At 31.4% G+C, this 72089-nt stretch overlaps 6 protein-coding genes and 1 non-coding gene across 7 annotated transcripts; 5 read left to right on the forward strand and 2 right to left on the reverse strand.

The window, feature by feature from the left end:
* Positions 1–3391: 3391 nt before the first annotated feature.
* On the forward strand, positions 3392–3465 carry TRNAW-CCA. The gene has a single exon. It is a non-coding gene; the product is annotated as a tRNA-Trp (tRNA).
* A 9747-nt stretch (positions 3466–13212) lies between these two features.
* Positions 13213–16982, reverse strand: LOC124909907 (homeobox-leucine zipper protein HDG12-like). The gene is made up of 10 exons (XM_047450535.1): positions 16861–16982; positions 15960–16077; positions 15610–15798; positions 15040–15486; positions 14833–14937; positions 14539–14751; positions 14244–14439; positions 13880–14148; positions 13703–13792; positions 13213–13611 (listed from the first exon to the last, which is right to left on the reverse strand). Exons 1-10 carry the CDS (start codon positions 16980–16982, stop codon positions 13213–13215), a joined length of 2148 nt encoding a protein of 715 aa, XP_047306491.1.
* Positions 16983–20249: 3267 nt separating this feature from the next.
* Positions 20250–26546, reverse strand: LOC124945814 (threonylcarbamoyladenosine tRNA methylthiotransferase). The gene is made up of 11 exons (XM_047486316.1): positions 26297–26546; positions 26157–26195; positions 25513–25604; positions 23893–24142; positions 23656–23775; positions 23495–23570; positions 22884–23092; positions 22606–22714; positions 21750–21842; positions 21022–21182; positions 20250–20907 (listed from the first exon to the last, which is right to left on the reverse strand). Exons 1-11 carry the CDS (start codon positions 26483–26485, stop codon positions 20398–20400), a joined length of 1848 nt encoding a protein of 615 aa, XP_047342272.1. The 5' UTR covers positions 26486–26546; the 3' UTR covers positions 20250–20397.
* Positions 26547–28557: 2011 nt separating this feature from the next.
* Positions 28558–30870, forward strand: LOC124944412 (protein NRT1/ PTR FAMILY 5.10-like). The gene is made up of 4 exons (XM_047484661.1): positions 28558–28780; positions 28845–29062; positions 29154–29644; positions 29991–30870. Exons 1-4 carry the CDS (start codon positions 28639–28641, stop codon positions 30820–30822), a joined length of 1683 nt encoding a protein of 560 aa, XP_047340617.1. The 5' UTR covers positions 28558–28638; the 3' UTR covers positions 30823–30870.
* A 6385-nt stretch (positions 30871–37255) lies between these two features.
* LOC124909908 (protein NRT1/ PTR FAMILY 5.10-like) lies at positions 37256–40587 on the forward strand. The gene is made up of 4 exons (XM_047450536.1): positions 37256–37412; positions 37487–37704; positions 37796–38304; positions 39740–40587. Exons 1-4 carry the CDS (start codon positions 37256–37258, stop codon positions 40566–40568), a joined length of 1713 nt encoding a protein of 570 aa, XP_047306492.1. The 3' UTR covers positions 40569–40587.
* A 6233-nt stretch (positions 40588–46820) lies between these two features.
* Positions 46821–55962, forward strand: LOC124910693 (protein NRT1/ PTR FAMILY 5.10-like). Its single transcript, XM_047451370.1, has 4 exons — positions 46821–47062; positions 47126–47343; positions 47436–47968; positions 55131–55962. Exons 1-4 carry the CDS (start codon positions 46915–46917, stop codon positions 55957–55959), a joined length of 1728 nt encoding a protein of 575 aa, XP_047307326.1. The 5' UTR covers positions 46821–46914; the 3' UTR covers positions 55960–55962.
* A 10653-nt stretch (positions 55963–66615) lies between these two features.
* On the forward strand, positions 66616–70897 carry LOC124910692 (protein NRT1/ PTR FAMILY 5.10-like). The gene is made up of 4 exons (XM_047451369.1): positions 66616–66863; positions 66939–67156; positions 67248–67780; positions 69931–70897. The coding sequence occupies exons 1-4, from the start codon at positions 66695–66697 to the stop codon at positions 70757–70759; spliced, it is 1749 nt and encodes a 582-aa protein (XP_047307325.1). The 5' UTR covers positions 66616–66694; the 3' UTR covers positions 70760–70897.
* Positions 70898–72089: the final 1192 nt, after the last annotated feature.

Genomic DNA, 72089 nt, shown 5'->3' on the forward strand with positions numbered 1-72089 from the left:
AGATTTAACCTTTTTTAAAACTAAATATGATTATTTGTTAATAAATTAATTTATATTTTTTATATAAAAAAGATAAATAAAAAATAATATTTAATAATTAATATAATAATATCGGAAGAGAGAAAAAGAAAAAAAAAAAGAAAAAATAAAAAAGGGAAAGAAAAAAAATAAAAAAAGGAAAGAAAATAAAGAAGAAGATACGACAGAAAAAAACATCAATCGATAAATTTTATATATTATTTGAACTATGAAATTTCAATATATTTAATAATTATTCTTTAAGTATAAAATAATAAAATTGATCAAAATTTTAAAATTGAGACAGTAAGCAGTTAATTAATCAATTATTTTATATCATAATTGACCTACTTTTTTACTGTATCGTATTTATTTGGACTTTTATTTTATTTTAAAATAGTTCATAATTATTTTTTTTATTTTTAAATTGGAAACCTAAAATTTAGGTGTCTATAAAATGTTTCTTTTGAACAGAGTTTGAAAAACGTTTTTATTTTAGAAAATGAATGTCCAAGTTTTAACTAATTAGACACCTCATTATTATTCGAACTTATTTAAAAATGGTTTGAAGGATAGAGTTCAAACTTGACAAGTCTCATATAAGGATTATGTATCATGATTTTTTTTAAAGATTTTTATCTTTCTCGTTTGACTTAAGGGGTAACATTTTGCTCCTACAGGTGTTTTGGTATTTTTTTCACTTTTTAGAGTTTATGGTATCTTTTTACTCAATTTCGAGTTTTTAGGATGTCTATTTACTCCATTAGAACTTAGGGTAACATTTTATGCCATCTGGGTTTTGGGCTAACTTTAATCTTGCAAAGATTTTGATCTTATATTTTATCATGAGATATATGTTCTTTTCTATTTAACTAACGTTGTTTACGTTAATTGATTTTGACAGTTTTTGAAAACTTAAGATTTTTCCTAATTGACGTTTTCTACGTCAATAACTTTTTCACGATTTTTCACTTTTTTTAATAAGTCAATTTTTTTTCCTAATTAATTATTTTTATGTCAATCAATTCTCGACGATCATTTATTTATCAAGATATTTCATAATTGACGATTGTTTTGTTAATTAAATTTTAACGATTTTAGTTTTGTCAAGATATTTCCTAATCGAAGATCGTTTTGTCAATCAAATTTTGATGATTTTAGTTTTGTCAAGATATTTCATAAGTGACATTTGTTGTGTCAATCAAATCTTAATGAGTTTAGTTCGTCAAGATATTTTTTTTAATTTACGATTATTGTGTCAATCAAATTTTGATAATTTTAGTTTGTCAAGATATTTCCTAATTGACGATTGTTGTGTCAATCAAATTTTGATAATTTTAGTTTGTCAAGATATTTCCTAATTGACGATTGTTTTGTCAATAAAATTTTGATGATTTTAGTTTTGTTAAGATATTTCAGAATTGATGATTGTTGTGTCAATCAAACAATGATAATTTTAGTTTTGTCAGATATTTCATAATTGAAGATTGTTGTTTCAATTAAACCTTGATAATTTTAGTTTTCTCAAGATATTTCATAATTGACGATTGTTGTGTCAATCAAACCTTGATAGTTTTTATTTGTCAAGATATTTCTTAATTAACGATTGTTGTGTTAATCAAACTTTGATAGTTTTTGTTTGTTAAAATATTTCTTAATTGACAATTGTTGCGTCAATCAAATATTGACTATCTTTTAATGAGTTAATATTCATTTCTTAAGGCTTTTTACGTTTATTTATTCTTTGTCCCTTTTATAGATTAAATGTTTAAATTGACTTTATTTATGTCAATCAAATCTTAACCTTTCTTCGACAACTTTGTACTCTCCGTGAGAGTTGACAAAATGTTGCCCCAGTTGATTTTTTATTAACACATTTATTTATTATTATTATTTTAAAATTTTAGGGTTAATCCCCTTTCTTTCTCTTTTATCGAAATGGTTTAAAATAGTGATGCATTTTTTTTTAACAAAATGCCCCTTTTATATGGTTTCATCGTTGCTTCTTATTTCAATTTTGTTTTGGAAGTTGGAATAAAACATTGACCCCTCTAACAAGTTTTGATTTAGTTATCAGAATTTTTAAGATTCAAAACATTTTTAGAGTTTAGTTTTGAACATTAACTATTTGAATCGTCTTAAAAAGAAGTCATTTTTTTCGACTTCAAAGTCATCACTCTTCAATTCAATTTCGTGTATAAATGATTATTTTTAATTTTTAATTTCTCAAAAAAGTTTGATCAAAGTATTAAAATTTTGCAGATTGTTTTTCATTATATGCCTTACTTCGAGCCATATTTTTTGAATGTTTACTTCATCTTTATAATTTTTTAGAGAATGTTTTGTAACTTTTGGGTTTGAATAGAGCTTCATTGACTCAATGTATATTTGATAGAATCGGTACACTTGTGTTCTTGTCGTAGCAATAAGAACTAAGGTCCGAGTGAGCAACATGTAGTGATTTTAATATCTCAATTAACAAAAGTACTATGCTCTTTTCTATTTTTTTTTTTCATTTTCTCCTACATTAAAGCCTTGAGCTTTAAAATATCTTTATTTTGGACAAGATGAAATAATCTTTCTCAATTTGTGGTTTTCAATTCAGCCTTAAAAATTTTTTTTTCCACAAAATTTTTTCACGAATTAACTTTTCTTAAATATTCGTTAAACACGAGAATAAATTTAATCTGATGTCTTTTAATGGAATTTTTGGTGAAACGATCGAGTTTCTTTTGTGATGATCACTTTGAAATAATGATCTTGACTCTATTCTTGTTTCCTAAAATCTTTATTTTATTTTGTTTCTAGTAAGAGGGTTAAAGTCTCGTTTTTCTTAGAAAAACATAAAATTTTTATAAACAATCAACTGAACTTGAGAACAGACGGCCTACATATCTTCTATTATAAAAGAATAAAGTCGGTATGTAGTTCCGTTTTGACATAACTTTTTATAAAACATTTTAAAAAAAAGACGATAGAGATTTTTTTTTTACAAAAGACTATAATTTTTGGACTGGGAAGCATTTTATCATTTGTGGTGTCCGACACTCATGTTTTAGTAGAGGGTTTTGTTTGACCTAGACATGACCTTGTGGTTGTCGTATTTGTGAAAACATAGGTGTCATATTTGAAATGCCTCTTGACTTTTATTATTTTACCGTGTTTGTTCGGTTTTGAGAAAACGTGTTACTTTTTGTCATGCGCTCAAATTTAGTTATTAGTGCTACCATTAAAGTAGTAATTTGGGTTATCATGGCTTTATTTTAACCATTTCAGACAAGATAATCTTGTCTTGTTGATCACCTTAGTTTTGGATCACGTTCTCGAGTAAAAAATGCATCCTTTTTTCTGTTGTATCTACTGTGATAAGAAAACGCTCTTAGTTCAGTTCGGTAGAACGTGGGTCTCCAAAACCTGATGTCGTAGGTTCAAATCCTACAGAGCGTGATTCCGAATCAACAGACCCCACCCATTACCGAGATATGACAACTCTTTTTTTAAGAAATAGTCTCATTGTAGAGAATCCATTTTTTATTTTGGAACGACCAACTAACACTTTAACTTTTTTAACTTATTAAATTAATTTACATAGCCGTGTTTAGAAGTTTCTAGATAACGGAGGATTAATGCATCACGTGACACGCATGTAATGGATGTACAAACACATGTTCTTAAATGAGTGAACACCCTTTTCCCATTCTTCTTTTGATATGGGAAATTGCCCCTAATTTTAATAATAAGGGTTTTCTTTGTTATTGTTTTTTTGAAAGTCGAGATGTTTAGAGGTGTTCACTTTGACTATAATGGATACACGTATTTATAAATGTAGTAGTCACGTAAGAATTGTAGTGACGAGGTTTAGTTGTTTGGGCACGACATGCAACCGACTTGGATATTGTAACCAATTTTGTTTGTGTTAAGTGGAATCATAAGAGAGTATCATTCACCGATAGTGGAGGGGGTAAACCACCGCCATAAACTAGAGAATATCAACTCAATCGGGAATTTCCCACACCTCCACAATGCATACGTCTTATCGGACGACTCATCGCCAAAAGGAGGGGTCAATCCCATGTATTTTAGTTTTTCCTCTCGCAACATCGCTCATATAGAACAAATCGTCATTCCATTTGACGAATATTTGCACGTATTTTAATAGATGTGTAAACTGTATCGTTTAATATATTTGTTACACATCTTTAAAAAATATGATATTTATTCCTTTTTTTTCAAATAAGGCTCACGTAAATCAATTAGATAAACTTAAGTTTATTTATTTATTTAAAGATTTACGTAAATCAATTAGATAAACTTAAATTTTTTTATTATTTGAAAATTCACATAAATCAATGAGATAGACTTCAAAATTTATTATTATTTAAACATTCACATAAATTAATTAGATAAGTTTCGAAATTTATTATTATTTAAATATTCATATTAGATAAATTTCAGAATTTATTATTATTTAAAAATTTATGTAAAATATTAGATAAATTTTAAAAGTTATTATTATTTAAAGATTCACGTAAATCAATGAGATATAATTCAATTTTTTTATTATTATTTAAAAGTTCGCGTAAATCAAATAGATAGGTTTCGGAATCTTTTTATTCTTTTATATTTTTATATTTTTTTTATTTAACATAAGAGTTTTATAAACATTTGATTGAACCTGAGAACAGGCGGTTTACGTATCTTTTATTACAAAAGAATCAAGTCGGCATGTAGTTCCGTTTTAATTTTTATATATATATTTTATCAATTATTATTTTCTAGTATAAAACATTTTAAAAATATTTTCGAATGGCCAAAAATTTGTTTCAAGCTTAGCCTCAAATGTCCCTTGTAGAGCCGCCAAAGAAGCTTAAATGCCTCGAAATCGCTCGGTGCTCTTTTTTTAAAATTTTAATTTTAGACTTTTTATTCCCAGATTTGTTTTAGAAAATATCTTTGGATATTTTAAATAAATTGGGAATTACTTTTTAGATTTATAGAGTCGTCACATAATTTTTCTAAAATTAAGAAAATAGTTTTGCTTAATTAAACGCATTTTAGAAATTCTGTTTTGGTTAGGGATTTGGTTACACTCGGGAAAAAATTTTCACGCTTACTCGTATGCCCGACAGAACGACTATATCTATTTTAAAATTTTGAACAATAATTATTAAATATATTGAAATTTCATAGTTGAAATAATACATAAATTTGATTGGTACCTTTTTGTTATTTTTTTCTTTCATTTTATTCTTCTTCCATTCTTTTCCTTTCATTTATTTTCTTTTCCCTTTTTTTTCTTTTTTCTTTTCCTTCCTCCCTCTTCCAGCCGGTTTTCCTTCCGTCTTCTTTTTTCTTTCTTATTCTCTTATCCTTTTATTATTTTCTTCTTTATTCTTCTTCCTCATTTCTTTTACTTTTTTTTCCTTTATTATTATTATTATATATTATTATATTAATTATTAATTATTATTTTATATATTTTTCATATAAAAAAATATAAATTAAATTAGTGACAAATATATATCATATTTGACATACTTTTAAACTTTATATTCGTTTCGACTTTTATTTTATTTTAAAATATTCCGGAATTATTTTATTTTTATTTAAATTGAGAATGTACAAGATGCCTACAACTACTAACTTTATGGTGTTACTAGTTACATGACTAAAAAACTAAATTAACATAAAGTATTTCTAAAAGGATGTACTTACTAAAAACTAAATTAAACATAAAGTATTTTTAAAAGGACATATTTGCTAAAAAAATCGACTAACACTAACTTATTGGACTAACCACTTCAATATTTCCTCCCTTAAACTGAAGAATGGAATTTAGTTTAAAAATTGATGCATAATACATGCCAAGTAAACCTCTTAACCTCACAAACACATTTAGTTTAAGTGGTTTTGTCATTATATCAGCAACTTAATTTTGATTGGAACAATGAGCAAAATTAACAACTTCTTTAGTATGATCACGAAAAAATTGAAACATGATATCAATGTGCTTGCTACGACCACAGAAAACTGGATTTTAAAAAGAGCATAGCTTGAACTGTTATCGTAGAATATAATTGTGCACTCACCATTATCTAATTCAACTGTTGAAGATACTCTAGAATTCTTCGTAACTAAATTGCATGAGTTGTTGCTGAAGCTGCTGTAACAAAATCTGCTTTAGTGGTGGACAATGTAACCCAATTGAAAAATATATCCTTATGTATTTTTACGATCATCCAAATCACCAGAATAATCACTATATGTGTAGCTTAAGCTTTACATCTCCTCCCTTTTGTAGAGAATATCATAATCATATGTCCCTTTCAAGTATCGTAATACATTTTTTGTTTCATTGTGATGAAGTTCTATAGGACAATTCATTTTTTTTTTAAATGGGACAACTGATTAAGTATGTAGCCCGCATACATCGAGTAAATTGGCTTACAACAAACATAATATTAGGTTGTGTTGTTATAAGATACATAAAATTGTCAATTATGTGTTTTTACTAACTGTTATCAACCTTATTTCCATTCTCATCTTTAGTAAGTTGAGAACTAGGGACAACTGGATTATGTATTGCATTGCAATTATCCATTCTAAATTTCTCCATTATCTCTTCTATGTACTTTTCTGACATATACAAGTGTCTTATTTCTTCTACATCACTTATATCCCCACAAAAATACTTTATCTGCTCAAGAGTTATCATGCCAATTTTTGCCTCATCGAACTCTTGAATTTGTTAAGCATCACTTCATCATTACTAGTGAATATGAGATCATCAACATAAATACAAACGATGAGAATTTTACCTTCACCTCTCATCTTGACAAAAAGTGTATGTTCATAAGGACATCGAAGAAAACTTTTTTTGTTAAAATAAGCTTTTATGAGAGTGTATTGAGTCCATATAGAGCTTTCTTCAGCTTGTAGACTTTATCTTCTTCTCTTTTTACCACATAACCAGGTGGTTGTGCTACAAAAACTTATTTATTGTACTCTTTATTAGAAAACTAACTTAACATCAAGCTGAAATATGCTCCACTCTTTTTGTGTTGCAAAAGAGATCACCATACAAATTGTCTCTAAGTGTGCCGCATGAGCAAATACTTCTTCATAATCCACTTCGTGCTTTTGAGTGTACCCTTTTACTACCAAACGGTCTTTGAGTTTCCACTTCTCCATGTTCATTCAACTTTGTTTTGTAGATCCATTTCACTCCCACCTTCTTTGCATGATTTGGTAAAGCAGCCAAATCCCAAGTATTATTTTTTTTCAATAACACCAATCTCTACATCCCTTGCAGCTTTGTGCACTTTTTACAGCATCTTCAAAGTACACAAGATCAGTTGAGGTTGTCATCATAGCAAAGAACACAACATTATCATCTTGTTCTTGATATGAGATACCTTCTCCACTAATGTAATCTCCCATCCACAATGATTGTATTCTTTCTCTTACTTGAGCAATTGGTGAAAAAGAACTCTCACTGGACCTTGAAGCCTGACTTGATGGTGCAGCAGCTTTAGTTTGAATGGTGACATAAGTAGTTTCTTCCACAACTTCAACTTGCACAAATGCTTCACATGTAGCAGGAATTGAGTCTTTGTTTCCTATTTTAATTCAATAAGTGCATCTTTCTCATGTTCCTTATCCCACTGTTAGCTTCCATCCTCTTCAAATACCACATTACGACTTACTACAATCTTCTAAGAGAGAGGTTTATATAATCAATATGCTTTAGATTCTTCACTGACCCAAATAAGATACATTCGATATTCTTATCATCCATATTCATGTGTTTGCTGTTAGGAACACGAGCATGAGAAATGCAACCAAACACTGGAAAATGAGCAACTGATGGCTTAACACCACAACAAGTTTTTTTTGGTGTCTTATTCTTTACGGAATGCGTTGGACTTCTATTCTAGACATGAATTTCCTAATTCACAGCTTCTTCCCAAAACGTTTGTTGAATGTATTTCTCAATAAGCAGACTACGAACCATGTTCATGAGAGTTCGATTCTTCTTCTCTATAAATCCATTTTATTATGGAGTATATGAAGTTTTCAGCTATCTATATATGCCATTGTCGCTGCAAAAGTAGTTAAACTAATTTAGGGTGAACTCCTCACCATGGTCAGTAGAAGAACTTTGATAAACGCACTCTTCTCCTTCTCAACATGACTCTTAAACAATTTAAACGTATTAAAAAAAATTGATTTTTGCACAAGTAAATATATCAATGTCTTACGACTATAATCATCAATGAAAGTGATTATGTACCTCTTTCCACTATTGGACATAGACTTGATAGGTCCACATATGTCAACATGCAACCATTTGAAGAACTTGAGTAGCTCTAGACTTTAGTGAATCAGTGGTAAAGGAAGTTTGTGCTTTCCTTGTAAACACACTTCAGATACTATAGACATGACTCCAAGTGAAGTGAAGGTAAGTCATTTACCATTTCCTTTTGCTGAAGAAGACTTAGTCATTTTTTATTCAAGTGACCATATCGACGATGCCACAATTGAACCACATCTTCAGCAACAGAGAAACACATCTCCTCCTTCTTTATATTTGCAAAGAGATTGAACATTCAATTTGAAGACACTATAACTTCAACAACCAGTCCCATATGATCATGGTAAAGTGTGCACTTCCCTTGTTTAATGACAATTTTCAAACCCTTATCAGCTAGTTGTCCAATGTTTAGTAGATTGTTTGTCAAATATGAAAATAGAACACACTAGTGATGACCTAAGTAATGCCATTCACCATCATCACAAAATTTCATTTTCCCATCACTTTCACTATTGAGTTGTTACCTAGTTTTATTGTTTCTCGAAAACTTTCATGAAGAGCTTAAAACAACTCTTTTTTGCCACTCATGTGGTTGTTGCAGCCTAAATTAATGTACCACATACATATTTCATCTTAATTTATCTTTCCTTCATCTTTATAAGATGTCAGCAATATTTCTTTTTATGATTCAACATAGTGTGTCTTCTCTTGTGATTCGTCTGGACATTACTGAAAATGTCCCAGCTTATGACAGCTAAAACATTCAATAGTTAATAAGTCATAGTTATGTCTCACATTTTCTTCTTGAAAACGCTCCATATGTAACTTTCGATGAATGCTCCTCTTCAACCTGTGTAGTCATTCATTGTTCATGACATTTTAAAAATTAAACATCCGTATAATAATAACATAAACCATGTTTATATACAAATCATCATAAAAAAAAAATGCACATTTCAACCATACAAATAAAATACTAAATTTTTATATTTTTAATTAAAAAATTCACCATTTAATTAATGGTCCTTGATTAACATGAAACTTAATTAAGGCCTTTACAAAATTTATTTAAATAAATAAGGCAATAAAATTAAATTTAAAGTTATAAAATCTATTTTAATTTTAATTATAAATTTTGATTTGTGAAATATAATAAATGTTATTGTCTTATTTATTTATATACCTAAAATATTAAGGATTGTTTGAATCTACTTTTGACATAAATTCTTTTTTTTAATATATATATATATATATATATATATATATATATATATATATATATATATATATATTATTTTTCGTTAAATATATATTTTTTATTTTATAAAATTTGAATATTTTTATTATTTTATTTTTTTAACTTTTGAAATATATTTTTATTATACTTTATTATTTTATTTTATTTTATTTAATAATATTATTTAAAAAATATAAATTTTATTTTTGAAAACTAAAGTCTTAAACCTAATGATAAAATTTATAGAAAGAAATACTATTATTCAAATTGTCAATAAACACCTCTAAAAATACGACATTAACATTTGAAAAATAATAATGAAAATATATAACAAAATTTTTATTAATGAACAAATCTATATATATATAGATACTTAATTTTTAAAGTGTCCGGAATGCCGGGTCGAGAGCTGTGGTTAATTTGGATATTTATGTGAGAGTAAATGAATATTTGGGTCGGATTGTGGGTTGACCCGCTCATAAACTTAAAACGGTTAAAAATAAATTTAAAAATGTTATTGGTAGGTTTCGAACTTGCAACCTAATAAAACAAGTACAACCCTTTAACCAACTATGCTAACAACACTTTATATTTAAGATTCAACACCAAATTTGATGAACGCGAGACATTTTAACAATAAAAGTTCAAATTTTTAACTAACTAATCTATATATATAATGATGCTTAATTTTTAAAGTGTTCGGATTGCCGGATCGAGAGCTGTGGTTAATTTAGATATTTATGTGAGAGTAATGGATATTTGGACGTTGAATTGTGGGTTGACCCTCCCATAAACTTAAAACGGTGAAAAATAAATTTAAAAATATTATTTGTAAGTTTCGAACTTGCAACCTAACAAAACAAGTACAACATTTAACCAAATCTGATTGAGATGTGGTTTGTCGAGAGATAATAGACCGGTATCATTTGAAAGTGGTTAAAAAAATATGAATCAAATATTTAATTGACCAAAGTGTGAGGTCACGATACTAATTATTAAAAAAATTTGAATCAAATATTTGATTGACAAAGTGAAAGTGTAAAATTACGAAATGAGAGATTCATTCGGAAAAAATATGTGATGAAACATGTGAGAAAATAAGTTGTTTTATCGAAGTAAATAAAATGTGGAATGAGAGCGTTATATTTTTTATTTTAAAATTTTTTAAAATTGAATAAATATTATTATAATTTATTTTATTTTTATCAAGATTAATAAGTTTACATAGTAGCTTCACCGATTTTATCTCTTGTTGTTATTGTGGTCTTATAATTAAATTTTACAAATAATAACATTATTTATTATTTTTATTTAGCTATAATAATATAATGTTTTATATAAAAAAAATATATATTTATAATAATTATAATATAAATTAAAATAATAAATATTTATCAATATTTTAAAATTTGTCAAAGTATAATGCAAATAATTATTTTTATTAAATATTTAGATATATATTAATACAGTAATAAAATAATTAATATTTGTAATTTTATAATACTTAATTTGATTGTAATTAAACCACTCACATTTTTTTATAATATATAAATAATTTTAAATATAATTTTTTTAATATGTTTAATATATTAATTAATTTAAAATGTGATAATATATTTAATATTATAAATTTAAATAATAAATATATAATAATATAGTACTATTAATTATTTTATTTAATCATATATATTACAAGTATTTATTATATTTTCTTCAATTTATTTTTATATATACTTAATAATTTTAAAACATTAATCTCTCACTAAGGTAAGATAAGGTTGTCTTTCCTAATATATCAAAAATCACCCTCATTTCCACTTAAAAAAAACTTAAACATAAATGGAAGTTAGGATGGTTAGGTCTCATTAAAATTTCTTCTATTCAAATAAAATTATAATAATAATTTTAAAATTTTATTATAAAATATTAATATAAAAATAAGTTGTTGATATATATTTTTATTTTAATAATTAATATTATACTTTATTAAAAGTAATTATTTTATTAAATTAAAAATTAAATAAAACTATATTTTAATAAAAATAATTTTAAAAAATAAAATAATAATAAATTCTTAAATAAATAAATTATAACTTTTAAAGTAATTAAATGGTGTCATACTTATCTCACCAAGGCCTTCTTCCATATAGGTTGTTAAAAAAATTCATACAAAATCAAATATCACTTAACCCTTTTTATCCAATATATCACTCAAATCATTAACCAAAATACTAAAATACCTTTTATTTTAAATTATTATTTTTTATTTTATTTATATATATCAATACTTTTAATTTTTTACTAAAAATAATTATCACCTTCTCAAAATCATTATTTTTTTCTCCCTCTAGGTTTTAAAATAACTTCAAAATCGAATGAGCTTCAATACATAAACATAAATTAGAATGAGAAAGTTATATATTTTATGAAACATTTGAGATTTCGTTTAAAATTGATTGAGAAAATAATCAAATATCAATTATAAATGAAAACATTTTATTTTGTTTTACTTTTTTTTCAAAACTTTTCACCCTATTTGAAGTTTTATTAGTTTGGATTGTTTTGATTTTGGTTATTTCTTATTGAGATTTTATTATTTAAAAAAAAATCTCAAAAGATGTTAAATATCTTTTATCTCTTTAAGATAAAGTTTTTTTTATTTAATTATAAAGGAGTTAAAATATTTGGTTAAATTATTAAAATAAATTTTTATTTTTATTTTGATTCTTATAGAAGTTCTTTCTTTTCTTAAGACTATTTTTAAAACGTCGAACCAACTCTTCTTTTTTTTAGTTGGGATTAGCCAAAAAAAAGAAAATTATTTATACGATTAGATTTAAGAAAATATTGAATTGTTCTATTTTATTTTAGTCACTATGATAAGATTTTTAATTATTTTATTCACTCACTTCATTAATTATGTTACTAAAATATTATCAAATTTTTTTAAATCATTTTATCATAATATATTAATATCTTTTAAAAAAAAATTTAAAAAAAATCACTTTTTCAAAATTCTCTAACAAATAAATTATTTAATTAGTCTCATAAATTATTTAAATAACCCCCTACACCTTCCATCCTAATAATAATATAATAAGAATTGAAAACCAAACAAGTCAAAGATTTTTACAATTTTTTTTTTTGTTAACATCACAACAACTCTTATATCAATAATCAATTTTCTCATATTTAAAAAAATGAAAGTGAAATTAAGAGGATAAAACTTGAGTATAATGAAATGAATATAAAGTGAAAAAAAGAATTAAGGAGGATAAAAAATAATAAATTAGTTGTGAAAAAAGAAAATGTTGGAAGGAAGTGTAATGGATGGTAATTAGATTATGCTAGCATCTAAACAAAATAAAATGAATGACTATAATATTATTTTATTTAGAATGACTTCTTCAACCCAATTAATACTCATCCTATCATAATAAGTAAAATGTATTATAAGTATATATAGTCTTAAAGAAATTTGGATTGGTATAATAATATGAATTGAAATAATCAATAAAAATGCATAAAGTATTTAAATTCTCCAGTTTGAATAAAAGAAAAGGAAATATTCAAGTCTCAATACATAAGTTCATAAAACCATAATATAATAGATAAAAATAAAATAAACCATAAACCATCAAGATCACTCGGAAGGGTCAGGGTCAGGGCAATTGAAGGCCAACTTGATGCTGTCAACCGCTGAGGAAACGAGAGAAGTGACAATTTTCAAGAATTCCGGTTCGATGTTCTTCGAATAACACATAACTTGGAAAGCCACGGTAACGAGTGAACCGTTGGGCAAATCCAAATCCGAAGCAACATTTCTCGAAGTCGAAGCTCCTCCAAAATCCAAGTGCATGCATTCCGGATTTCCATCTTTAGATATGATAAACCCTGATGGAAGAACAGCCTTCGGCCATGACCCATATAATTCTCCATTAAAATCATCCCGATCAATAGGAGAATAAGCTACAACAGCACCAAGAGGATCCACAAGAGTCTCTTGTATCACAAGCACATTGTTTTGAGATTCAATATTAGGCTGCAAATATATATAATATGATATCAATATTGCGAAAAATATATTCTTATAGATTAAATGTTGTACATGTTATTCCATCTTATATATTTACCTTAATAATAGAGATAGAACTATCAAGTTGATTTCCAAACTTAATGCAAGCAGTCTCTTGCACCGGTTGTCCATTGCAGATAACATCCCACTAATAATAATAAAAAAAAGATTTAAATTTTAGTTAAAAAAAACATTTATCAATACAAAACACAACAAATGATCAATCAATATATACCTGAGGTCTTATGTTAACATTCTGTAAGTAAGCGAGAATCATTTTACATGGAGCGTCAAGCCAAAACGAGGTAGCAGCGTTGATGATCATGCTATTGGATGGATTGATGTTATCTTTATCCGGGCATAAAGAGAGACAAATTCCTTTGTCTTTAAGTTCGGGCATTTCCAGTTTGTCTTTCATGCTCATGTTTGCGCATAATCTTTTCACCATCTTGTCGCTTATGCTCATTATGCATTGTATATCTTCTTGGGTCATGGCGCCTAGCACTAAAGATGCAGATATAACATGTAAACAGATTAATTTCATTCTACTTTCTTTTAAAAAAAGAAAAAAAAAAGGAAATGAGATATGGATAATATACCACCTCCCAGGTTTTGTTGGGAGTCATTAGATTGGCTATTCAAGATGTTATTGTAAGAAGCAATCCTATGGCAAGACCTTGAAAGGGTTTGAATCCATCTATCTGCACTGAAGGCCAATCCACGAAAGATAACATCTTTGTAAAGAAGATGAATTGTGTCCTTGTCTTCAATTTCGACATGTTCAATCCATGTCACCTACCAAATATTACAACATTAAAAGGGAATCATTTCATTTTCAAATAATCTTGTTTGGAATTCATTCATTAATTAAACAACATATTAATAGTACTATACCTGAGAGACTCCAGGAGAAACATCCTTGATTATGCAGCCAGAAGGGCGCCTCCATGCCCGACAGGGGGAATTCAGTTGAAAATTGGTATTGTTGAAGTCATGAGACACTTCAACTATTAGCCACGTTCCTTCAGTGACCTTTTCACAGAATCGAACAAAGTAGAAGTCTCTTGGAACCATGTATGGAGTTAGCAAATGGATTTGCTCATATTCCTGCATATCCAAACATGACACATATATCAAACAGTGGTATAATATCAATTTTAATCAATATCAAGAGTTATTTATTTGTACCAATTTTAGAGGCCCGGCTTGGCGAGGCAATACTTGATTTCCAAATTCTTGGATTGTGAATGCATCAGTTATGATGGTAGGAAAAAGATATTCTGCCCTCATTTTCTGTAACAAAAAACAAACAAAAATGATAAATATGAATAAGAAGTAAGAACATAGTAGTATTATATGATTTTTTTTTTAAAAAGAGAAAGATATAGGACTAACCGCATTCATTAGCATCTGAGCCACTCTCAAAGCACTCATGCTCAAGGATGCTTCATACTTTGATGATTCAATGCGAGTATGTGATCCATTTTTATGGTTTTTGTAAGTATTTCTCTTCAAGAATGTTGCTTCATATGCCTCCCTATTAATGATATATCTTCCATCCGGCATATCTTGTAGCCAAAATGGCTCGTTTACATGTAATAGGCTCATTAACTCATCCCTAGCCAGCCTAATTGTTTGTGTCATGTTCAACGTCTCGAAATCTAAATGCTGGTTCATATTTGTATTAGCAACGATAGGAGCATTAGAGACGATATGATTGACCGGTTCCATTGATGACTGTCCTATAAATGCTCCATTGGATTGCATCATTGGTGGTAGTAAGTCTTGGTTTATCGGGACAGGTATTCCCATGCCCTTAATTGAAATACAGGCATCAAAGTACTGATGAAGCCGCCCAATTGTAAATGTACATAAACCAATCCATTTGAAAAAAATCTAAGTTAGGGTTTTATAACAATTAAGGTACACAATATATTTGTATGAAAATAAATAATTTAACACAACCTTTTGCCTCAATTGCAAATTTTGGGCTTGAAGTTGCCTTACAGTGACGAGTTGCTCTACTTCAATAGGGGTAAGATCCTTACAATCAATGCACGAGTACACATGCGACCTTTGTAACGATAGGTTCTCCTCTTGTAGCATTTTGTTTTCCTCTCGGAGAGTTATCGCTTGTTCCTTTTCATTTTGTCCCTGCATACAAATATTTACAAACAAAAAAAACTTATAAAAAAGAAGATATATGTCACATATGTTGACTAACCAATTAATCTTTCAACTAATATCACTCCTAAATAAAAAAGATATAGTAACTTGAATGAAACATATAATTATTTGAAATTTGAGTTATGCACCTTAACAACAGTCCTCTTGTTTTGAAACCAAAACTTTACTTGGTTCGATGTGAGTCCAAGCTCCCTCCCGATTCGGTATCGATCCCATTCGCTCGGATGTTGATATTGATTGAAGAACCTTCATTTTTAAAACCAATAAAAAAATAAGTATTAATTTACATGTACTTAGAATAGAAAAAGAGCAATAAATTGAAAAAATATATATATAAGTCAATTCCTTGTATGTGTGTTGTGCTTCAATCTTTTTTACTTTGATTAACTCATTACAATTAATGTATTAGATTTATTTTTTCAAACCAAAACCTAATTAAATGATTCAATCTTAGAAAAAAGTCTTATTAAATTATTGAATATTAAAATAAAATAATTCCTTCATTACATTAATTTGTAATTAAATTAGTTTAATAATTAAGGGAAAGCAGTCAAATTCATATAGATGTATATAATAATATTAAATCATTTAGATTTGTTACTTTTTTTTAAGGAATAAACCATTCATCCAATACAAACAAAAAATTAACCAAACATTGATAATTGTTAATCAAGTTTTTTGAAGCATTAAAATATATTAATTTTTCATATCCCCTTAATCTCATGATTAATATAGAATGAATAAATTTCATTTTATAAAATTAAATTGTAATATTATATGAATCTAAGATCTATAACAGATAAAAGTAACATAACAGAAAAAAAAAATTAAACGAAATTTTTTATTAAAATAAAAATATATAGAGAGTTCTAGATCTAATCAACTAAATTTGATTTAAAACAAATGTCCTCAGATTTAAATAAAAAGATTAAACAAACTATTATAGATTTATTTATGAAATCAATGAATGTATTAACTCAATAAATAAAAGAAAAGCAAAATTATGCGAAATTAGATAATTATTCATACACTTCAAGCATTTGAATCTGATACGGACTATGTCGATAGTTTGACCGATACGGAAGAGGTGAGTTAGCTCGCCTTCTTCTCGAGGACTCTGGAACATCTGCTTCATCCCGGCTTGAAGACATACTTTTTCTTTTTTTAAAAACTTATGATAGAACTACTGTTCACTTATGTTAGAACTACTGTTCTCTTCTCTTTAAATATAATTATTTTCCTTCTTTGAAAAAGATATATATTAATATTACCTTTTTTAACTAATATTATAAAACTAAAAGTAAAAGTGGCCTCATTTAATTAAGAAATATAAATATTAAAATAATAGAAGATAGTAATTTTACTGGTAAGATATTTATTAATATGACAAAGATAAACATGTGTAGTTGACTATATTCACTTTTTCATTTATGAAAATACTTCAATAACAATAATTATATTTAGCCCTTAAATTTATTAATTATTATTATTATACTCTACCACTTACAAAAATCAACAGTTCCTTTAAAATTTTGCATCTAACAATTCCATTTATTTTATAATTTACTTCTTATTTTATTGGAAACTTAAAAGTTTGTTTGATCCTTTTTATAAAGAAAAAGTTTATTTCATCCCTTAAAACAAAAAGTTTATCTTGTTGACCAAAAATAGTTTAGAGAAAAATTATATATATATTGACATGGGTTAATTTGTTAATTAATATCAAAGTGAATTTACTTCAAGGACATATTTATATATTTTCAAAGTAATTTCAAAATCATTGTTAGAGAAAAAGTGTGTACCAAAAAAATATAAGTTCTATATTGATGTTCTTATCTAATTATAACAAAATTTTATTAAAATGTATATGAGCATTTTAAATAATTTTTAAACTAATTTTTGCTTATTAAAGAATTAGGCTTTATTATTTATAATATTAATTAATAAAAAAATCAAGTCACAAGATATGTATCTAGTTTATTTTTCACAAGATACAATTTTTTTTAATTATTTAGACAAATTAATGAAAACAATGTCATCCAAGTAAAACAATATAATTTAAAAATGAAAACAATAACAGCCATAAATAAAATATAATAAAGCACATCACTTTCTCTCTCTCTTTCTCTTCTATTAATATAATAATTATTTATTTATTTAAATGAATTTAGGACTCTTAGGCAATAGGTATATAACTATTAAAATAATATTTAAATTAAGCAAGCTCTTATATAACTTTAATGAAAAAAAGTTTGATTATAGTTGGTTTAACAATTTAATCTATTCCATCTTTTAATAAGCTATCCCTAACTAATTACCTATTCATCTTCTAGGATAGTAACTTCAATAGTATTTTTTTTAAATGATCTTGAATAGTTGAATTATGATCTTATGTTTATCAATATTTGTTGATAACATAGTATATATAGATAGATTATATACATTGATCACCAGGAAAAGAAAAATTAATGAGTAAGTTATTTTAAAAATAATTAATTTTCATTTTAATGGACAATTGTCTAACAAGTGTAACAAACTTATCTTATTTTTATTTTTGGGTTGTTATATTATTAAATATTACCAAGATTATATAATCTTAGAGTGAAAAAGTAAGATTACGACTTATCTTCTAAATCTTCTATAAATTGTCTAAATTAATACTAAGTTAGGAGCAAGATTTTAATTTGACTTTTTATTTATTTAATATGATATGTAAGAAAATAATTATTTTATATAAAATGAAAATCATAAATTTTATTGTTGGAACTAATAGTCATATAAAAAAATATTAAATAGTAAGATAAAGACTAGTTATTGTAATTTTTTATTTTATTTTTGAAAAATATTAATTTTCATTCATTAGAGTTCCATCTCCAAAGTTAAATTGTAAAATAATGTTAATAAAATTAAAACAATTCATTTTACATTTTTTTTTTGTCATTTATTATATCATTTAATTCATTAACTAAAATACTTTTAATTATTATATTTTATTAATAAAAATATTTATTTTTGGAAAAAATATAATGAAAATCACAAATAAAGACTTATGTTGAATTGTCACTCCATACCAAAAAATGGACATAGTTATAAAAATGGAAATAGATTAATGAAGAATTCAAAAAAAAAAAATAAAAAATAATTAAATTATGGTTTTCTTGTTTAGATATAAAATCTAGAATTTTATAGAAATAAAGAAAAAAAAGGAAGGAATAGAAAGAAGAAGAAAAAAAAGTAAAAAAAATAGTGGAAAAAAGTTATTCAAAATTATTTCAGCCATGATCTTTCTTAGTATCTGAAGGGTGAACATGGCAAAATAAACAATTGATGGCTTAAAAATTATTATGATGTATTATTTTATTAAAAATATTCTAATATTCTCAAAATCATCACAACTATAGTTTATTAAATTTAGTATTATCCAAATCAGTATATTTAATTTTGTGTGCATGTCCTGACTCATAATGTTGTATTTTATATGTAATATTGATTCACCAAATGACTATTGTTTAACTTTTTCATTATCATGATTCTTTCTTACCAATCAAGGTAAAGATAGAAAGAAGATTTCAAATGTTTAGGATCTTTCCCAAAATAAATTCAAATTGACGGTGAAATGCTCAAATAAAGTACATCATCTAAAAAATACCACACCAATTTATCTGAAAGAATTGGGAGACAAGTTTAAAAGAACAAGAAACAAGTCCAAATTTTTTTATTTATTTAAATTTAAAGTATAAAACAATTTAATAATTAAAAACCCAAATAAGCACTTTCCTACACAAAAAAAAAATTATAAAAAAAAGAAACACAAAAAACTAAATATATCTTTGTGATCATATAAAAACATCCTTATCCATGACTCAAAAATGGGTCATGATACTGGTTATAGTTAATCTTGTGAATTTATTATGACCAAATGGTTGGTCATTCCATTACCAAAACCACAATCATGTCATTGGGTCTTGGTTTTTGTCAAATTATGATAAAAATCACAACCAAACTCATCTAATAAAATGCTGCCATTTGTCGGCATTTGATTAGTTGTCCAAATTTTCTTTATCCTTTATCTTTAAAACTCGATTTTAGTATTATTTATAATTTAAAAAAATAAATAAAATATATCAATATTCATAATTTTTCAAGATTTATAAATAGAGATCACTCTTGCTATATTTCAAAGCACAAAAAAATCACTATTTTCTCTTTTTTATTAATTAATATTTAAAAATTATTTATTATTTTTTTAATTTAAAAATAAAAATAATATTTTTTAATTCATGATCAAAATTTGGTTAGTCATGAATAAGCACAATCTTATCCATGACAAAAAATGGATCATGGATAAGGATACTCTAAGTTTCTCATTCAATTAATTGGCATTCAAATAAAAGAGTAATTGAAAGGAGAAAGAAAAATAAAATAAAACAAATTCATGTGACATCAAAGCTTTCCAGTTAAAAATAACCTATTTAATTTAAGTATCCAAAATACCAAATAAGTTACAGCAAAACATGCAAAACAACAGGAAATAGCATTCTCTCAACAAACAAACCGTCTTGAAATCTATCTCAAATTGTAATAAGCTAGGGCTAAAATTGCTAATAAACTAACAAGAATCCCACCCAAAAGCGCCCTATCGATAAAATCCCCCCACTGCTCACATTTCTTCACTTCATACCCACTCTTCAGCTGCTCTTCTTCGGTTTTCATACTCTTACCCATTCTCTTCTGTAGATGCTTTCTTTGCCTTAACAACCATCCAAACGTGCTTAATCTATTTGTATCTTCCGATAAACTTGTTTTACCGCAAGATTGGTTTTCACATGCACAAGGCTCCGCCTCTTTATTACATGAACAAGTATCCTCAGAATTGGGACATTTTTTAACGCGGTCCTCGGGTTTAGATTTGTTTTGAACCAAATCTTTTTTCTTATTTATGTGATCCAATGTATCAATCACCTCACCGAAAACAGACCACCTTCCAACTGTTGTTATTTTTACAACTGCTATGGTACCCAACATGGTTTCAGGTCCAGACACCAGCACCTGTATATATCCCTTAGTGTGACCCACCTGAAGATTTATAAAACAATACAGTGTTAAGCAAATATAAATCTTAAGGAGACAACAAACCGATTCTTTCACAAAATAAAATTTGTTCTTGTGATGTTTAGGTTATATGCTTACCAAATGGATTCCATCTGTAGCGATATCAGTGATCCATATCCTCTCTGTTTTTCCACCCATAGTGTCGTATGGTGTGAATGATTCAAAAACAGTTGTCAGTTCACGACTACGATTCTTGACCACTGCACTCGGAACCTTTTTCATCCTTGCAGCGGGAGTGCCTTATATACCATAAAAGATGTATAAATAAGATCCGAAATCAAAATGTTAACAAGCAGGATTTCTTGCCCAATTATGAGATAGATAATTCTTGATGGTCTTTTGTTGCAATGGAATGAGTCAACATATCCTATTTGCAGAAGAGAATCTAAATTGGGGATTAAGGTTATTTAAGAACCTAATAGCATGAATAATTCGTCTAGTCTTCCATGGGAGTTTAATATCACTGTTGATTAGCTAACAATTTGTGATCAGATTCAAAGCAGGCCTTGTGACAACCGAAAAATCATAAACTGTCATTGTCACAGTTTCACGTTCTAGATAGTAGGCCTTTACAGGGGCTCTCAAAAGCCCAAAAATGTTTACAAGTTTCAGGCTCTTTTGTGTAGGCTCAATAGAAGTTACAAATATACACTGAAATCCTAATATTTCATGACTATTAATGAAGACTACTTGACTTGATCTTAAGTGTTCATTTCAAGCAAGAGACTGAAAAGTTAGGTTCCCAGCAAAGTTTTCTATAAATTGCTGGAGCAGCAAAAAATAAGAAGAATTTAACAGCAATGTACCAGGTCGTGGGTAAAATTGTGATATGTGAACTTGCGGCAACTTGTACTCCTTTATAAGGCTAACAGTTTCACCAAAATCTTCATCAGTTTCACCTGTTGTAGAAAAGTAGAGATTTGTTTAGCTGATGTCCATTTAAAACTTGTCCACATAAAAAATATATTTGGCAGCACAAGGCATAGTGATATTTATACAAGTAACAATACCAGACTGAATCAAACGAACTAGACTAACAGAATTCAAAGACTTGAATGATGGAGACAGAAGTCAATGGAACATATAAATCCATGTTTCCAATATGGAAAACAATTAAAAAAACAACTTATGACAAGAAATTCTCCAGCAAAATGTGTAGCGGTGATGGGAATTAATATGCTAAGATGCTTCCTACTGTGAGACATGTGGTTTCTTTCTACATGTACACAAAGTGGCTGCATAGATTAGTATCAATCTCAAAGCACTAAAGACTGAAAAAAAAATGCTAATGCAAACACCAAGGCCTTGTTTGATCTGGGGTTATTTGAACAAACACCAGTTATTTCAAAATAGCCTCTTTGATGAGGCCTATAAATAACCAGGGTTATTTAAGGTAAAAGTCACTAGGGGCATAAGGGATTGTTTGATGGAAGGGATAAATATATAATGAATAAATAGAGTTTAAAAAAATGGAGGGTATTTAGTTGATGATTTGAATGATGTGATCGTAGATTTGGTGGTAGATTTGATAGTAGATAATTTGTAAATAATCTCAAACAACTCACATCAAACCAGGCCCAATAAAGAAAACAATTTACTTGCAGCATTGCAAATATGGTGAAAACAAGGAGTTAGATGGAGACTTATTGAAAAATAACTAACCAGGGAATCCACAAATTATATCTGTGGCAATCTGCATCCCTGGGACAAGCTGAATTAATGTGTCTGCTACTCTCCTGAACTCACTCACAGTGTATTCCCGATTCATTGCCTAAAACAAAAATTGGAATCACTTGGACAGTCTAATAACAAAAAATGTAAAAGAAGTGTGATAACAATTTAATATCACAATCGCATAAGATAAGCAAATCAAACATAGAATAAAGGATAATGAGAACATAAAAATATGGTTTATCTAACTTCAAGAGAGAGAAGATTACAGATAAGACAGCATCACTCCCAGATTGTACTGGTACATGGAGAAATGAATATACACATGGGTGACACAAAATTTCGGCAATATCTTTTAAGTGCTCCAAAATGTAGGGAGGATTAGTCATCCCAATGCGAAGCATTGTGCTTCCATCCAAGGGAAGCTCTGCAACAATTGCTCTCAGCAATTTTGGAAGATCAGTTCCAATGTCACGGCCTGCAGAGTTACAAAAAGGCAAACAATTGGTCTATTTCTTTTCACAGATATTGGTGGTTAAAAGTAAAAAGTCTCAAGACAAACAAACAAAAAAATTGACAGAGTAAGCCACATCAAAAACTGAACTAAGTAACACTTAATCAAGCAAGGGTAAAGGCACTATGGAATAAAGCTGAAGACCCTCGCTGTCCCATATGCGACACACTCTGTCTCAGGTGAGCTAACTATTTACTAACACTTTTGATTCCCTTCCAATCCTTTATTGTCATGGAAAAGAGTTATAAAGAATTCTCAGCTAAGGTCAATCTTTAACAAGTTTGATATGATAATAGACCGACAATCAGTTCCAACTGAAGGAGTGTTTCCAGTGGAACGTTAATTGAAACAGAATGTCGTGTTTACCATATGCACCAGTGTCTTCACTGCTCAGCCAAATCTCTTTCACTCCATCAGCTATGACATTTCGAACTCGCCCTACCTGAAATGGTATGCTTCGATAAGATATGTAAACAAGACAGCATCATTTTCTCTTCTTATTTGTGAACCTATGCAGTAGCACTTACAAGGCTGTCAATAGTGTAGCTTCCTAAATGTCCACGAGCATGTTTTGTCTTGCAATAGGTGCAAGCACCTAAACAACCGACATTAATGGGAAGAATCTCAACGAATTTATTCTTTCTCACCTAAAATCAGTTGATCAGAAAAGGAAATTATAACAATTCAGCTCAAGAAGTTGCCAAATTAGAGAAACATCATGAAGATTAGCCAATTGTGATAGGAATAGTATTTAAGATTGGAACCTTTGGGAGATCAAGTGCAGGTAAAGTCTTGCGGTTTAAAAGCCGCACTTCATGCCCTTTCAAAGTCTCTTCTACAACTTCAACTACACGATCAATTTGCTGGACTCCAACAATACTGACACCTTCAAGCTCTTTCAGATTGCGACTTCCCTGAGGAACACAACCTGCCACCACCAAGGGCTTTTTTGCAGTCTTGCATTTTGATATCAGTGTATCCATAGCAGACTGGCTTGGTGACTTGACTGTGCAACTGCAATACATAATAGAACCTATTTTACAAGGAATAACAAAATAACAATGCTCAAGATGTAAAATTTTCATATCAATTGGCAGAAAAGAGCTAAGAGAGATATGCAGGAAGAAAGTGATATTCTAGGAGAAACATCAGTAAATAAGATAAACATAAACAGCAGGTCATGTAAAAAGTTTCAATGATGTCAGACGGTAATGAAGAAAACAAGAGATCACATTCAAAGCATGAACAAAACCCATCTTGCTCTATGAAATTCCACAGTAGATGCAGCTAGAGTATGATAGCCACCCACACTCCCTCGAGAGAACAGAGCTTAATCTCTTCACCAAACATTTATATTGATACTCTTGAACTTTTGATGTCATAACATAATTTCTAATTAGGTATTCGTTGAACTTGTTTTGAATTTTTTTTCTCAATCTAATAATAAACATTGTGATATTTTTGCAACCATTCATAGTGCTCATTTATCTAAAAAGGTTGTGTTCTCCTTTGGAATTTCACTTTAATTTAGACAGTATGCTAGGCAATTTTGGGCTGATTCTAGGATGAACTTTCGATGTTCTTGGGGAAACCATTGATACTAAGGCATACATACTAACACAACATCTATGTAGCACTTTAGCCTATAAGCACTCCTATTTTTCACCTAGCCTAAACAAACATCATTTGTATTTAATATCAAATAGATAGGTTGAAGTAGACTCTATACAATGGACTGTAAAAGATATTGTTTGGACTTTGGAAGTAACTTCAAAAGTTATTTCTGTTGTTGCTATTGAGTTTTGCTGCTAACATATGTAAGAGATTTTTATGATGGCTATATTTAGAATCAATATATAATATTGATGAATGTGAAGGTACAATAACAAATAAAATGCAAATTTTGCCTTTGTCAAAGAAACTTACTTAGCTTGTTTGGCACTAAACAAGTTGCTTTTACTTTTGATTTATTGTTTTTTACTCTCACAACAATGATATCATCTGATTGTAACATAAAAGCAATTACTTTAGAAAAGCTCACATATATATCTACATCAATACACAACAATAACAGCAAAATCAACGTATATGCTAATCCACTTATACAAGTATTGAATTTCATTGGTGAATGGTGTTCTTTTGTTTGCAACTCAACTATTTGGCATATCATTAGTTTTCTGAGTCGTAAACAATGCACATAGCTTGGACGCCACCAACTTAATCTCAAATAAAAAGGTCTCATGATCAACAAGGCCAACAATGTGCAAATAATGATCATTATAAGATGAGATCGTATTTCGGTGGAAACATTCTAATCACATAGCAACTTCAGCCAACAAAAAAATAATTGAGGGAAAGATTTAATAAAAGATGAAGATTCTCACGTGTTTACAAGCCACAAGTCTGCCTCTTCAGGATTCTCAGTAAGTAAATAACCAAATGCTGACAGTTGACCCGCCATATATTCACTGTCACTCTATAAAAAAGTGTAGATTATATAAGGATCATAACTAGTGATAGCAATATAAAACAACAAAGATCTCGTGAAGTTGTTTACTGCTTTTTCTATTCTATTCAAATGTTCTTCCTATTCATTACATGTTACTATCATATCCCAAATTTCACGTATATCAATTTATAGTTTTTTTCAGGCTTATGCAAACTCAGCACTGAAATGTGTTGAAACAGTCAACCATACAATTTGAGGCCTAGGGCATTGTTTTATATAGTTATCACTTTTTATGTGACATGGATAGTTCTCTTGTTAACTATTAGAAACTTGCTAGAAATAATTGTAATGAAATCTCAAAAACACAATTCAAATTTGCTAGAACCACATTCTGTCTCAACATTGCAGCACTTTTAACTACATATTTCCTCAATGTCTATGAAAAAGAACAAAAGCGTTTAGAAACCTTATCACTGGGAAATGCATCTAATCGCTTACGTTTGATTCCTAAGTTCTAATCGATAATAAACAAGTGATTGTGTGTGTGTAAGAGAGAGAGAGAGAGAGTGACAGGAAGACCTGATTATGCGAACAGCCAAATGTTTTCAAGTAAATCGTCTGCACATACAGAAGATAAGTTAATGAGCTACAAGTGACAAGATAATTAAGTATGTACATTCATTTGACATAAACAGAAGTGAAGGTCGGGAAATATAGACCTGAGTTCCAGGGACTGCGGGAGTCATAGAAGCAAGGTGCGAGCTATTATCCATAAGACTCTTTCTGAGGTTGGATTGATTGACGTTCCTCTTCTTATTCGGATTGATGCCGATAGCCGCCGCCATCGGCAGCCTGAATCCAGGTGGAGAGCTTCCATTTCCAACTAACAGATCCTCTATGTCTTCCATCGCCGGAAAAATCACGTCGGAGAGAGAGATAGCCGGGTTTTAACACTTATGGTGTAAATACAGTATCACACTAACTTAGGTCTTCCTTTGTATCATAATGGGCTTTTTTTTTTCTTTTCTTATTTTTCTTAATTAACCTTTGATTTTCAAATAAAATAATAAATAAGAAAATACCATGTAAAAAATAAAAAATATAAAAAAAATTTACAAAGTTTACAAATTTAATCACAATTTTTATGTAGAATATTAAAAAATTCCAATCATTAACAAAAATCAAGGTGCAAAATAAAGAAATCTATATTGATAGTAACTATTTAATTTTGTATTTTATGTTGCAACATTTTTTTTAACATTATTTATTTTATTTTTGTCATCTTATTTTTATTTTATTTTTATGTTTTTTCCATTTTTATTTTTTTTTGTAATTGTTTGAATTTGATTAAGTGCCAACTATAATGAAATTATTTTTTCAAATATATTATAATATATTGAAAATTTATTTATTATAAATAAATAAATTTAAAACAAATATAAATAGTAAATAAATATATTTGTAATATTATATATTTAATTTTATTTATTTAAGCCTCAATTAATTGGGGTAGAATATGAGTTGTTTTTATTAAATGGGCTCAAACTAAGTTTTTTCACAAATTAATGAACGCACCCGTTTTCTTATTTTAACATACTATTTTTCTCGAAAAAAATACTCAATTTTAAATACAAATACATATCGGTCTTCCGTACACAAAATTACGTCGTTACGAAGTTATTTGAAAAAGAAAAAAAAATCTATCTTATTCAAATTTTCTCAAATCTTTTTTGAGATTATATATTTTTTTAAGTAAACTTCGAACAAATTAAAATACATAAACTTTAAAATTAACAGTCAATTTTAAAAAAAAAAAATACATTCAAAACGTTTATAAATATAATTTCATTTAAAAATGTGATAAATTAATTAGAGAAACGAAAATAATACGTTAAAATAAAAGTGATGTTTGAAAAAAAATCTTATATAACTAAAAGTTTTGATAAGTCAAGGTCTATTAAGAGAAAACGACATAAACTCGTGTCTTAAATAGTAACCATTTATTTAGTGTTCATAATTAGGACATAAACAACAAGCTACCATCCTGATTAACTAGCAGTGGGATTGTTGGTTCCGAGGTGATCTTTATTTTCCTCACAAATAGAGACAAAACATTAAATATATATATATATATATATATATATATATATATATAAAATGATTATTTTGCCTTTAACATTAGGGTAAGTACTGAACATCTCAATTATCATCCGGTTAACTATCGATAAAAACAAATTGGTCCCGTATAATTTGAATCGACACATCGCTACAATCTCGATTAACTACCAGTGGGATTGCTGGTTCCGAGGTGATCTTTGTTTTCCTCACAAAGAGGGACAAAACAGTAAAAAAAGTATATATATATTTTTAAAATGATTATTTTGCCCCTAACCTACTAAGGTAAGTATCGAACATCTCAATTATCATCCGGTTAACTATCGATAAAAACAAATTAGTCCGGTACAATTTGAATCGACACATCGCTACCATCCCGATTAACTACTAGTGGGATTGCTGGTTCCGGGGTGATCTTTGTTTTCCTCACAAAGAGGGACAAAACAGTAAAATATATATATATATTTAAAATGATTATTTTGCCCCTAACCTACTAAGGTAAATACCGAACATCTCAATTATCATCCGGTTAACTATCAATAAAAACAAATTGGTCCGGTACAATTTGAATCGACACATCGCTACCATCCCGATTAACTACTAGTGGGATTGCTGTTCCGGAATGATCTTTGTTTTCCTCACAAAGAGGGACAAAACAGAAAAAAAAATATATATTTTTAAAATGATTATTTTGTCCCTAACCTACTCAGGTTAAGTACTGAACATCTCAATTATCATCCCTTAACTATTGATAAAAACAAATTGGTCGGGTACAATTTGAATAAAAAACGATTCAGCCAACTAAACCACCTGAGATGGTATTTCAAAAAGTCCTCGAAGACATCGTTGACATCCCTTGTAGGTTATTAGCAACAAGGAAGTTCTAGGGTATCCTTCCTTTTAAATCCATCTAGTGCTAGTTTGAACAGTAAGTGATCCATGAACAATGATCGGTGATTCTTTCACCTCCGCCGATACTTCTACTCCTCTTCTAACAGGCGACATTGTTGAAGGAGTTTCCGACTACAATGGCCGCCCAGTCGAAAGATCAAATTTCGGTGGCTGGAGATCCGCCTCCTTTATTATAGGTAAAATGCACTCACACCCTCCATTCTCACCATTCCCCTTTCATTCAAAACTTAAACAATGCAGGGGTTGAAGTTGCCGAGAGATTTGCATATTTCGGCGTAAGCTCCAACTTAATTAGCTATCTGACCGGTCCGCTAGGTCAGTCCACGGCCACTGCTGCAGCAAACGTCAATGCATGGTCAGGAGCTGCCTGTTTGTTACCGCTCCTTGGAGCCTTTGTTGCCGATTCATTTCTAGGTCGTTACCGTACTATTATCATATCTTCATGTGTCTACACCCTGGTTTGTTTCTTCCTCTCTCAATCGTTGTCCTGTTCCACTTTTTAGAATTTCTGTATACTATAAAACTTGCACCTTTGATTTGTCTATATAGGCAATTGGGCTATTATTCCTTTCTGTTGTTCTTCCATCTGATGGCTTCTCGGATTCTTCTTCTCCTCCACTGGTTAAGATTATCATCTTCTTCTTTGCATTATACCTGGTAGCCATTGCACAAGGAGGACATAAGCCTTGTGTACAAGCTTTTGGAGCTGATCAGTTTGATGCACAAGATCCTAAAGAATGCAAAGCCAAAAGCTCATTCTTCAACTGGTGGTATTTCTGTGTTTGTGGAGGTACTGGGGTAACCACCATAATAATGAACTATATACAGGATAACCTCAGCTGGGGTCTTGGATTTGGAATTCCTTGTATTGTCATTATCTGTGCACTTGTTATATTTTTGTTGGGCACAAAAACATACAGATTTGGAACCACAAGTGTTGGAAGAAGAAGCTCCTTTAGCAGAATTAGTCTTGTATTCATCAAAGCAGCTAGGAACTGGCAAATCAAAGAAGAAGTTCATGGAGCTTCTGAACAATTCAGGTATAAGTTTAATAGCTTCTTTGATCTAGGATTATTTGGAAATATCGTTACCTTTTTTTTTGTAACATTTTAAAATATTAGAGATATCTCGGTTATTTTATCCTAGGACAAGTGGATTATTTGGACATCAATCTCTTAGTTAAATGATCAAATAAACAAAAATCGAGTAAGAACATCTAATCAATGCACAACTAAGAGATTGAAGTTATATGGTTCAGTTCTCATTGAAAACAACTTGATTGAAGTGGGGGTCATGCCTTCTTGGCGTGGTATCTCTATTCTTTATTTTGAACTTCACACTCATCTCTTTTTTCTTTATTAATTGGATGATTTGATCTCTTCACAGGTTTGTTAACAAAGCCTTATTACAATCACTTGATGATTCAAACAAAGTTGATCACACTTGCACCTTAGAAGAAGTTGAAGAGGCAAAGGCAATTCTAAGGCTAGTTCCAATATGGGGCTCATGTCTTATATACGCCATTGTATTTGCACAAGCTAACACTCTTTTCACCAAACAAGGTGTCACCATGAATAGATCAATTACTCCAAGCTTTAACATACCACCCGCTTCCCTTCAATGCTTCATAAGCCTCTCCATAATCATCTTCATGCCCATCTATGACCAAATATTTGTTACCAGAACTAGAGCTATTACTGGAAAACCCTCTGGCATAACCATGCTCCAAAGGATCGGATTTGGGATCTTCCTATCAATTGTTTCCATATCAATTGCTGCTATAGTCGAGAGAAAAAGGCTCTTAACCGCTTTCCAATATGGTCTTATAGATAAACCAAAGGAAACTGTTCCAATGAGCATTTGGTGGTTAGTGCCGCAATACATGTTGTTTGGCATATCAGATGTGTTCACCATGGTTGGTTTACAAGAGTTTTTTTACGATCAAGTGCCGCTTGAATTGAAGAGTGTCGGACTTGCTCTTTATCTTAGCATTTTTGGAGTGGGGAGCCTTCTAAGCAGCCTTCTTATTTCTGTTATCGAGACCATTACTAATAGAGATGGTCGGGATAGTTGGTTTTCGAACAGTTTGAACCGGGCTCATTTGGACTACTTTTATTGGCTGTTAGATGGGCTTAGCATGTTCGCCTTTATAGTTTATTTGTACATTGCCAGACGATACATCTACTACAATCATCGAGGCAAGGGCACTATTATATGAGGTACTTGTCTCTATTGGTTATCTTAGTAATGTATATTCGGTAATTTGGATGTCCAATTATGGAACCATTTCCTGTCCTACCCATCTTTCAAACAATTTTTTCCAAACTATCCATTTTTTCATTCACATTCCCAAACTACCCACCTTTCTCTCTCTAAATTATTAATCAACCCATTAATTAACCCACTCTCTATATTAACCTACTAATTAACTCTCTCTCTAATCTCATTAATTAATTTTTCTCTCTTTCAACTATTAATTAATATCCTCACTTTTAAACTATTAATTAATTCAATTGAAATATATTATATAAATATTAAAATAAAATAACACATATGTTTTATTTTTATTTAAATCTATAAATATAATATATATAGTTCAAATTAAATACACTAAATTAAATAATTTAAATAACTATTATAAATTAAAATAAAATAGAATACATTGAACTTGAAATAAAATATATTACATAAACATTAAAATAAAATACATTACATCACAATAAAATACATAACATAAACATTACAATAAAATAAAATACATAATAAATATTAATCACGTTCAATATACAATAAAATGCATATTTTATCTTTATAATTCAATTTTTTTTTATTTGAAACTGCGACGTTTAATGACCTTCAAAATGGTCAAACTTATTGTCAAAGGTCAAGAGAATTATTTGAAACTGTTGAGAAAAAAGCATCATCACACAAAATTATTCCATACAATGAACAAAGAGGAGTCTTCGAAATCGTTACTGCACAATATAGAACCATAAATGGATATTGGAAGGGTGATTGATAACAAACATAATGTGTATTTATATAGAGGTTTTTGCTCTTGTGGAAAATAGAGTAGATATCATAAAATTGAATTATAAAGATAAAATATGCATTTTATTATATATTGAACCTGATTAATATTTATTATGTATTTTATTTTATTGTAATGTTTATGTTATGTATTTTATTGTGATGTAATGTATTTAATTTTAATTTTTATGTAATATATTTTATTTCAAGTTCCCGTTTATATAATGTATTCTATTTTATTTTAATTTATAATAGCTATTTAAATTATTTAATTTAGTGTATTTAATTTGAACTATATATATTATATTTATAGATTTAAATAAAAATAAAACATATGTGTTATTTTATTTTAATATTTATATAATATATTTTAATTGAATTAATTAATAGTTTAAAAGTAAGGATATTAATTAATAGTTGAATGAGATAGAGGAGTTAATTAATGGGTTTAGAGAGAGAGAGTTAATTAGTGGGTTAAGATAGAGAGTGAGTTAATTAATGGGTTGATTAATGATTTAAAGAGAGAAAGGTGGGTAGTTTGGGAATGTGAATAAAAATGTGGGTAATTTGGGAAAAATTGTTTGAAAGATGAATAAGACAGAAAATAATTCCCAATTATGTCTCATGAATAGTTGAAAATGAAAATCAAAGATCAACTTTAGTTCTTCTCTTTTAAAAAGTTCTTTATTAGACTATTTAATAAGCAAGCTTTGACCAAGTTAAAACATTCTAACTAAAATGGAATTAGTGACTTTTGATCTTTAAAAATCTCTCGTCGATTATAATAATAGTTTAATATAGAACCATAATTTCATTGTTTAAATACAGTTGTTTCACATCATTGAGTTTTAGCATCATAGTACTTGAAACAATTAAATTTATAAAAATAAGATTAAAAATGATATATATATATATATAAATAAATAAGTCTTTAATTTACAATATAATAATATAAATATAACATTTTAATTAATTAAATTAATAAAACATATTTTTAAATAATACATATTTTTAAATCTAACATAAAATTTGATAAACTTGTCATTCCGTCCAACCAAAACCTAATAGGTCTTGGTGTCTATCCTCTAATTTTTTTAACTCAAAACAGAAAAATTCCATATGCATATTATAAGAAATATAATAGTTTTTCTTTTTTTAATTCTTATAAACAACACTATTATAATGTAATTTATACATACGTATATATATATATAATCACTTAAAAATATTTTTTTTAACAATCCATCTAAATCATTAATTTATTTTTTATTCTTTTGACTTGTATAATAAAATTAAAATTATTGACAGGGCTGAAAAAATTCGTGAACTATACACTGAGGAGGTTAGTTTTCGGATTCACATTGTTAGTAAGTTGTTCGATATGTGTAAGGAGGAAGAAACTGGGGTACGCCAACGAAGTAAAGCTACATGGTTAAAATTCGGAGATAGAAATACCAAAATTTTCCTTGAGATCTCTAACGTGTAAGCAAAGAATAATGTGATTAATTTGATCTCGATCGAAGAGGAAGTTAATGACAGTGAACAAAAAATTTCAACGAGTATTGTCAAATTTTATAAGAATTTGTTTAAGAAGTAATTTAAGGTCAAACATAAATGGAATGATATTATTTTTTATTTAATTAGTTTAGCGCAAAAAGATATGTTGGAAGCTCGGTTTTCGTTTGAAGAGGTTGAGGAGACCATTAAAGGATGCGAAAGTGATAAAGCGTCGGGATGCGATGAGTTTACTTTGGTTTTCTAAGAAGGCGTGAGTCGTGGCATTTTCTTAAGACGAGAATTATGGAAGCAATAATTTTTTTTTTTTATCTTTTTTCATTATTTGATAAAAGTTGGAACTCTATTTTGATATGTCTTATTCGTAAAGCTCCATGACTATTGATGTGAAAAACTTTAGGCCTATTAGTCTCGTTTCATCTTTCTATAAGATTCTCGCAAAATGTTTGACCAACAGATTGAGAAATGTATTATAGACGATCATATCTAGTAATGACGTTCATCAAAGGTCGTCAAATATATGATATTGTATTAATTGAATAAACTAATTGAAAATGTGACAAATGTGCTTTTATCAAGTTAGACATCGAAAAACTTATGATCACGTCAATTGAGAGTTTTTGTTTGATGTAATGGCATAATGAGAATGAGTGCGAAATGGATTAGTTTGATTAAATTTTGTCTCTTAATGGCTAAGTTTTTTGTTATTGTTAATGGTAGTTCTAAAGGATATTTTGAGAGTTCCAAAGGGATTAGACAGGGTGATCCACTCTCTCATTTCTTATTCGTTATTGTTATGAAAGATCTCTAAAAATGATAGCGTTCGTAGAAAAACTCAGAACTCATCGGTGGAGTGAGTTGTGGGTCAAAATAATATCCATTTTCTATATCACATTTGCTTTACGCTGATGACATGGATTCAGACTACGTATAGGAACTTTAAACACCTTCAAGATATTTATTTGTATTCGATGAATGTTCCGGTGTTCGAGTGAATATTAATAAGTCATACATCTTTTTCTTAGATCCAGTTTCGAATAGAAGAAGGATGATGTTCGCAAAGGTGTTGGGTTCAGAATTAGTGATCTTCCATCAACATACATTGGTATGTCATTGCATGCTAAATTATAATTCAATGTCTTTTGGAACTCAATTATCATTAAAATAGAATGTAAACTGTCTAGATGGAAAAGTAAAATAATCTCGAAAGGGGTCGGTTCCACATTAAGAGTGTGTTGTCATCTATGCCCACATATATGATGTTTTTATTCATTATTCCCAAAAGTGTGGTGGTAAAAATAGAGAGAATAATGTTGTTAGATTTAATTAAATTGGTTAAAATGAACTTAGGAAATAAGTTTATTTAATACAACATTGTTTTGAAGATGCGCGGATAATTAATTAAAACTTAGTTATGCACAGGCAAAAATAAAGAGCAGATGAGAGTAGACGTCTAAACAGATGAGCAGCAGACGTCTAGACAGATGAGCAGCAAACCTCTAGACAACTAGCAGCAGACCTCTAGACAACTAGAAGCAGAGTTCTCTAGCAGCTAGCAACAGAGCTCTCCATCTGATGGCTTCGTATCTATAAATCAGATTCGACCGTTGCCATACAATTCAAATATAAAAAGAGATTCAAATGACAACATCAAATCTACTGATCTCTCAAACGGCGGATCACTATAGTTTTGGTGCGGTAGATTCCCGAATATCTGGATTTAAGGTACGACGAATCTTTCAAAATATTTCCATAATTCAAAAGTCAGAGTCGACCGTTTCTACGCTTCATTATAAAAGAGCTTCAGAATACAACAGTGACTCTTATCATATTCGACCAACTACAAGTTCTGATTTTACAAGTTCAAGAAGCTCTGAAAAAGGTCTTCATATTCTTACTCTCTCTCTAGCTGTAAAATCATTCATTGTATAAGCTGAGAGAATATTCTTATTGTAAGTTAAATAGAAAGTTGTCTATTTAACAGAGAAACATTAGAAGTTCATAACAGACATCTGTTAAGTCCTGGGTTTCTGATGGATTTGTATAGGCTTTATATAAACCAAAGTCTTCTAGTGAAAACTTTTTTAAAAATAGAAGAAGGGGTAACGTAAGAGTTTTATCTCCGAACATTCATAAAACTTTTGTGTTATTTACTTTTCATATTTTAACGTCTTGAATCCAAAACTTCAAATCTAGCAAGCATTCCGTACTTGAAACCGTTCAAGAGCTTGCGACAATTTGTGTAGAATAGAAAAATGTTTTAAGTCCCTCACAAGATTAAAACCGCATTAAAAGTCAAGATTAAAACAACATTCAACCCCTTTCTGTTGTTGTATCCGATCCTAACAAATGTGTAAATTTCTATGTGGATCCTCTAACTCATCGTTTTGTCATTTAATTAAATGGGATAAGGTTAAATGTTTTAAAGATCAATGAGGTTTGGATATTCGAAATCTTATTTCCTTTAATAAGGTTTTTCTATCAAAATGGTGCTGTAAATTTGCAACCGAACCGAATAGTCTTTGACAACGATAATCAAATGTAAGTATGGTTACGATTGATCACGTCTAGTTGATTCACAAAAATATCTAATTATTCAGGGGGGTGTAGAATTTAGAGGGGAATTTATTCTATGTGAAAATGTTTTTGTGAGCAATCTAGATTCATTGCAGGGGATGATTCTTCGATTAGTTTTTGAGACGATAGTTGATGTAGTGTCAAAAGTCTAGCTACGACGTATCATTAGTTTGCTTCAATTGCTATATGTAGAAATGTCATAGTTAATGACATGTTTGATCCTCGATCTAGTGGTTTCGCTAACCGAATTAGATATAGAAAGAGATTAAACATTATGAAGAGTTCGTCTCATAATAAAACTTACTTTTGGTAGGACGCAAATAAGTGTTCTCGTTTGAACAAGACGTTATTCATTGACAATAAATGAATAGTTTTCAGGTGGGACATTGCTACAAGCTGTTTGTTAAGATGAGTTCATATAATTTTTGTTGGGAGAAATTTTGGGAGTCAAAGATTAAGTCAAAGACCTCTTTTTTTGGATGAAGCCTTATTCACAGTGTAATTCTTACAGATAATATGTGCATGAAAAAATATTGTATTATGGTTAGTCGTTGTCGTATGTGTCATGAGGAGAAAGAATCAACAACTCACTTACATTTGTCTTGTCGATGGGTGGCTAGTATATGAAGTCTTTTATGGAGTATCACTAAAATGTGATGCCCGAGTCTTTGGGTAGTTGTTGGAAAATTTGGATTGATGCGATTAATATGGCAGGCCTACATAATTAGGTTACCATCCAAATTATTTTTTGGTAGACTAACTGGTTGGAGAAAAATCGTCGAACTTTCATTGATTGTAGTCGTCAAATGCGTATCATTCATAATGTTATTATTATGATACTTTCTGAGATTCATTCCGGAAAGTCAGTAGAGTCTGTCGGGAAATTAATCATCTTCTCGAACACTTACGAGCTCGATAACCTATTGAGTAACGTTTATTATTTTTTCATTGTTTTTTATATTTATTTTCTCTTTATGCAATGTTTTTGACATTGTGTTCAAATAATTTTTCATCATTTTTAAAATAAATGCACCTTTTTCAAAAAAAAATTGTATAACAAATATCTACATATTATATATTTTTAATATTTTAAAAACAAAAGTAAATTTGACATTAGAATAAATAAATATAATATTTCTTATATATATATATATATATATATATATATATATATATATATATAAAATAAACAAAACTTCTTTGACTAAAATAATAATAATAATAATAATAAATAATAATAATAATAATAATAATAGAGTAGGTATGAGATTTAAATAATGGGAAATGATTGAGGCTGCCACGGATGAAAAGAGAAAATTAAAAAACAAATGTTAAAATATATACACTAAATTTTCATGTTACACTGTCCTATGATCTCTTAAATAATATAATCGCAGAAAGAGGTTGGTAAATCAAAATTTTGGCCAACTCATTGGTAGTCAAATAATTTTTGTTCTTCTCCCCCTGTCCAGATTGATTTGTGCGATGATTATGATCAGTAGGCTATATACATATCTGATCCAAGAACAATGATCGGTCCTTCTTTCACCACCGCCGATACTACTACTACTCCTTTTCTAGCAGTAGCAGCAGACGACATTGTTGAAGGAGTTTCCGACTACAAAGGCCACCCGGTGCTCGAAAGATCAAAGTTCGGCGGCTGGAAATCTGCATCCTTTATTATAGGTAATAATAATAATAATAAAATGCATACCGCTGACTGATTTCATCTTCATTCAGACCTTAAACCATTCGCGCAGGGGTTGAAGTTGCCGAGAGATTTGCCTATTACGGCGTAAGCTCCAACTTAATTAGCTACCTGACCGGTCCGCTGGGTCAGTCCACAGCAACTGCTGCAGCAAACGTCAATGCATGGTCAGGAGTTGCTTATTTGTTACCGCTCCTTGGAGCCTTTGTTGCCGATTCATTTCTAGGTCGTTACCGTACTATTATCATATCTTCCTGTCTCTACACCCTGGTTTGTTTCTTCCGCTCTCAATAGTTGTTCTCTTTCACTTTTTGGAATTTCTGTATACTATAGAACTTGCACCTTTGATGTGTCTATATAGGCAATTGGGCTATTATTCCTTTCTGCTGTTCTTCCATCTGATTGCTTCTCGGATTCTTCTTCTCCTCCACTGGTTAAGGTTGTCATCTTCTTCTTTGCACTATACCTGGTAGCCATTGCTCAAGGAGGACATAAACCTTGTGTACAAGCTTTTGGAGCTGATCAGTTTGATGCACAAGATCCTAAAGAATGTAAAGTCAAAAGCTCATTCTTCAACTGGTGGTATTTTTGTATGTGTGGAGGTTCTACTGTATCCATCTTAATAATGAGCTATATACAAGATAACCTCAGCTGGGGTCTTGGGTTTGGAATCCCTTGTATTGTCATTATCTTTGCACTTGTCATATTTTTGTTGGGCACAAAAACATACAGATTTGGAACCACAAGTGATGATGGAATAAGAAGAAGCTACTTTAGTAGAATTAGTCTTGTATTCATCAAAGCAATAAGGAATTGGCGAATCAAAGAGGAAGAAGCTCATGGAGTAGCACTAGGTTCTCAACAATTCAGGTAAAAAAATCTAAGTTTTCTTTTTTCCTTTTAAACATGGAGTTTGTTTTTCGTACTATCAAAACATCATTTCTTTTAATATGATTTTTTGAAAAAATGAGACGGTATTTAATTGCTAGGTAATACTCAGTCGCAAAACTAAAATTTGAAATCTACTCGTGTTAAAATCTTTTCACAAATATATATATATATATATATATATATATATATATATATATATAACATTGTGGGTTACCTAAAATGTATAAGTAACCCATAAGGTAGATTCGCCCTTCACCCTCCAAAGTTGGGGTAGGAAACAAAACTAAATAAGTTCAATTTATGATCAAGTAGTCCTAAGTTTTCATCCACAAAGAAGAACAACTACATAAACAAAAATTAGATGTGAGGACTAAGGATACAGAGCCACAAATTAGAGTTATGGGCACAAGGATAATCTAAGGAAAAAATTTAGGTGTTGAACTTAAAATAAAAATCAAATTAAAAAAAATGCACTTGGGAGAATCAAAATGAGGGCAGAATATAGATGTTTATTTAAAAAAAAAATACTAGACTACTATTCTATTATAATTTGATAAAAAAAAAATTGAATAGCAGCTCTACTTAGACAGTCTCTTTGAAGTTGTTCTCATTTTTCTTCGAGAAGAGCAATTCCTTGAAATCTCTCACATCTAATGATCTTCTTAACATATATCTCCATGAAGGATGTCATCCCTTTATTCTCTTGATACATACTATGTACACATTCCTCATTCAATATCCATTTCAACAGGATAATGGTGGAGAAGACCAATTACAATTGCATAATGTTACAAAGCTTTATATAAAGTACTGAATGCTCCTACAATATATTAAAGAGCTTTTAATAAATTATTGTTCTTGTTATGATATGACACAAAATACTTTTTTTACCATACTTATACAAACACAATTAAAAGGAAAATTAATGGAAAGAAAAGAAGAAAGTTGAAGGGTTAAAGACATTAACAAACCTATAATATTACCTTTAAAAATGAGTATTACAGTAACATTCAACCAAAATGCGATAATAATCTTGAACTAAGAAGGGTTTGATGTTTGAGAAATAAAAATCCCATTAGATTTTTGTATCTTGAGAATGTGAATGATTTGCCTCAGGTTACATAAGATATCAGAGGGGAGTCAATTGAGTCCGATCAATTGGTTGAAACCTTTTTGTGTTGTGTTTTTTTAAATGTTTTTTTTTTCAAATTTTTGTAATGTTTTTATCGCTATGCTTAAATAATTCTCATTTAGATTATTTTGCATGTTCTAAATTAAAATATCCAACCAAAGAATCACCCAAACTTGACAAATAATATCTTTAATTGAAAATTATTATTGTAACTAGATTATAATCATTATTTCAACTTCACATTTGTCTCTTTTTCGATATTAATATTGGATCATTTCACAGGTTTATCAACAAAGCCTTGTTACAATCACCTGCAAATTCAAACAAAGTTGACAACACTTGCACCATAGAAGAAGTTGAAGAGGCAAAGGCAATTCTAAAGCTTGTTCCAATATGGGGCTCATGCCTTATATATGCCATTGTATTTGCACAAGAGAACACTCTTTTCACCAAACAAGGTGTCACCATGGATAGATCAATTACTCCAAGCTTTAACATACCACCCGCCACCCTTCAATCCTTGACAAGCCTCTCCATTGTCATCTTCTTGCCCATCTACGACCAAATATTCGTTCCAAAAACAAGAGCAATTACCGGAATACCCTCTGGCATAACCATGCTCAAAAGGATCGGATTTGGGATCTTCTTATCCATCGTTTCCATGTCAATTGCTGCTATAGTCGAGAGAAAGAGGCTCATAACCGCTTTTCATTATGGGCTTATAGATAAACCAAAGGAAACTGTTCCAATTAGCATTTGGTGGTTAGTACCACAATATATCTTGTTTGGCATATCGGCTGTGTTCACTATGGTTGGTTTACAAGAGTTCTTTTATGATCAAGTGCCGCCTGAACTGAAGAGCGTCGGTCTTGCCATCTATCTTAGTATTTTGGGAGTGGGGAACCTTTTAAGCGTCCTTCTTATTTATGTGATCGAGACTATTACTAATAGAGATGATCGGGATAGTTGGTTTTCGACCAATTTGAACCGGGCTCATTTGGATTACTTTTATTGGCTATTGGTTGGGCTTAGCATGTTCATGTTTATAGTTTATTTGTACTTTGCTAGACGTTACATTTACAATCGACGAGGGATGAACACTATTATATGAGATACTTGTTTCTATTGGTTCTCCCATCCAATGTATATATTCACTATTAGTATATCCATATTAATCACTTATTTGTCTCTCATGAAATGTTTGTAAAAAATGTAAAACAAATATCAACTTTATATCTTAGATTATTTGTCCTCTTCTAGAAGTTCCTTATGAAGATGTGACCATTGCATTATTTAACCCTAAGATGTAACATCATCTCCTGAAAACCATTTTTTTTGGTCACTTAACATAGATAAAATTATCATAGTTGGTGTGGTCCACAATCAAATTATAACCTTGTTTTTTAAGGAATTACATAATCTTATATAACAATAAGGAACGTACTTTGAAGAAACTTTTTGATATTTATTGTCTTTTATCCTTTTGTCATCTTATTAATTTAGTTATTAGTTAGTAGAGAATACTTCAGTGATAAAGCTGAATTCAAGATTTCATGCCAATTAAGATTTAAATTCAAAATTTATGAAAAAATGAAAAGATATAAAAGAAAATAACTATTTATTCACAACAATTTAACAATATAAAAGAAAATGGGAGAAAATAATAATAATTTTTTTGAAAAAGATTTATCAATATGATATCATTTATATAAATGATAGTCGTTTAAACATAACGATAAAAACAATACAAAATATGTAGGTTCACATTGTCATCGAACACACACGAAACACATTGATATTGATCATTTATGAGCAACACTAAAATATAAGCAAAAAATATTCATCAACGAACAAACATAACATAAAATTTAGCGCTAATGAGCTCAGAGATTCTCAAGAAGCTTAATGAGTTCATCGACCGTCTTTATCGATTTTCTAAAAAAGATCTCTCATATCGCATATAAGTTAATAATGTTATAGAGTAAACATATCAATGAACCGCGATCACCAAAAGTATTAGTGTTTCTTTCTAATCAAATAGTCCAGCAAAAGAATTAATTAATTAGAAAAAGTATTAGGGTGTGTTTGATGAGGGGAATTGGAATTGGCATTGGCATTAGAATTCTAATTCCAATTCCAATTCCATGAGAATTGGCATTGAATTACAATTCAATTCATATGTTTGGAAAAATTATAGAATTGTAATTCAATTCCAATTTCTATATTTGTAAAATAAAATATCGGTTAAAAATGTTAACTTCTTAAATATGTTTTCACGTTTTTGGCACGTTTAATACGTTTTTGACATGTTTAACACATTTTCACACTTAAAACATATTTTCACACTTTTAACATATTTTTAACGTTTAACATATGTTTAACACGTTTTGAAAATTTTAATACGTTTAACATATTTTCACACGTTTTGACAAGTTCAACACGTTTTTCACGTTTAACATGTTTAACATGTTTTTCACACGTTTTTGGCACGGTAAACACGTTTTTGGCATGTTTAATACGTTTTTCACACGTTTTACACATTTTTGACACGTTTAACATGTTTTTCACATTTTAGCACGTTTAATACATTTTCACACGTTTTTCACGTTTAACACGTTTTTCACACATCTTTCATGTTTTTGGCACATTTAACACGTTTTTGACACTTTTAATACGTTTAACATGTTTTTCGCACGTTTTGATAAGATTAACACATTTTTTATGTTTTTGGTAAGTTTAACACGTTTTTGACATGTTTAACACGTTTAACACATTTTTGACATGTTTAACACGTTTAACATATTTTCATACATTTGACACGCTTAACACGTTTTTGACACGTTTTACACATTTTGGCACGTTTAACACGTTTTTAACATGTTTAACATGTTTTTGGTACGTTTAACACATTTTGAAACCTTTAACACATATTTGGCACATTTAACATGTTTTCATGTTTTTAACATGTTTAACACATTTTTGGCATGTTTAACACATTTTTGGCACATTTAACACATTTTAAACATGTCACAAGTGTGTTAAACGGGCCAAAACATATTAAACATGTCAAATTGTGGTAAATGTGCCAAAATTTATCAAATGTGTTAAACGTGCCAAAAATGTGTTAAACATACCAAAACGTGTTAAACGTGCCAAAAACGTGAAAAACGTGTCAAAAACGTAAAAATGTGTTAAACGTATCAAAAATGTATTAAACATGCCAAATAAGTGAAAAACTTGTTAAACGTGCCAAAACGTGAAAAACTTGTTAAATGTGTCAAAAACGTGTTAAATGTGTTAAAAAGGTGTTAAACGTGTCAAAAATGTAAAAAAACATGTGAAACGTGTTAACAACGTGTTAAATGTGTTAAAAACGTGTTAAATGTGTCAAAAATATGAAAACGTGTTAAACGTGCCAAATATGTAAAAAACTTATTAAACGTGTCAAAACGTGAAAAACGTGTTAAACGTGTCAAAAATGTGGTAAACGTAAAAAAACGTGTTAAATGTGCCAAAATATGATAAATGTGTTTAATGTGTTAAAAACGTGTTAAATGTGTCAAAAACGTGAAAACGTGTCAAAAAAGTGTTAAACATGCCAAATATGTGAAAATTTGTTAAACGTGTCAAAATTTGCAAAACGTGCCAAAATGTGAAAAACATGTTAAATGTGTCAAAAATGTGTTAAACGTGTCAAAAACGTTTTAAAAACGTGAAAATCGTGTTAAACGTGTCAAAAACGTGTCAAGGATGTGAAAAACGTGTTAAATGTGTCAAAAATGTGTTAAACATGCCAAAAACGTGCTAAAAGTGCCAAAAACGTGCTAAACGTGCCAAAAACATGAAAATATTTTAAACGTGTGAAAAACGTGTGAAAACATTTTAAACGTGTTTAATGTGTGAAAAACTTGTTAAACATGTTAAAAACGTATTAACTTGGAATTACAATTCCGATCTAAAAAGATTGGAATTGAGAACTATCAAATTACACTATATTGAATTCCATTGGAATTCTAATTCTAATTCTTAATATTAAAGTGTTTAACAAACATAAGAATTGGAATTGGACCCTCCAATTCCAATACCAATGTCAATGCCAATTCCAGGGTTACCAAACACACCCTAACATTTTTAAAACTCAAATAAATTGTGTTTTAAGCTGAAATTTAAATTCTTATATACATAACTGTAATGTGGTGTAAAACTGAAATGTAAATTCTTATAAACTGAAGTGTAATGTCTGATATACTAAGTGTGATGTTTGATACACTAAAATGTGATGTCTAATACACTGAACTCTGAAGTATAATGTTTAATACACTAAAGTGTGACGTCTAATACACTGAAGTGTAACGTCATTTAAAATAACTATAATTTCTGATAAACTCAATTGTAATTTCATTATAACTGAAATTTCAATTCTTGTATAATGAAATTTAATTTTTTTTTACACTAAATATTAACGTTTATTTTAAAACTCCACTAAATTGTGTAAATTTAAATTTTTATATATTAAATTGTAATGTGTTTTAAAACTGAAATACAAATTCCTATAAATTGAAGTGTAATGTTTGATATATTGAACTGTAATGTCTAATACACTAAAGTGTAATGTCTAGATACACTAAAGTGTAACGTCTTATAAATTGAAGTTTAATGTTATTTAAAATCAATTGTAGTTTCTAATGAACTCAACTGTAATGTGAATATAATTGAAATTTAAATTCGGATATACTTAAATGTAATTTTTTTACATTAAACATTAACGTTTTTAAAACTCAATTAAATTGTGTTTTAAACTGAAATTTAAATTCTTATATACTGAATTGTAATGTGTTTTAAAACTTAAGTGTTTTTTTTATTATAAAATTAAGTGTAATGTCTGATATACTGAAATGTAATGTATGATGCACTAAAGTGTGATGTTTGATACATTAAACATCACACTAAAATGTAATTTCTTTTACACTAAATATTAAAGTTTTTTTCTAACTCACTAAATTGTGTTTTAAATTGAAATTTAAATTCATATATACTGAACTGCAATGTGTTTTAAAATTGAAATATAATTTCTTATAAACTGAAATGTAATGTCTGATACACTAAAATATAATGTCTGATACACTAAAATATAATGTCTGATACACTAAAATATAGCATCATTTAAAATCAACTATAATTTTTGATGAACTCAATTGTAATGTCATTATAACTGAAAATGGATCCAGTCTGATTCTTAATCCGGTGCGGATTAACTCACGGTTAAAACTATCATTTCAACCACCATGCCGATTCTAAAACCTTTTTATAAGATATTCTCCTCTGAAATAAATTTGGTGGAAAGATGAAGGGGTTGATTCCTTTCTCTATGTGTTTGACCTTCACATACAAGTCTATAACATAGTGTGATGCAATGCCTAATCCAGCAATGAGATCCCTTTTAAATTTGGAGAAACTGTGATCACGACCCCATTCAAGGATAGAGAATAACGAAGTTTCATTTCTTATCTTTCAACATTGACTTCAGATATCTTCATTTTCTTCACTTCAATTTGCTATTCTTCGATGCATCATAGGAACCATAGAGAGATGAGACATTGGTGAGACAAGAGACGAGAGTTTTCTATGAGAAGCCATTAGAGAGACGGCAAGATAGATAGAGAGGATGCAAGAATGCTCGGAATGTGCGAAATAAAGAGAAGGTTAAGGTTTAATGAATGAAGGGAATGCGAATAGTGAATGCCCTTTTTTTATTGGAAAATTTGATGAAATGGCCCTACTAATAGCCTTAATTCCAAAAAAGGTCCGCGCCTGATAATGTTTGCAAAATGGGCCTTTTTGTCCTGCGAAAAGTCTGTAATACCCCTCACGCGCCTGTTTTACCGCTCAATTACGAGAAATGTCATTCACGCATTTTCATCTAAAAAGCGTGAGTTGATTAACGCATTTTAGATGAAATGCGTGAATGATATATTTCTCGCATTTGGTATTTCTCGCATTTGATATATTTCTCGTATTTGATGTATTTCTCGCATTTGGTATATTTCTCGTATTTGCAGGTTTCCTTTCTCTTTTCTTTGGCTTCCTATCGTCTGGATTTAGTAAAGACGACGATAAATCGTCCTGCCCGTGATCTACTCCGCCGGTAACGATCTCCGGCGAGAAAACAGAGTCGTCTTCTACCTTAGGCGAAAAGTTGATCATGGTTGGAAGAAGTGATTTTCCATGGGTTAGATCTTGTCCAAATATCCTCGGCGAAGCTTTTCCCTGTGCGGCGTGATAAGCTTTGAATTGAGATTTAACCAATTGAATTATACTCTGATCTTCTGGAAATGATCCCATCGAACAACCCAATTCAACTACACCCGATTTGACATGAACGAAAGCCACGGTCTGAAACTGCGCCATCTTGGCTAAGAATGATCTGGTTTGATAATGTTCTAGACAACCCTTAAGATTAGAAACCCAAATGGGTCGACCAGTATTAAACAATTGAGAAGGAATCGATGGTTTATCGAATGGAAAACAATAATACATGGAAATCAGATAAAACATCTGCAAATCAGAAACAGAATCAAAACCAAATACAGATCTATTATTATTATTATTATTATTATCTTGTCTTCCTCCCCTCCAAAGCAAATTTGTAACTTTTGAAGAACCTGTCTCCTTCGATGATTCAGATCTCCAATTTCACCTCCAAATGCGAGAAATACATCAAATGCGAGAAATATACCAAATGCGAGAAATACCAAATGCGAGAAATACCAAATGCAAGAAATATCAAATGTGAGAAATACCAAATACGAGAAATATATCATTCACGCATTTTCATCTAAAACGCGTTAATCAACTCACGCTTTTTAGATGAAAATGCGTGAATGACATTTCTCGTAATTGAGCGGTAAAACAAGCGCACGAGGGATATTACAGACTTTTTGCAGGGTAAATTAAAAGACCCATTTTGTAAAAATTATCGGGTGCGGGCCTTTTTTGGAATTAAGACCATTAGTAAGATCATTCTATCCAATTTCCCTTTTTTATTTGATATTTTATGTCACTCCCTTGTCATGCTAATTATTATTTTATTATATATATATATAAAAAAAAAAAAGAAATTATTGGGAAAAGGAGGTTAAAAATATGAATTCGAGTGGGAATGCAATCTAATTCACTTATCTCTTCTCTCTCCTATTAATCTTCTATATATAATAAGCAAATTTGTTTGATCAAAATAATAATAATTTGATTTAAAAAATATAGCCTCTTAAGAGAGATTGTGGATCTGGCGAAAGTGATTCGTGTCGTGATATAAAATTATGGCCAACTGATATAATAGCTTCACAGGTAGCCTTTATATCTATCTAGTCAAATAAATCCAGGCCTTTCTTCTCCAGATCGATTTCTGCGATTATGATCATCATCAGGCTATACATCAATCTACAGATCCAAGAACAATGATCGCTCCTTCTCTCACCACCGACGTCGTCGATACTACTCCTCTTCTAGCAGGCGACATTGTTGAAGGAGTTTCCGACTACAAAGGCCGCCCTGTGGTAGAAAGATCAAACTTCGGCGGTTGGAAATCTGCATCCTTTATTATAGGTAATAATATTAATATAATGACTGATTTCACCTTCATTCAAACCTTAAACCATGTTCTCGCAGGGGTTGAAGTTGCCGAGAGATTTGCCTATTACGGCGTAAGCTCCAACTTAATTAGCTACCTTACCGGTCCGCTAGGTCAGTCCACGGCCACTGCTGCAGCCAATGTCAATGCATGGTCAGGAGCTGCCTGTTTGTTACCGCTCCTTGGAGCCTTTGTAGCCGATTCATTTCTAGGTCGTTACCGTACTATTATCATATCTTCCTGTCTCTACACTCTGGTTTGTTTCTTCCTCTGATTTCTGAGACAAAACTTAGAATTAATATCAAATTTGGCTCTAAAAGTTGCACTTGAATGTTTCTATATATATAGGCAATTGGGCTATTATTCATGTCTGTTGTTCTGCCATTTGCTGGGGTTTTAGAATGTGGTGGTGGTACTTTCTCGGATTCTTGTTCACCTCCACTGGTGCAGGTTATCCTCTTCTTCTTTGCACTATACCTGGTAGCTATTGCACAAGGAGGACATAAGCCTTGTGTACAAGCTTTTGGAGCTGATCAGTTTGATGCACAAGATCCTAAAGAATGCAAAGCCAAAAGCTCATTCTTCAACTGGTGGTATTTTTGTATGTGTGGAGGTTCTACTGTATCCATCTTGATAATGAACTATATACAAGATAACCTCAGCTGGGGTCTTGGGTTTGGAATCCCTTGTATTGTCATTATCTTTGCACTTGTTATATTTTTGTTGGGCACAAAAACATACAGATTTGGAATCACAAGTGATGATGGAATAAGAAGAAGCTCCTTTAGTAGAATTAGTTTGGTATTCATCAAAGCAGCAAGGAACTGGCGAATCAAAGAAGAAGAAGCTCCTGGAGTAGCGCTAGGTTCTCAACAATTCAGGTAAAAAATCTATGGTTTTTTTTTTTCATTTTAAACATGGAGCTTGAATGATGTTTTTGAAAAAATGACAAATTCATTGCTGCTACCCAGTGTCGTGTAGTTCACAACACCCGGGGAGGAAAACAAAACTAGATAAGTTCAAGTTATGATCAAAGTAGTCCTAAGTTTTCATCATGAAAACCACAAAAAAACACAACTACATACAAAAATTAGATATAAGGACCTAGGAATAGAGCATAAATATAATATAAGGAGCAAATTTAGGGGATTTGAGCTTAAAAGTAAGAAAAAAAAATTTCAAAATAAAAATGCACTTTAAGAGAATTAGGGATGACAATAGGTACCCGTCGTCAGGTAGTAAAGTACCTATCTCCAAACCCGATATTCATTTTAACTACCCGATCCCGAAACTGATAGGTATCTCTATTTGTATCTTCATCCCTGATTCGTCGGGTATCTAATCCCCGACAGGTACCCATCACCCGATTAAATATTTATAAGATTTTAGATGTTAAAAAATAAAAAATATAACTCTAAAACTAATGATATAAAAAAATAAAAAAATTATTTACTCGTACTTAAAGAAGAATGAGAGGTGGGAAATAAGTGTTATTAAAAAATGTGAAGATGAATACTAATGAGATTTTAAATATTTTAGTTCACTTGAAAGATGGGTAAATATAATAAATGATATATTTATTATAATGTTTAAAAATTTGAACATTAACAATATATATATATATATATATATATATATATATATATATATATATATATATATATATATATATATTAATATTAATAAAAATAAAAACAAAAACAGGTAACAGGTTTGGGTTTCACACATTCCTCATCCCGACCCTGAACTCGATCGAGTAACCTCCTACCATTCTCATCTTGACCCGGATTTAAAATATTTGACCCCGACTATCGGGTACCCATGGGTATCGAGTATACAGGTATATCGAACTAAGGGTAGAATATAGACATTTATTTCAAAAAAATATTAGACTACTAGTCTATTATAATTTAAAAAATTTGAATACATAGAACTTTAGTTGATAATAAATTTTTATTTTTTAATTGTGCCCTCTCATAGGAAAGGGTAATAATTAAAAAACAATTACACCCTAGGCCCAGGGCACATGAAACTTTGATAATAAAGGTTCCCAGCTGTTTAAGTCCAAATACTAGCTCTACCCAGATATTCTCCTGTCTAACTCGCCTCTCATAGTTGTTCCACACTTCCCCATTAATATCTCCCTTTGAAGTTGTTCTCATTTTTCTTTGAGACACTTCTCGCAATTCCTTCAAATGTCTCGTCTTTCTCCAAATCACAGTATCTGTTATAACGAAACGCGTGAGAATGACGTAAACAATAAACAGACAAAGATTTAACGTGATTTACCAATATAGAACTTGACTACGTCCACCAAAAAGAGAGAAATTATTATTGAGAAGATTGTTTACAGAGATGATATAACAAATTAGGGTTATAACACGAGTTTATATAACACTCGGTCCTCTGAAACCCTAATACAGAAACCTTAACAAACAGAGAATTGAGTCGGCCCATTAAGAAGGCCCAACTATTCAAGTCTATTCAACAAATCTCCACCTTGACTTGAATTCTCTCACATGTCGCAGGTGCATTAGTCAATGCCCAGATCTCCCAAATACATTCATCAATGTCAGATGACCCAGATGCACTCGCCGATGCTGGATGGCCCAGATACACTTGCCGATGCCGGATGGCCCAGATGCACTCGCTAGTGTCGGATGACCCAGATGCATTCGCCAGTGTCGGATGACCCAAATGCACTCACCGGTGTTGGATGACCCAGATGCACTCGTCGGTGCTGGATGACCTAAATATATTAGTCAATACTAGATAGCCTAGATGCATTCGTCAATACCAGATGACCCAGATGCATTAGTCAATGCCTAGATGCATTAGTCAATGCCCAGATAATCAAGATGCATTAGTCAATGCTCAGATGGCCCAAATGCATTAGTCAATTCCTAGATGTTCAATCTTCTCTATCTCTCTTCTAAAGTTGCCCCTAGGGCAACTAACAGTTTCTGACGTTAAGCAAGTCCAAACAATGTTGGAACTTGCTATGAGGATTGGCTTGGTGAACATATTAGCAGAATTGTTAGCAGTTCTTACCTTTTTTACCTTTATCCTCTTCTCAGTCTTTAGGAAATGATATCGCACGTCAATATGCTTAGTCCGTTCATGATGAACTTGATCTTTGGCTAAGCATATAACACTCAGACTGTCACAGAAGACAGTTGCTTGATCCTAATATAGGCCCAGATCACTAATTAGTCCTTTCAGTCATATTCCCTCTTTAGCAGCTTCTGTTAATGCCATGTACTCTGCTTCTGTTATAGACAAAATCACAGTAGGTTGTAGAGTCGCTTTCCAACCAACAACTGAGCCCCCAAGAGTAAATACATAACCAGTTATAGATCTTCTACTATCAACGTCTCTAGCATAATCAGAATCTGAATATCCAGTAATCAGACATTGTGTATCACCTCCATATATGAGACCAACATCAAAAGTTCCCCGTAGATACCTGAATATCCTCTTCACAGCTTGCCAATGCTCCTTCCTTGGTTGTACCATAAATCTGCTCACAACACTCACTGCTTGTGCCAGATCTGGTCTTGTACAAACCATAGCATACATCAAACTCCTTACTGCACTAGAATAAAGATCTCGAGTCATATACTTTTTCTCTTCATCTGTCTGAGGAACAAACAAAGTAGTAAGATGAATATTAGCAGCACAAGGTGTATCTATAGGTTTAGCTGATGACATCCCAAACCTTGACAACACCTTCTCAATGTAACCTTTTTGTGATAAGAAAAGTTTATTCTGGCCTCTATCTCTAAGAATCTCTATTTCTAGAATTTTCCGAGCTGCTCCTAGATCTTTCATCTTAAACTCAGCATTTAGAAGATCTTTTAGATTTTGAACATATGTTTTACTCTTTGCTGCTACCAACATGTCATCTACATACAGGACTAGGTAGATGAATGAGTGATCCTTCAACTTATTGTAGTACACACAACAGTCATATGCACTCATCTTGTAGTTAAGAGACATCATAAAATTGTCAAACCTCTTATACCACTACCTTGGAGACTGTTTAAGTCTGTATAAAGACTTCTTCAACTTGCAAACATATTTTTCCTTTTCTGGAACTTGGAAACCTTCTGGCCGAGTCATGTATATTTCTTTCTCTAGCTCTCCATGTAGAAAAGTTGTTTTCACATCAAGTTGTTCGAGCTCCAAATCCTGATGTGTCACTATTTCTAGTAACACCCTGATAGAAGTATGTTTGACTACTGGTGAGAAAATTTTGTTATAGTCTATTCCCTCCTTCTGATTGAACCCCCTTACAACAATTCGAGCCTTAAACTTGACTCCTTCAACAACTGTTATACCTTTCTTTTTCTTGAAAACCTATTTTCAAGTAATAACCTTTCTCCCTGTAGGCAAAGAGACTAACTCCCAAGTATGATTTTTATGAAGTGATTCCATCTCATCTCCCATTGTAGTGAACCACTGTGTAACTTCAAACTCGGATACAACTTCTTTGTAAGTGGATGGTACAGATGTATTCACTTCCTCCTCAGCAACCTGTAGTGCATAACCAACCATATCTTCATAACCGTATCTCTGAGGTGGTCTAACTTCAATCCTCCTTAACCGACCTTCAGCTACACTCTCATGAATAACTTCAGACCGTTGAGAATCTAATTGTTCAGACTCTGGTAGCTGGTTGAGATGGTAGGTGACCCTCAACATGGGGTTCTTTTTCCTTTTGTAAAGTAGTTTCTTACTCTACCTGTTTGTTAGTACTACTACTTTCTGCTACAGATTTCTCAATAGAGTTAAGTATAGAGTTCTCATCAAAGATGATGTTTCTACTCAGAATAACTCTTTTTTCCGATGGAGACCATATTTTGTATCCTTTTACACAATCTCCATAGCCCACAAATACTCTTTTCTTCGCTCTTGGCTCTAGTTTACCATCACTGACATGATAATAAACTATGCAACCAAAGACTTTTAGACCTGAATAATCAGCAGATTTTCCAGACCATACTCGTAAGGTGTTTTGTAGTATCCTAGTGTGAGGCCCACGATTTATCAAATAACATGATGTAGTCACCGCCGCTGCCCTAAAACTTTTATCAAGCTTTGCATTAGAGAGCATGCACCTTGCTCTTTCCAGTAATGTCGCTGCCCAAAAGCTTTTATCAAGCTTTGCATTAGAGAGCATGCACTTTGCTCTTTCCAGTAATGTCTGATTCATTCTTTCACCTATACCGTTTTGTTGTGTCGTATGCCTTATCGTGCGACGTCGAGCAATCCCTGCATCTTTGCAGAACTGATTGAAATCAAATGAACAAAACTCTAGACCATTGTCAGTTCGCAACCTTTTGGTTTTCTTTTCAGTTTGATTTTCCACCAACGTTTTCCATTCTTTGAAGTATCTAAAGGCTTCTCCTTTATTTCTCATGAAAAACAACCAAGTCATCCTTGAGAAATTATCAATAATTGTCAAGAAGTGTCTCTAACCTCCAATAGATTCAACGCTAGCTAGACCCTAACAATCTGAATGAATATAATCAAGTGTGTCTTTTGTCGTGTGAATAGCCTTTGGAAACTTGTTGCGATGTAGTTTCCCAAAAATACAATGCTCACAGAAGTCAAGACTCGTGATCTTGTGACCTCCAAAAGGATCTTCCTTTGCTAGAATCTACATCCCCCTTTCACTCATATGACCAAACCTCACATGCCAAAGTTTAGTCATATCATCCTTGTGAATCTTTGAGGATGTAACAGAAACATAACCCGAGATAGTAGAACCCTGCAAGAAATATGGAGTGTCATTCTTGACACCTTTCAGAATAACATCAGAACTCTTGTAGACATTCAGAACTCCACTTTCACCGTTGAACCAAAATCATTTACTATCTAACATACTTAGAGATATCAAGTTCTTAGTAATAAGTGGAACATGTCTAACCTCATTTAGTATACAGAATCTACCATCGTGTGTCCTGATCTTGATTGATCCAATCTCAACTACCTTACAAACAGAACTATTGGCCATAGAAATACTGCCACCATCTACTTGTTTATAAGATTCAAATCACTCTATTCGAGGACAAATATGGTATGAAGCTCCAGAATCAAGAACCCATGCATCAGTTTGATGGGTATGACCATCTACCACTAGAGCAATGTCATCATCAGATAATATATTATCTTCTACAACAACTGCAGAACCAGAATCAAATTTCTGTGGATTTTTCTTCAAAGGGCATTCATTCTTCCAATGTCCTTTCTCTTTGCAGTAATTGCAGATAGACTTAGGACCCTTTGAAGTAAACGACTTGTCGCGTTTCTTCTCTTTCCCTCGCCCATTACTTCCGCTGGTAAACAACCCTGGAGCTTGACTATCTGTAATTGTACCAGACGCCATATGACGTAGATCCCTTGAATGAATGGCAGACCTGACATCTTCCAGACTTACTGTATCTTTCCCAACAATGAAAGACTGGACAAAATTTTCATATGATGGAGGCAAAGATACTAACAAGATTAATCCAGCATCTTCATCATCAACCTTAAAATCAATATTTCTTAATTCTAACATAATAGAATTTAATTGATCTAGGTGTTCTCTGATTTGCATACCTTCCTGCATTCGTAGAGTGAACAAACGTTGCTTCAAAAACAACTTGTTGGTGAGTGACTTCGTCATATAGAGACTCTCTAACTTTAACCATAACCTAGTGACCTTCTCCTCTTTTGAGACCTCGATGATAACATCGTCCGCAAGACACAACATTATTGTTGAATGCGCCTTCTCATCCCGAATGGCCATCTCAACGGTTATATCTGCTCCTGACGACACTTTTAGTGCCCCTCATAGACTCTGTTGTTTTAGCAAAGCCCGCATCTTGATCTGCCATATGTTAAAACTGTTTCTCCCCATGAACTTGTCGATTTTAATGTTCACTACTGTCATCTCAGTTGAAGAACAAACATTCAAATAACCTGAAGCTCTGATACCAGTTTGTTATAACGGAACACGTGAGAATGACGTAAACAATAAACAAATAGAGATTTAACGTGGTTCACCAAGATAGAACTTGGCTACGTTCACCCAAAAGAGAGATTATTATTGAGAAGATTTTTTATAGAGATGATATAACAAATTAGGGTTATAACACGAGTTTATATAATACTCGGTCTTCTGAAACTCTAATACAGAAACCCTTACAAATAGATAATTGGGTCGGCCCATTAAAAAGACCCAACTATTCAAGTCTATTCAACGATCTTTTCATGCCTACAATCTCTCACAACATTTAATTATCTCCTTAACATCTCCATGAAAGATTTGTCACCCCTTTATTCTCTTGATACATAATCGTCCAATTCCTCCTCGGTGGAAAAGAACCAATTGCATGATGTTACAAAGCTTTGATATTAGGGAGTGAATGCTCTACAAATATTAAAATGCTTTTAATGAATATTTGTTTTTATTATGACATGGCGAAAAATAATTTTTTAACATACTTGTACAAACACAATCAAAAGAGAAATTGGAAAGAAAATAAGAAAGTCGAAGGGTTAAAGAATGGACATGTTTGGAAACACTTTTTTTCTTTTTGTAAAGAAAGAGGAAGAAAGATATTCGATTTTCTCTCCACAAATTTATTAAATTTGTTTATATTTCAGAACATTATCGCATCTAAATTAATACTTCAATAATACATTTAATTTTTTTTTAAAATAAATTAAGTATTTTCTTTTGTCCAAGGGCGTTTCCAAATTGGTTCATTAACAAAGATAGTATTACAAGAACATTCAACCAAAACATACTAGTGATAATAAGCTTGAAATATGAGGGTTTGATGTTTGAGGAATGAAAATAAAACATTCTGAATAAAATAGAAGGAACATCCAACCAAAAAATCACCAAAACTTGACAAATGTTATGTTTTTTTTTTGTTAATTGTCATTGTAGCTCAATTTTACTAGACAAATAATACCTCTAATCATTATTTCCTTCACATTTGTCTCATTATTTTGATAGTTATATTGGATGATTGTATCATTTCACAGGTTTATCAACAAAGCCTTGTTACAATCACATGTAAATTCAAACAAAGTTGACAACACTTGCACCATAGAAGAAGTTGAAGAGGCAAAGGCAATTCTAAGGCTTGTTCCAATATGGGGCTCATGTCTTATATACGCCATTGTATTTGCACAAGTGAACACTCTTTTCACCAAACAAGGTGTCACCATGGATAGATCAATTACTCCAAGCTTTAACATACCGCCCGCCTCCCTTCAATCCTTCACAACTCTCTCCATTGTCATCTTCATGCCCGTCTATGACCAAATATTCGTTCCAAAAACAAGAGCAATTACCGGAATGCCCTCCGGCATAACCATGCTCCAAAGGATTGGATTTGGGATCTTCTTATCGATCGTTTCCATGTCAATTTCTGCTATAGTCGAGAGAAAGAGGCTCATAACCGTTTTCCATTGTGGGCTTATAGATAAACCAAAGGAAACCATTCCAATTAGCGTTTGGTGGTTAGTACCACAATATATCTTGTTAGGCATATCGGATGTGTTCACTATAGTTGGTTTACAAGAGTTCTTTTATGATCAAGTGCCGCCTGAACTGAAGAGCGTTGGTCTTGCTATCTATCTTAGCATTTTGGGAGTGGGGAACCTTTTGAGCGTTCTTCTTATTTATTTGATCGAGACAATTACTAATAGAGATGATCGGGATAGTTGGTTTTCGACCAATTTGAACCGGGCTCATTTGGATTACTTTTATTGGCTATTGGTTGGGCTTAGCATGTTCATGTTTATAGTTTATTTGTATTTTGCTAGACGTTACATTTACAATCGAGGAGGCAAGGGCACTATTATATGAGGTTCTTCCATCCAATGGTTCTTCCATCCAATGTATATTGTTTAGCATGTCCAATTATTCACTTGTTTGTGTCTCTTGAACAGTTTGTAAAAAATGAAAAACAAATATCAACTTTATGAACTTATTTGTCCCCTTCTAGAAGTTTCTTATGAAGATGTGACCATTCCATTATTTAACCCTAAGATGTAACATCATGTCCTGAAAACCATTTTTTTTTGTCACTTAACATAGATAAAATTATCATAGTTGGTGTGGTCCACAATCAAATTATGACCTTGTTTTTGAAGTTAATTACATAACCTTACTAAATTTTGATAATTATTGTTTATGAAGAAAAAGAGAATTTATTAATTAGAAGAAAGAAAGATAATTAAGAAAGGGAGGGTTGGGTTATGATTGTGTCTATACTAATTAATGACTGATTAAGTACTAATCTCATTTTGTTTAAGAGAAAAAAAAATGATAGAAAGAGAAGGATGGAAAGAGACTTCATGATGACTTTTATCTTGGTGGGTATCAATGATTTAAGAAAGTGGTTAGGTTTTGTTTAATTTATTTGTAGTATAATTCATTCCATTTATTGGCTAATCACTTTGATACATAACATTCAAGAAATATATAATAGAGAAAAAGAGAAAGAAGAAATCAAACTAGTCCTATATATGACAGCTAACAGCTAATTGCAGCATTGTTTGAATTTGAATGACATTTTATATGAAGGGAAATTCCTTAATCATTGTCACCTCCAACCTCATTGCTAGTTGCAATAATAATCAAGCTTTTATTTTGTTTAGGAAAATGAAACTTTTGACTTAAATTTTGTATGGTTTTAACATATCCTTAATTTGATTAATTCTATAATATATTAGTATAACAACTCACTATAATGATAACATGTTACTCTAATGAATCAAATGTTTTTAATAAGAAATAAGTTTTTTAAATTACTCAATTGTTTTTAGGTATTTTCTAGTTTAACAAATCTAAACACAAATCTCAGATGAACTAAAGAAGGAAAAGTGAAATAATATACAAATCAAACAAATTGTTATCAAATCGTTCCACTTTGATTATGAATATGTTACATTCTCGTGTACTCGAATTAATCACCTTTATTATTGTAAAATTAGATATTGATTTATAAGTAAGGACAATATTTTAATCCTTTAAAAATAAAACAATCATTTTATACCCTCTATCTTAATTTACAAATTATTCTTTTAAAAAATATTTATTAATAAGTATATACAATTTAAATAATGTTTCAATTTTTATTTTTTGTCTCGATTTATTCTTGAAAATGGTTAATAACTCTTGCATTTTAAAAGTTTTTTCTTTTATGAAGAATTAAAAATTAATATATATTCAATTTTTAACATTATTCAACTGAAGATTCAATCATGAAACTGAGTTGAATTAATAAATCTTTTTTTCTCATTTTCAATAAGTTTATTGTAAATTTATAAGAATTCAAACTAATTAACTTCTTGTTAAGAGATATTTTGTAATAAAAACTCAACAACCGTCAAAAAAAATTCAAATTAATATAATAATTATTTAACTTATATTTAAAATATAAAAACCAAAAAATAATTAACTTATTGTATTTTATGGTTTTTAATTTATATTGAAACATTAAATCAAAAATAATTAATTAATTTAAGATAATATTTCGAAAAAGTTTTTAAAAATATTATATTAAAATTTAAAATTAATAAATGATGCATTTTATTTTATTTTTATCAATTGAGAGATAACATTAAAAAGTGGGTTTGATGAGAGTTATTTGAGAATTTTTATTTTGAAAATATATATTTTATTTAATTCATCAAATGGACAGCTAAAATACAGTTGTTTATTTGTATAAATTTAAAATAAATAAAAATACTATAATAATTCAACTAACTCCCTATGCAAGTAATTTACTTCTCTTTTTTTTTCATAATATTTTTCTCAAATAATCAAATAGCAAGCCTTAAATATTTTATTTTTAAAAATTATCCATCTTCTAAAAAAAATCAAATTATGGTTTTTGGGGTATTGGTCGGATAATGACATCACCACATCTACTCCAATCATTCTCGTTTTCAAAGTGAGATTCAAGAATTTCCTTTACCGAAGACTTAATCATCAACCAATGAAAGTGAAAAAATAATAAAAAAACATTAAATTGGTCGTTGATTATATTACATTTACATGAAAATAGAGATAGCAAATAAATAGCCTTCTGGCCCGCTTCAAGGGGAATCAAAATACAAAGAGAAACAAAAAAAATGGGGTTTTCTTCAATTTGTTTGAAACTTAGAATTGAAAGAAGCTATAGTGGGATTAACCTGAACAACGTAGGAAATGTTAGCGAATCCTCCACCGATGTTGAGAGTGTTAAGCTCCGTCAGATTCTCCTCTTCAATTTCCATATTCGTCGAAACGCTTAACTTCTGCTTTCATAGATCAATGAAGTACAAACCTGTGTGTTGTTGATTATCCATCATCTTTACAGAGATAAACTTGTAAGATTTCCTTAAAATCCTAGATCTTGAATCCAACAGAGTATCACTGGATAATACTTAAAACCCTAGAATACATAAGAGTGCATTGAGATGAGGATGTCTTGCAGCTGCTGATCTTGAACAAATGGAGCGTCGTGGAAAAAGGAGGGATTGATAGGGTTTTGTGGGTTAGAGAGTAGAGTCGTGAAAAGAGATTGGAAAATGTTTATATACGATGAAAGACACATATTACATATTACGCGTAAGTGTAATTCGAGTAAGTGCAGACATAGGGTCAAAACAGACATTTCACAGGGCGAAAAGACCATTTTTGCAAAGTTTATCAGCCGTGGCCTTTTTTGAAATTAGACCCCTTATCAGGGTTATTTCATCAAATTTCCCGATTCGTGTCGTGATATTATATTTTGGCCAACTGATAGCTTCATAGGAAGAGAAATTTGACGAAATGACCCTACAAATGTCCTTAAATGCGAAAAGTGTCAGCGCATAAATTAAAGCGCTGGTAACCCTTTTTTTCTGACAAAAATGTCCCTATTGCGTGACGCAACCTCTAGTTGCGTGACGCAACTAGGTGCATTGTGAAAAGTCCACAATGCCCTTGCTATATAATTAAAAAATACAAATTCTTCCCATTTTTTTCTTCCCTGTTATCTCTCTTCACGTTTCCTTCTCCCCTTCTCCTCCTTCTCTCTAAAAACAAGACGACCCACGACGAAGACGTCGGAATCCTAGCGAAGGAAGAATTTTCGTTGCTACTGGTATGCTTCTTTTGTATTCCACTTGTTATTTCTTTCTTTCTTTGAACGCATTGTTTGTTAGGTTTAGGGATTAAAGATTGATTGGGTAAATATCACTGTGGCGGCGGAATCCGGGTGTGTCTCGCGAATGCGGGTGCGTCACGCGGATGCGTCATTTGGATGCGTCTCGCGAATGCGGGTGCATCACTCGACTACGGTTGCGTCTCGCGACCAGACCATTTATAGTTAGTACTTGCATTTCATTGTTACGGTTGTGACTCTCGATTGATAGTATCATTTTTTTCAATTGCAGCTGAAGTATTTGCTGACTTATTTTTTGTATATAATAGAGAGTGGAAAATTGGAGTTGATGGTACTAGATCTTTCTGTGCAAAATCATGCAAAACTATGGATATACCCCAATATACTACATTTGCCGAATTAGTTGATATCATCTATGAGACGATTAACGTGCAAAAGTCTACATATGATTTAGTGATTGAAGTCATGTATGATGTTTCGGCAAAATTTCCCCCTGTTTTTATTGAGCGAGATAATGACGTGTGCATCTATTTATCACGGTTGATTTCGGGTCGCAGTTCGTCACCTTCGTCACTACTATGTGTCTCATTAGTAGAGAAGTACCCAAGTGAAGATAGTGCACTACCACTACTTACTAAAAAAACTATACCTGGAGTTGTTTCTCGAGTTGTTTCTCAACAGATTGTATTTGAAAGTGAAAATGAAGGAGGAGGAGGAGGAGGTGAAGATGAACGGGCTCATCATGAACTGAATAATTATGAACGGGTTAGTGACTTTAATTATGAACGGGTTAGTGACTTCCAAGCTACTACTAGTCCCGCACCAGCAATTACACGCACGCTGCACCGATCATCAATACCTACATCATCTAGTGCTAGAGCATCAATGGGTACACCATCTAGTGCAAGAGCATCAATGGGTACACCATCTAGTGCAAGAGCATCAATGACTACACCATCGATAGACCCGACAGACCCGATAGACCTATCACCGATAGACCTTTCATTTGCCTTGGCATTAACTAGTGAAACCGTATTGGAAGTCGGTGCGTTGTTTGATAATAAAAAAGAACTTTAACTAATGCTAAATATGCGATGATTTTTTATCATTTTGAATTCAAAGTGATGAAGTCACGAAAACATCTTTGGTATGTGAAATGTTTGGATGAGACGTGCAAGTGGAGTTTGCGTGCTGTGAAAGGTAAGTTTTCTGAGATGTTTGAGATTCGGAAATTCAACCAACAACACTCATGCTTAGTTTTGTCGAGGCCGGAGAAAAAAATGCAAACACCGGCATGGGTTATTGGGCAGTGCATGAAGAGTAAGTACATGGACCATCACCATAACCACTTGCCTAAGAAAATAATTGAAGACATGCAGTCAGCTTATGGGATATTTTTGACTTATAATAAGGCTTGGAGGGCAAGGGAAAGGGCTTTAATGGCGGTGCGAGGAACGGTAGAGGATTCCTATGGAAAATTGTCATCATACCTATACATGTTGGAGAAGAAGAATCTTGGTACCATAACAGATATCCAGACAGACAAGCTCGGCCACTTCAAGTATATGTTCATGTCTCTAGACCTCTCAATTAGGGGTTTCAAAGCCTTTTGCTGTCCCGTATTGTGCGTTGATACTAGTTTTCTCAACTATTGGTGGTTATTGCATTGGATGCAAATGAGCAACTATATCATGTTGAATTCGGCGTTGTTGATTCAGAGAATAATAACTCATGGACTTATTTTATGCAAAAACTTAGAGAAGCAATTGGATTAATTGACGATCTTGTCTTCGTATCCGATAGACACCCTAGCATCGCCAATGCTTTGTGTGCTGTTTTTCCAGAAGCAGACCACGGTGCGTGCACATATCACATAAAGATGAATATTATGGCCAAATTCAAAACTGATAATTGTCATGTGGAGTTTGATTTGGCTTCTCGTGCGTACATTATCCCCCACTTTAATCGGTTTTTTTACAAAATCAGGGTTAAAGATCATAGGATTGCTGCCTATTTGCAAGAAATTGGGTTTCAAAGATGGAGTAGAGCATTTTTCCCCGGTAAGCGATACAATCAACTCACAAGCAATTATGCTGAGAGTTTTAATAATTAGAGCAGGGAAGCCAGAAAGTATCACATTTCAGCAATGGCTAAGTATTTAAGAACAACATTACAAGTATGGTTTAATGATAGAAGAGAAAAAACGTCCAACCACCAATAATTTTTATCTCCAACGTATGAAAAGTTATTATGTGAGGGTTTTGAGAAGGCCAAATTCTATATTGTATCGTCCCTTAACCGATTCGAGTTATATGTGCATGATAATGAGTCCCATTTTAAAGTCAATTTGAAATACAAGGACTGCACTTGTAGGGTATTTGAAGTCTCCGGTCTTCCTTGTACGCATGCACTGGCTGTTGCCCATCACCGAAATGTGGTTTCTTATGACTTATGCTCAAGGTATTATTCAACTAAAAAATAATATTTATTTAACCAATTTTTGAATCGTTTTATTTTCCTTCTCATAGGTATTACACAATTGTATCTTGGTTGAATGCATATGCGGAGACATGTTATCCTGTTGGTGATGAAGAGAATTGGGATGTTCCTGATATTATCAAACAACGCGTGTGTCTAAAACCACATGTAAAGGTTAAGAAAGGGCGGCAACAAACTAAGCGTAGGACATCCCAAGGCGAGGTTCGTAAGGTCCCGAGACAATGCAGCTCATTTGCAGGTCTAAGACACAATAGGGCAACATGCAAAGCAGTGATGCTTGCACCATCTACTGCAAGAGTAAGAGCATCATCATCTCAGCAGCATGAGTCATCATCTCAACTATACGAGCCATCATCTCAGATGTACGAGCCTTTAGCTTGAACATTTGCTTCCTTTTCATGTTGTAGAATGAACTTGTTGTAGAATGAACTTGTTGTTGAATGAACATGTTGTAGAATGAACTTGTTGTAGATTGAACATCTAGTTTGGTGGATTATTATTTTGCATATTTTCTTTTCCTTATTTAGATATCTTTGCATCAACAGTATTCTTTCTTAAACTATCACACATGTTTCTTAAGCATGACTGTTTCTGGTCTCCTATGAAGGTGATGATCATAGTATCATGATCTATTATCCTAGCAGGTGGAGGCATGAAAGAATTGTTTCGAAAATAGGTATGGATGATTCAATGAATAATAAGGTTTAATGTTATGTGAAAATTGTTAAGAATTGTTTCTGGTCTCCATTTAAGTGAGTACGTTTAATTTCCTACCCACCCGCGTGACGCACCCGCACCCGCGTGACGCAACCAAAGGGTTATCTGTGAAAGCTAAGAACCAACAACAATAACATATATCAACCACCAACAATAACATTTATAAAAGTTTGATATCATTAAATCAACCATATTACAAAAGTTACAAAAGTTTGATATCATTACATCAACCATATTACAAAAGTTTGATAAATAACCTATGGTTCTACAAGTTGATGAAATAACATGACCGCACACTTTTCTCTCCAAAGTTTCATCTCATCTAAGGACACTTCTACTAGACTCAGGTTTGCAGTTAGGTACTCGATATACATTAGTACAAAGACACCACAATCTCCACTCTTAGTTGCTTTGGGGACTTGTGACTCTGGAAGTCTATTGTATGGCATAACATCTAAAGAAAGTCGAGGGAACCTTACTTTTTCATGATAAGACAGTGCCTTATCAAATGTATACGGAAGCATTTCGCACATTGGTTTCAAAAATTCATCAAGATTAACATAACATCCAGGATCGCAGTCATACACGTCTATGCGCCACTCTTGTAGACGGACAACGCAAAGTATCTAGTGGACGTTTTTGATGTTCAAAAGAATATATATATCATCGCATAATTGCCAAGTGATTTTAAAGCTTTTTTCATTGGCCCAAAAGTATTCTATAAAGTTTTCAATATCAAAAAGAGCAGGATCTTTAAGAAAATCTTTGTATTCAGAAATGAACCTAGGGGCGAGCCAACAATCTGCAATTGTGAAATTATTCTTATATGTCTTTGGATATAGCAAACATCTTCTTCTCAGAATGAAGCAGCTTGCATCGATTTCCTACACGATATAAAACATTCAAAATACACTCATCAATTGTAAAATTATTCTAACATTAAAATTACCTGATCTTGCAGCCAGTTGAACCTTTTCAGCACTAGGCGAAATAAGTCATTATCACCCTCCGAAGTAATGAGATCAATTTTCTTTTTGTCGGTATCTGAATCTTTCAGCCATTTTTACAATTCAGTCATCAGTTGATCGTCATATTTGAGAAGGGGATTGACGGTCATAGGATCATTTAACTTGTGTAATTTTAGATTAGGATTGGTCATATCTGGATCATTCCTCGGTTCTTTGTCCTTCGCAAGACAAATATAATTTTCTTATGAGGAGTATTGTATAGTGTCAGATCATCGTCCTCTTTTTCACCCATTTTCTTCCCTGCATTCTTTATCGCCGCCTTCTTTACCGGCTTTTTCTTCATTGCCTTCTTCACCTTCTCCTCCTTTTCATTCTTCTCCTCAATCGGATCATCTTTCTCAATGTTCTCAACTTCTTCATTGTTCACAATATGATCCTCTTTCTCAATGTTCTCCTTCACTTCTTCATTGTTCACAATAGGATCCTCTTTCTCAATGTTCTCCTTCACTTCTTCATTGTTCTCATTGGGATCCTTCTTAATCGTATCCTTCTCCTCCACTTCTTCATCATGAATGTCCTTCAAAATGGCTCCAATATTTGAATCATCATCCATATCATTGTCATTCACCTTCTTCTCCTCCTTATACAAAATTGAAAAGAAATTAGATTCAGGTCATTCGCAACTACGTGACGCAGCAACCAAACATAACCAAACAGAACATTTTTTATCTAATATTGTAGCAACCAAATGGTTCTTTGTGAGAGCTCAAAACCAGAAACATTAACATTTTTAATCCAACATTTAAGCAACCAACCATAAATTTTTTAATCTAACATTGAAGATGCACATTGCACGAATTACCTGGTTGGTGACATGGTTGGCGAACTGGTTGCTTAGACTGAGAATCATCTTTTGAAACAGAATAAAGTTGTTTTGTTGATTCACTTTGATGTCTCTTATGTCTCCCTTCATCTCATCTACATCTTTCTTCATATCTTCTACATCTTTCTTCATCTCATGACATATACATCGAACAGGAGATGTCGGTGATGATGCAAGTGCTGAAGTTGCGGTTGGGGGACTAATGGGACTAGGGGGACGCTCACGATGCTTGGTGGCTGCTTTGCTGGGAGATACATTATATTCAAGCTTTCTCTTCCTCTTGGAAGGTTGGACAATACTAGGTTCTTCATCTTGATCTTCATCAACATCTTCATCTTCATTTGATTCTGCTTCAGCCTTTCTCTTTCTCCCCCCTTCAGTAACTCCCTTAAACAAATCATCGAATGAATTGTCAATTTGTTCAAAATCCTCCCCACTGTACAATCTCTTCTCCGTGGAGGACTCTTCCATCGTAGACAACATAGAGTTATTAAGGGCAGATTGTACATCATGAAATGTGTTCTTCCTTTTGGATTGATACAATAGTATCCTTGGGCGAAAAGGGTCATCAACATTCTTCCTTGTGGCGAATCTAGGGACAAAGTTTTCGATAACCTCATAGGTCCACACTTGTAGTGCTAGTGCAAACCCATAAACGTTATAAGCAAAATAATTAGTAACTTCACTCCCTTTCTTAGACATATATAAGGACCTGTGGCGTTTCATGTCCTGGTTAAGACCCCTCATGGTGACTCTAAAGGACAACTTTCCCCATGGAAATCGGAGGAAATCTTCAATATCTTCAACCATATGAATGATTTTGACATTTAAAATCCGTCTTGGGTCAAATGAGAAGAGGTACTGGAAAATCAAGCATATCAGCCCGATCTTCCATGCGTCTTCCTTATCGGTGCATGTCATAAAACAAGATTTCATCTCCTGCATTCGAACTGTCATATTCTTTTTGAAATATTTTATCAGCAAGGGTGGACAACCTCGGCATTCATCTTTGTATTCAGGAAATCTGTCGAAGTTGAGGCTTGTAATCAAGGCGTACTCTTTCATACCAAAAGTATGTTCCTCCCCATTCAAGTTGGAAATCATCCTATTCAAATTGGCCTTAACCTTCTGAAGCAGCATCTGATGTAAAATTGTTCCTGAGAACAATAAGTCTGGGACTCCTTTTAATAAATACTTAAATTGGCAATTTAGAGCCCTCTCCATAAAATCCATCGCTTCAAACCTATCAGATATTTTTTTTAGGGCTAGGACAGATTTCAATAAAATTCTACCAAGAAAATCATGAACCATGGAGTCTGCCATCTACAAAAAGAAAAACAAAAACAATAATGTTTATGAAAACCTTTTACAACGAATATAAACAAAGGAGAAGCAATCGTCAATAGCTAGAAACAACCATCAAACGTGAGACGCAACCGCGAGACGCAACCCTAAAACCTAACATAAACCATGAAACATTTGCAAGACGCAACCCTAAACCCTAACATAAACCCTAAACCATTCCGAAGACGTAAAAGACGTAACAAAGAAACTCTAAAACAAAAACCAACAAAACTAACACTAACCTGATTACTGATGAAGTCGATGAATGAACGAGATGACGAAAACGAGCAAGAAGAGTTGTCGAGACAGGTGCGAGAGAGAGAGCAGTAAGAGTCGTCGAGGCTTATTTGGGTTTTATAAGCCTTCAAATAAAACTCAAGAAATATGAAATAAATTTTGACACATGTCTGCGTGACGTGGTTGCGTCACGCAACTGTGTGACGCAACTGCGTGACGCAACCAACCTGAGAGTCCATCAACACTTGCATTCAACGAATTAGGACGAATCAATGTCGTTCTATAAACGAAATAAACACAAACAGTCGTTTATAAACGAAGTAAACACAAAATATAAACGAATATAGTGGAAATTTTATCTTTCGTCGTCGTAGTTCGCCGTTGGAGCTTCGCAGTTAGCCGTTGGAAGTTCTTCGTCGCTCTACACCATTGAATATAGTGGAATGGTGTCACTTCGATGTGTTCTTCGCCGATGAAAATGAGAAAAAATCGTTTCCGCTATTAGGGTTTACAGCGGAGAAGACCGAAATGAGAGAGAAAATGAAAAAAAATATATATATATATATGATTTTATAGGGTTTCGGTTGCGTAATGCAACTAGATTTGCGTCTCGCGAAAGGATATAAATGTAAAAATATATATATATGATCATCAGCAACACTTTTCTTGTTTAAGGCTATTATTAGGGTAATTTCGTCAAATTTCCCGAAATAGCCTTTATATCTAGTCAAATAAATTTAGGCCTTTCTTCTCCACATCGATTTATGCGATTATGATCATCAATCTCATCCAAAAACAATGATCGGTCCTTCTTTCACCACCGTCGTCGATACTGCTACTACTACTACTCCTCTTCTAGCCGTATCAGCAGCAGGCGACATTGTTGAAGGAGATTCCGACTACAAAGGCCGCTCGGTGGTAGAAAGATCAAAGTTCGGCGGTTGGAGATCTGCATCCTTTATTATAGGTAATAATAATATTAAAATGCATTCTGCTGATTGATTGATTTCACCTTCATTCAAACCTTAAACCATTCTCGCAGGAGTTGAAGTTGCCGAGAGATTTGCCTATTACGGCGTAAGCTCCAACTTAATTACCTACCTGACCGGTCCGCTAGGTCAGTCCACGGCCACTGCTGCAGCAAACGTCAATGCATGGTCAGGAGCTGCCAGTTTGTTACCGCTCCTTGGAGCCTTTGTAGCCGATTCATTTCTAGGTCGTTACCGTACTATTATCATATCTTCCTGTCTCTACACTCTGGTTTGTTTCTTCCTCTGATTTCTGACACAAAACTTTACATATCATTAAATTTGGCTCTATAAGTTGCACTTGGATGTTTCTATATATATAGGCAATTGGGCTATTATTCATGTCTGTTGTTCTGCCATTTGATGGGGTTTTAGAATGTGGTGGTGGTACTTTCTCGGATTCTTGTTCACCTCCACTGGTTCAGGTTATCCTCTTCTTCTTTGCACTATACCTGGTAGCCATTGCACAAGGAGGACATAAGCCTTGTATACAAGCTTTTGGAGCTGATCAGTTTGATGCACAAGATCCTAAAGAATGCAAAGCCAAAAGCTCATTCTTCAACTGGTGGTATTTTTGTATGTGTGGAGGTTCTACTGTATCCATCATGATAATGAACTATATACAAGATAACCTCAGCTGGGGTCTTGGGTTTGGAATCCCTTGTATTGTCATTATCTTTGCACTTGTCATATTTTTGTTGGGCACAAAAACATACAGATTTGGAACCACAAGTGATGATGGAATAAGAAGAAGCTCCTTTAGTAGAATTAGTCTTGTATTCATCAAAGCAGCAAGGAACTGGCGGATCAAAGAAGAAGAAGCTCCTGGAGTAGCGCTAGGTTCTCAACAATTCAGGTAAAAAATCTAAAGTTTTTTTTTCCATTTTAAACATGGAGCATGAATGATGTTTTTGAAAAAATGATAAATTCATTGCTGCTACCCAGTGTCGTGTAGTTCACAACACCCGGGAGGAAAACAAAACTAGATAAGTTCAAGTTATGATCAAAGTAGTCCTAAGTTTTCATCATGAAAACCACAAAGAAACACAACTACATACAAAAAATTAGATATAAGGACCTAGGGATAGAGTTAGGAGTTACAGGCATAAACATAATATAAGCAACAAATTTAGGGGGTTTGAACTTAAAAGTAAGAAAAAAATCTCAAAATAAAAATGCACTTAGGAGAGAATTAGGGATGCCAATGGGTACCCGGGTAGTAAAGTATCCATCCCCAAACCCGATATTTATTTAACTACCCGACCCGAACCGGATGGGTATCTCTATTTGTATACCCATTCCTGATTTCTCGGGTACCCGATTCCCGACGGGTACCCATTCCCTGATTAAATATTTATAAGATTTTAAATATTGGAAAATATAAATCTAAGATTAATGATATAAAAAAATAAAAACATTATTTACTCATACTTAAGAAGAATGAGAGGAGGAAAATAACATTTTGTTATTAAAAAAATGTGAAGACAAATACTAATGAGATTTTTAATATTTTAGTCTAACTTGAAATGTGGGTAAATATAATAAATGATATATTTATTATAATGTTTAAAAATTTGAACATTAACAAAATATATATATATATATATTAATAAAATCGGGTTTGGGTTTGACACATTCTTTATCCCGACCCTGAACCCGATCGAGTAATTTTTTACCATTCTCATCTCGACCCCGATTTAAAATATTTGACCCCGACTATCGGGTACCCATGGGTATATCGAGTATACGAATACCTATTGTCATCTCTAGATAGAATCGAACTAAGAGTAGAATATAGACATTCATTTCAAAAGTATTAGAATACTAGTCTATTATAATTTTAAAAGATTTGAATACATGAAACTTTAGTAAATAATAAATTTTCATTTTTTAATAAGCTTAAGTCCCAACTGGGATCCCGTATTGCCAAACTTTTTTTGTGCCCTCTCATAGGGATGTGTAATGATGTGTAATGATTAAAAAGACAATTATACCCTAGGGCACATGAATGTTTGATAATAAAGGATCTCGGTGGTTTAAGTCTAGGTAATAGCTCTACCTAACTATTCCCTCGTCTAACTTCCACTTGAACATCTACCTTTGAAGTTGTTCTCATTTTTCTTCGAGACACTTCTCGACAAGCAATTCCTTCAAATGACTCGTCTTCCTCCAAATCACAGTCTCTTCAAGCCTACAATCTCTCACAACATTTAATTATCTCCTTAACATCTCCATGAATGAAAGATTTATTGTCACCCCTTTATTCTCTTGATACATACTCGGCCAATACATACTCGGCCAATTCCTCCTCTGTGGAAAAGAACCAATTGCATGATGTTAGAAAGTTTTGATACTAGGGAGTGAATGCTCTACAAATATTAAAATGCTTTTAATGAATTTTTGTTTTTATTATGACATGGCGCAAAACAATTTTTTAACATACTTGTACAAACACAATTAAAATAAAAATTGGAAAGAAGATAAGAAAGTTGAAGGGTTAAAGATTGGACATGTTTGGAAACACTTTTTTTCTTTTTTTTTGTAAAAAAAGAGGAAGAAAGATATTCGATTTTCTCTCCACAAATTTATTAAATTTGTTTATATTTCAGAACATCATCGCATCTAAATTAAACTTCAATAATACATATAAAAAAAATAATTTTAAATAAATTAAGTATTTTCTTTTGCCTAAGGGCGTTTCCAAATTGGTTCATTAACAAAGATGAGTATTACAAGAACATTCAACCAAAACATACTAGTGATAATAAGCTTGATCTAAGAGGGTTTGATGTTTGAGGAATGAAAATAAAACATTCTGAATAAAATAGAATCTGAATAAAATAGAAGGAACATCCAACCAAAAAATCACCAAAACTTGACAAATGTTATGTTTTTTTTTCTAATTGTCATTGTGACTCAATTTTACTAGACAAATCTAATCATTATTTCCTTCACATTTGTCTCATTTTTTTGATATTAATATTGGATGATTGGATCACTTCACAGATTTATCAACAAAGCCTTGTTACATTCACATGTAAATTCAAACAAAGTTGACAACACTTGCACCATAGAAGAAGTTGAAGAGGCAAAGGCAATTCTAAGGCTTGTTCCAATATGGGGCTCATGTCTTATATACGCCATTGTATTTGCACAAGTGACCACTCTTTTCACCAAACAAGGTGTCACCATGGATAGATCAATTACTCCAAGCTTTAACATACCACCCGCCTCCCTTCAATCCTTGACAAGCCTCTCCATTGTCATCTTCTTGCCCATCTACGACCAGATATTCGTTCCAAAAACAAGAGCAATTACCGGAATACCCTCCGGCATAACCATGCTCCAAAGGATTGGATTTGGGATCTTCTTATCGATCGTTTCCATGTCAATTGCTGCTATAGTCGAGAGAAAGAGGCTCATAACCGCTTTCCATTGTGGGCTTATAGATAAACCAAAGGAAACCATTCCAATTAGCGTTTGGTGGTTAGTACCACAATATATCTTGTTAGGCATATCGGATGTGTTCACTATAGTTGGTTTACAAGAGTTCTTTTATGATCAAGTGCCGCCTGAACTGAAGAGCGTCGGTCTTGCTATCTATCTTAGCATTTTGGGAGTGGGGAACCTTTTGAGCGTTCTTCTTATTTATGTGATCGAGACAATTACTAATAGAGATGATCGGGATAGTTGGTTTTCGACCAATTTGAACCGGGCTCATTTGGATTACTTTTATTGGCTATTGGTTGGGCTTAGCATGTTCATGTTTATAGTATATTTGTACTTTGCTAGACGTTACATTTACAATCGACTAGGCAAGGGCACTATTATATGAGGTACTTGTCTCTATTGGTTCTTCCATCCAATGTATATTGTTTAGCATGTCCAATTATTCACTTGTTTGTGTCTCCTGAACAGTTTGTAAAAAATGAAAAACAAATATCAACTTTATGAACTTATTTGTCCCCTTCTAGAAGTTCCTTATAATTAGGGGTGAGCACAATATGGGTTTACCCAAACCCAATCCTAACCCAAACCCAAATTATTAATTTGGGTTGGTTAATATGGGTTGGGTTGAGTATGGGTTGAGTTGAGTATGAGTTGAGTTTAATTTGGGTTGGGTTAGGATTACCCAAATTACCCAAATTATATAAATTTAGTTTAATTCTATATTATTAATCCAATATAAACTAATAATCTTCCAACTTTAAGTCGAACATGTTTTTGACATGTTTAACATATTTTTCATACGTTTAACACATTTTCCACACATCTAACACGTTTTTAATATTTTTAACACGTTTCACTTATAACATGTTTTTCACACGTTTAACACGTTTTTCATACGTTTAACACGTTTTTCATACGTTTAACACGTTTTTCATACGTTTAACACGTTTTTCACACGGTTTCACATTTTTGACACGTTTTCACGTTTTCACGTTTTTGACACGTTTTTGACGTTTTTGTCACGTTGAACACGTTTTTGACATGTTTAATACGTTTAACGTGTTTTTGACAAGTTTAACAAATTTTTTACGTTTTTGGCACGTTTAACACGTTTTTAACATATCTAACACGTTAACACGTTTTTGGCATGTTTAACACATTTTAAACATATTTAACACGTTTTTGATAAGTTTAACACGATTTTCACGTTTTTGGCACGTTTAACACGTTTTTCACACGTTTAACACGTTTTTGACATTTTAACACATTTTTGATATGTTTAACACGTTTTTTACACGTTTTAATATTTTTATCACGTTTTTACACTTAAAACATGTTTTTCACACGTTTAACACGTTTTTACATTTTTGGCACGTTTAACAAGTTTTGACATGCTTAACACGTTTTCATACTAATAACACGTTTTTGTCACGTTTAACACGTTTTTGACATGTTTAATACGTTTAACGTGTTTTTGACAAACTAAACACGTTTTTTTACGTTTTTAGCACGTTTAACACGTTTTTCACATAATTAACACGTTAACATGTTTTTGATAAGTTTAATACGATTTTCACATTTTTGGCACGTTTAACACGTTTTTAACATTTTAACATGTTTTTGATATGTTTAACACGTTTTCACACGTTAAACACGTGTTTCACACATTTAATATGTTTTTCACGTTTTTGGCATATTTAACACGTTATTGACAT

The sequence above is a fragment of the Impatiens glandulifera genome, chromosome 7, assembly GCF_907164915.1.
Source record: "Impatiens glandulifera chromosome 7, dImpGla2.1, whole genome shotgun sequence".
NCBI lineage: Eukaryota > Viridiplantae > Streptophyta > Magnoliopsida > Ericales > Balsaminaceae > Impatiens > Impatiens glandulifera.

Excerpts from the sequence above, each read along its gene's own strand:
- LOC124910693 (XM_047451370.1), top strand. The coding sequence starts at position 46,915 with ATGATCGCTCCTTCTCTCACCACCGACGTCGTCGATACTACTCCTCTT. Across the intron at positions 47,063-47,125 it reads ATCTGCATCCTTTATTATAG|GGGTTGAAGTTGCCGAGAGA; the intron begins GTAATAATATTA and ends ATGTTCTCGCAG. Across the intron at positions 47,344-47,435 it reads CTTCCTGTCTCTACACTCTG|GCAATTGGGCTATTATTCAT; the intron begins GTTTGTTTCTTC and ends CTATATATATAG.
- LOC124910692 (XM_047451369.1), top strand. The coding sequence starts at position 66,695 with ATGATCGGTCCTTCTTTCACCACCGTCGTCGATACTGCTACTACTACT. Across the intron at positions 67,157-67,247 it reads CTTCCTGTCTCTACACTCTG|GCAATTGGGCTATTATTCAT; the intron begins GTTTGTTTCTTC and ends CTATATATATAG. Across the intron at positions 67,781-69,930 it reads CTAGGTTCTCAACAATTCAG|ATTTATCAACAAAGCCTTGT; the intron begins GTAAAAAATCTA and ends ATCACTTCACAG.
- LOC124909907 (XM_047450535.1), bottom strand. The coding sequence starts at position 16,982 with ATGTCTTCAAGCCGGGATGAAGCAGATGTTCCAGAGTCCTCGAGAAGA. Across the intron at positions 14,440-14,538 it reads TTTCTCCTGGAGTCTCTCAG|GTGACATGGATTGAACATGT; the intron begins GTATAGTACTAT and ends AATATTTGGTAG. Across the intron at positions 13,612-13,702 it reads GTTCTATCTCTATTATTAAG|CCTAATATTGAATCTCAAAA; the intron begins GTAAATATATAA and ends ATATATTTGCAG.
- LOC124944412 (XM_047484661.1), top strand. The coding sequence starts at position 28,639 with ATGATCGGTGATTCTTTCACCTCCGCCGATACTTCTACTCCTCTTCTA. Across the intron at positions 29,063-29,153 it reads CTTCATGTGTCTACACCCTG|GCAATTGGGCTATTATTCCT; the intron begins GTTTGTTTCTTC and ends TTGTCTATATAG. Across the intron at positions 29,645-29,990 it reads GGAGCTTCTGAACAATTCAG|GTTTGTTAACAAAGCCTTAT; the intron begins GTATAAGTTTAA and ends ATCTCTTCACAG.
- LOC124909908 (XM_047450536.1), top strand. The coding sequence starts at position 37,256 with ATGATCGGTCCTTCTTTCACCACCGCCGATACTACTACTACTCCTTTT. Across the intron at positions 37,705-37,795 it reads CTTCCTGTCTCTACACCCTG|GCAATTGGGCTATTATTCCT; the intron begins GTTTGTTTCTTC and ends GTGTCTATATAG. Across the intron at positions 38,305-39,739 it reads CTAGGTTCTCAACAATTCAG|GTTTATCAACAAAGCCTTGT; the intron begins GTAAAAAAATCT and ends ATCATTTCACAG.
- LOC124945814 (XM_047486316.1), bottom strand. The coding sequence starts at position 26,485 with ATGGAAGACATAGAGGATCTGTTAGTTGGAAATGGAAGCTCTCCACCT. Across the intron at positions 26,196-26,296 it reads CCGCAGTCCCTGGAACTCAG|ACGATTTACTTGAAAACATT; the intron begins GTCTATATTTCC and ends CTGTATGTGCAG. Across the intron at positions 23,776-23,892 it reads CTGCACTTGATCTCCCAAAG|GTGAGAAAGAATAAATTCGT; the intron begins GTTCCAATCTTA and ends AACTGATTTTAG.